This window comes from Mytilus californianus, unplaced genomic scaffold (genome assembly GCF_021869535.1).
Source record: "Mytilus californianus isolate M0D057914Y unplaced genomic scaffold, xbMytCali1.0.p SCAF_19, whole genome shotgun sequence".
Classification (NCBI taxonomy): Eukaryota; Metazoa; Mollusca; class Bivalvia; order Mytilida; family Mytilidae; genus Mytilus; species Mytilus californianus.
In genome coordinates this window covers 11,630,385-11,702,473 of record NW_026262667.1, presented here as the reverse complement: position 1 = coordinate 11,702,473, position 72,089 = coordinate 11,630,385, and the positions used below count along the sequence as shown (strand labels likewise).

At 33.7% G+C, this 72,089-nt stretch overlaps 1 protein-coding gene across 2 annotated transcripts; it reads left to right on the top strand.

Annotated features, from left to right (window-relative positions):
- Nucleotides 1-46,354: 46,354 nt before the first annotated feature.
- Nucleotides 46,355-70,593, top strand: LOC127726922 (rabenosyn-5-like). Of its 2 annotated transcripts, none has more exons than XM_052234310.1 (9): nt 46,355-46,696; nt 54,601-54,774; nt 56,472-56,618; nt 57,217-57,360; nt 61,166-61,327; nt 62,726-62,931; nt 64,170-64,240; nt 65,291-65,377; nt 67,975-70,593. In XM_052234310.1, exons 2-9 carry the CDS (start codon nt 54,636-54,638, stop codon nt 68,504-68,506), a joined length of 1,488 nt encoding a protein of 495 aa, XP_052090270.1. In that variant the 5' UTR covers nt 46,355-46,696; nt 54,601-54,635; the 3' UTR covers nt 68,507-70,593. The 2 variants fall into 2 exon arrangements, with proteins under 2 accessions (XP_052090270.1, XP_052090269.1); XM_052234309.1 differs by having other exon boundaries at nt 54,591-54,774.
- The last annotated feature ends 1,496 nt before the right edge of the window (nt 70,594-72,089 follow it).

Sequence of the window (72,089 nt, the reverse complement as noted above, 5' to 3'; positions counted from 1 at the left end):
TTCGTTACGGAAAATGGTTACCATTGTGCAATGATGATATACATTTGGGTGGTAAATGGCTATATTTCTACGGTAAATGGCTACATTTCAGCGGTAATTGGCTACTTTTCTGCGGTAATTGGCTACATTTCTGCGGTAAATGGCTACATTTCTGCGGTAAATGGTTACATATTTGGAGTGAAATGGCTATAGATCTCCGAGAGAAAGCCAACTAAAAAAGGTATTATTGTTGAATAGACCAACAAGGAGAGGCATATGCGTGGTTTTTGTTAATATGGAGATATATAGTTACGTGCTATTTACTGTAACTGTGGAGTAGGTTTAGTGTTGGGATACGTAGTGTACATATCGTTATGATGCTTTATTTCTTTTTCAGATGTCAGATGACAGATGTAAAGAACAAAAGAACAAAAGATTGGATAAATGAGTCCAGCATGTCTGCAGAGAAGCCACAGAAAAAAGAAACACTATTGAGATTATTGAAAAAGAAATCAAATGTAGCTGAGGAAGAAAAACAAATTTGACAGAGAAAACAGTTCGTTAATCAAAGTCTGTAACTTCAGAAAGAGTCATCAAAAAGAAAAGAGTTCGGACCCTCATTAACTGTGAGAACTGTGCTAATCCACAATAAAATATATTGAAACATCAAAACGCTCCTCAAGACTATGACAAACGATGAAACAGTTGTTAATCCTAGAGGATATGTATTATACTATCATTGTCCGTTCACACTTAAAGCTACCGCAAACTGTACAAAAGGTATAGAAAGACTACAAGGTCATATAGTTTTTGTACGTGCTTTGCAATGATGTCTAGCAGGATACCATTCCTTGAGAGATTGCGCTTTTCTACCTTAACAAACAAAGGTGCTCTTAACATGCTATACTACTGAGTTTACACACTTTCTTGAGCGCGTTGTACGGAATCTTTTTTATCAGCTTTAGAACGAGCATAAAACAATGTGATAATCGTGAACAACGACAGAGATATCTCCGTAACCCTTCTGTTAACCCAAACTCTTTTGCTATCCCCTACCCTTTACCCTAACATGAAACCTAAACCCTTTCGTTACGGAAAATGGTTACCATTGTGCAATAATGATACACATTTCGGTGGTAAATGGCTATATTTCTACGGTAAATGGCTACATTTCAGCGGTAATTGGCTACTTTTCTGCGGTAATTGGCTACTTTTCTGCGGTAAATGGCTACATTTCTGCGGTAAATGGTTACATATTTGGAGTGAAATGGCTATAGATCTCCGAGAGAAAGCCAACTAAAAAAGGTATTATTGTTGAATAGACCAACAAGGAGAGGCACATACGTTGTTTTTGTTAATATGGAGATATATAGTTACGTGCTATTTACTGTAATTGTGGAGTAGGTTTAGTGTTGGGATACGTAGTGTACATATCGTTATGATGCTTTATTTCTTTTTCAGATGTCAGATGACAGATGTAAAGACAAAAGAACAAAAGATTGGATAAATGAGTCCAGCATGTCTGCAGAGAAGCCACAGAAAAAAGAAACACTATTGAGATTATTGAAAAAGAAATCAACTGTAGCTGAGGAAGAAAAACAAATTTGACAGAGAAAACAGTTCGTTAATCAAAGTCTGTAACTTCAGAAAGAGTCATCAAAAAGAAAAGAGTTCGGACCCTCATTAACTGTGAGAAATGTGCTAATCCACAATAAAATATATTGAAACATCAAAACGCTCCTCAAGACCATGACAAACGATGAAACAGTTGTTAATCCTAGAGGATATGTATTATACTATCATTGTCCGTTCACACTTAAAGCTACTGCAAACTGTACAAAAGGTATAGAAAGACTACAAGGTCATATAGTTTTTGTACGTGCTTTGCAATGATGTCTAGCAGGATACCATTCCTTGAGAGATTGCGCTTTTCTACCTTAACAAACAAAGGTGCTCTTAACATGCTATACTACTGAGTTTACACACTTTCTTGAGCGCGTTGTACGGAATCTTTTTTATCGGCTTTAGAACGAGCATAAAACAATGTGATAATCGTGAACAACGACAGAGATATCTCCGTAACCCTTCTGTTAACCCAAACTCTTTTGCTATCCCCTACCCTTTACCCTAACATGAAACCTAAACCCTTTCGTTACGGAAAATGGTTACCATTGTGCAATAATGATACACATTTGGGTGGTAAATGGCTATATTTCTACGGTAAATGGCTACATTTCAGCGGTAATTGGCTACTTTTCTGCGGTAATTGGCTACTTTTCTGCGGTAAATGGCTACATTTCTGCGGTAAATGGTTACATATTTGGAGTGAAATGGCTATATATCTCCGAGAGAAAGCCAACTAAAAAAGGTATTATTGTTGAATAGACCAACAAGGAGAGGCACATACGTTGTTTTTGTTAATATGGAGATATATAGTTACGTGCTATTTACTGTAATTGTGGAGTAGGTTTAGTGTTGGGATACGTAGTGTACATATCGTTATGATGCTTTATTTCTTTTTCAGATGTCAGATGACAGATGTAAAGACAAAAGAACAAAAGATTGGATAAATGAGTCCAGCATGTCTGCAGAGAAGCCACAGAAAAAAGAAACACTATTGAGATTATTGAAAAAGAAATCAACTGTAGCTGAGGAAGAAAAACAAATTTGACAGAGAAAACAGTTCGTTAATCAAAGTCTGTAACTTCAGAAAGAGTCATCAAAAAGAAAAGAGTTCGGACCCTCATTAACTGTGAGAACTGTGCTAATCCACAATAAAATATATTGAAACATCAAAACGCTCCTCAAGACCATGACAAACGATGAAACAGTTGTTAATCCTAGAGGATATGTATTATACTATCATTGTCCGTTCACACTTAAAGCTACTGCAAACTGTACAAAAGGTATAGAAAGACTACAAGATCATATAGTTTTTGTACGTGCTTTGCAATGATGTCTAGCAGGATACCATTCCTTGAGAGATTGCGCTTTTCTACCTTAACAAACAAAGGTGCTCTTAACATGCTATACTACTGAGTTTACACACTTTCTTGAGCGCGTTGTACGGAATCTTTTTTATCGGCTTTAGAACGAGCATAAAACAATGTGATAATCGTGAACAACGACAGAGATATCTCCGTAACCCTTCTGTTAACCCAAACTCTGTTGCTATCCCCTACCCTTTACCCTAACATGAAACCTAAACCCTTTCGTTACGGAAAATGGTTACCATTGTGCAATAATGATACACATTTGGGTGGTAAATGGCTATATTTCTACGGTAAATGGCTACATTTCAGCGGTAATTGGCTACTTTTCTGCGGTAATTGGCTACTTTTCTGCGGTAAATGGCTACATTTCTGCGGTAAATGGTTACATATTTGGAGTGAAATGGCTATAGATCTCCGAGAGAAAGCCAACTAAAAAAGGTATTATTGTTGAATAGACCAACAAGGAGAGGCACATACGTTGTTTTTGTTAATATGGAGATATATAGTTACGTGCTATTTACTGTAATTGTGGAGTAGGTTTAGTGTTGGGATACGTAGTGTACATATCGTTATGATGCTTTATTTCTTTTTCAGATGTCAGATGACAGATGTAAAGACAAAAGAACAAAAGATTGGATAAATGAGTCCAGCATGTCTGCAGAGAAGCCACAGAAAAAAGAAACACTATTGAGATTATTGAAAAAGAAATCAACTGTAGCTGAGGAAGAAAAACAAATTTGACAGAGAAAACAGTTCGTTAATCAAAGTCTGTAACTTCAGAAAGAGTCATCAAAAAGAAAAGAGTTCGGACCCTCATTAACTGTGAGAACTGTGCTAATCCACAATAAAATATATTGAAACATCAAAACGCTCCTCAAGACCATGACAAACGATGAAACAGTTGTTAATCCTAGAGGATATGTATTATACTATCATTGTCCGTTCACACTTAAAGCTACTGCAAACTGTACAAAAGGTATAGAAAGACTACAAGATCATATAGTTTTTGTACGTGCTTTGCAATGATGTCTAGCAGGATACCATTCCTTGAGAGATTGCGCTTTTCTACCTTAACAAACAAAGGTGCTCTTAACATGCTATACTACTGAGTTTACACACTTTCTTGAGCGCGTTGTACGGAATCTTTTTTATCGGCTTTAGAACGAGCATAAAACAATGTGATAATCGTGAACAACGACAGAGATATCTCCGTAACCCTTCTGTTAACCCAAACTCTGTTGCTATCCCCTACCCTTTACCCTAACATGAAACCTAAACCCTTTCGTTACGGAAAATGGTTACCATTGTGCAATAATGATACACATTTGGGTGGTAAATGGCTATATTTCTACGGTAAATGGCTACATTTCAGCGGTAATTGGCTACTTTTCTGCGGTAATTGGCTACTTTTCTGCGGTAAATGGCTACATTTCTGCGGTAAATGGTTACATATTTGGAGTGAAATGGCTATAGATCTCCGAGAGAAAGCCAACTAAAAAAGGTATTATTGTTGAATAGACCAACAAGGAGAGGCACATACGTTGTTTTTGTTAATATGGAGATATATAGTTACGTGCTATTTACTGTAATTGTGGAGTAGGTTTAGTGTTGGGATACGTAGTGTACATATCGTTATGATGCTTTATTTCTTTTTCAGATGTCAGATGACAGATGTAAAGACAAAAGAACAAAAGATTGGATAAATGAGTCCAGCATGTCTGCAGAGAAGCCACAGAAAAAAGAAACACTATTGAGATTATTGAAAAAGAAATCAACTGTAGCTGAGGAAGAAAAACAAATTTGACAGAGAAAACAGTTCGTTAATCAAAGTCTGTAACTTCAGAAAGAGTCATCAAAAAGAAAAGAGTTCGGACCCTCATTAACTGTGAGAACTGTGCTAATCCACAATAAAATATATTGAAACATCAAAACGCTCCTCAAGACCATGACAAACGATGAAACAGTTGTTAATCCTAGAGGATATGTATTATACTATCATTGTCCGTTCACACTTAAAGCTACCGCAAACTGTACAAAAGGTATAGAAAGACTACAAGGTCATATAGTTTTTGTACGTGCTTTGCAATGATGTCTAGCAGGATACCATTCCTTGAGAGATTGCGCTTTTCTACCTTAACAAACAAAGGTGCTCTTAACATGCTATACTACTGAGTTTACACACTTTCTTGAGCGCGTTGTACGGAATCTTTTTTATCGGCTTTAGAACGAGCATAAAACAATGTGATAATCGTGAACAACGACAGAGATATCTCCGTAACCCTTCTGTTAACCCAAACTCTTTTGCTATCCCCTACCCTTTACCCTAACATGAAACCTAAACCCTTTCGTTACGGAAAATGGTTACCATTGTGCAATAATGATACACATTTGGGTGGTAAATGGCTATATTTCTACGGTAAATGGCTACATTTCAGCGGTAATTGGCTACTTTTCTGCGGTAATTGGCTACTTTTCTGCGGTAAATGGCTACATTTCTGCGGTAAATGGTTACATATTTGGAGTGAAATGGCTATAGATCTCCGAGAGAAAGCCAACTAAAAAAGGTATTATTGTTGAATAGACCAACAAGGAGAGGCACATACGTTGTTTTTGTTAATATGGAGATATATAGTTACGTGCTATTTACTGTAATTGTGGAGTAGGTTTAGTGTTGGGATACGTAGTGTACATATCGTTATGATGCTTTATTTCTTTTTCAGATGTCAGATGACAGATGTAAAGACAAAAGAACAAAAGATTGGATAAATGAGTCCAGCATGTCTGCAGAGAAGCCACAGAAAAAAGAAACACTATTGAGATTATTGAAAAAGAAATCAACTGTAGCTGAGGAAGAAAAACAAATTTGACAGAGAAAACAGTTCGTTAATCAAAGTCTGTAACTTCAGAAAGAGTCATCAAAAAGAAAAGAGTTCGGACCCTCATTAACTGTGAGAACTGTGCTAATCCACAATAAAATATATTGAAACATCAAAACGCTCCTCAAGACCATGACAAACGATGAAACAGTTGTTAATCCTAGAGGATATGTATTATACTATCATTGTCCGTTCACACTTAAAGCTACCGCAAACTGTACAAAAGGTATAGAAAGACTACAAGGTCATATAGTTTTTGTACGTGCTTTGCAATGATGTCTAGCAGGATACCATTCCTTGAGAGATTGCGCTTTTCTACCTTAACAAACAAAGGTGCTCTTAACATGCTATACTACTGAGTTTACACACTTTCTTGAGCGCGTTGTACGGAATCTTTTTTATCGGCTTTAGAACGAGCATAAAACAATGTGATAATCGTGAACAACGACAGAGATATCTCCGTAACCCTTCTGTTAACCCAAACTCTTTTGCTATCCCCTACCCTTTACCCTAACATGAAACCTAAACCCTTTCGTTACGGAAAATGGTTACCATTGTGCAATAATGATACACATTTTGGTGGTAAATGGCTATATTTCTACGGTAAATGGCTACATTTCAGCAGTAATTGGCTACTTTTCTGCGGTAATTGGCTACTTTTGTGCGGTAAATGGCTACATTTCTGCGGTAAATGGTTACATATTTGGAGTGAAATGGCTATAGATCTCCGAGAGAAAGCCAACTAAAAAAGGTATTATTGTTGAATAGACCAACAAGGAGAGGCACATACGTTGTTTTTGTTAATATGGAGATATATAGTTACGTGCTATTTACTGTAATTGTGGAGTAGGTTTAGTGTTGGGATACGTAGTGTACATATCGTTATGATGCTTTATTTCTTTTTCAGATGTCAGATGACAGATGTAAAGACAAAAGAACAAAAGATTGGATAAATGAGTCCAGCATGTCTGCAGAGAAGCCACAGAAAAAAGAAACACTATTGAGATTATTGAAAAAGAAATCAACTGTAGCTGAGGAAGAAAAACAAATTTGACAGAGAAAACAGTTCGTTAATCAAAGTCTGTAACTTCAGAAAGAGTCATCAAAAAGAAAAGAGTTCGGACCCTCATTAACTGTGAGAACTGTGCTAATCCACAATAAAATATATTGAAACATCAAAACGCTCCTCAAGACCATGACAAACGATGAAACAGTTGTTAATCCTAGAGGATATGTATTATACTATCATTGTCCGTTCACACTTAAAGCTACTGCAAACTGTACAAAAGGTATAGAAAGACTACAAGATCATATAGTTTTTGTACGTGCTTTGCAATGATGTCTAGCAGGATACCATTCCTTGAGAGATTGCGCTTTTCTACCTTAACAAACAAAGGTGCTCTTAACATGCTATACTACTGAGTTTACACACTTTCTTGAGCGCGTTGTACGGAATCTTTTTTATCGGCTTTAGAACGAGCATAAAACAATGTGATAATCGTGAACAACGACAGAGATATCTCCGTAACCCTTCTGTTAACCCAAACTCTTTTGCTATCCCCTACCCTTTACCCTAACATGAAACCTAAACCCTTTCGTTACGGAAAATGGTTACCATTGTGCAATAATGATACACATTTGGGTGGTAAATGGCTATATTTCTACGGTAAATGGCTACATTTCAGCAGTAATTGGCTACTTTTCTGCGGTAATTGGCTACTTTTCTGCGGTAAATGGCTACATTTCTGCGGTAAATGGTTACATATTTGGAGTGAAATGGCTATAGATCTCCGAGAGAAAGCCAACTAAAAAAGGTATTATTGTTGAATAGACCAACAAGGAGAGGCACATACGTTGTTTTTGTTAATATGGAGATATATAGTTACGTGCTATTTACTGTAATTGTGGAGTAGGTTTAGTGTTGGGATACGTAGTGTACATATCGTTATGATGCTTTATTTCTTTTTCAGATGTCAGATGACAGATGTAAAGACAAAAGAACAAAAGATTGGATAAATGAGTCCAGCATGTCTGCAGAGAAGCCACAGAAAAAAGAAACACTATTGAGATTATTGAAAAAGAAATCAACTGTAGCTGAGGAAAAAAACAAATTTGACAGAGAAAACAGTTCGTTAATCAAAGTCTGTAACTTCAGAAAGAGTCATCAAAAAGAAAAGAGTTCGGACCCTCATTAACTGTGAGAACTGTGCTAATCCACAATAAAATATATTGAAACATCAAAACGCTCCTCAAGACCATGACAAACGATGAAACAGTTGTTAATCCTAGAGGATATGTATTATACTATCATTGTCCGTTCACACTTAAAGCTACCGCAAACTCTACAAAAGGTATAGAAAGACTACAAGGTCATATAGTTTTTGTACGTGCTTTGCAATGATGTCTAGCAGGATACCATTCCTTGAGAGATTGCGCTTTTCTACCTTAACAAACAAAGGTGCTCTTAACATGCTATACTACTGAGTTTACACACTTTCTTGAGCGCGTTGTACGGAATCTTTTTTATCGGCTTTAGAACGAGCATAAAACAATGTGATAATCGTGAACAACGACAGAGATATCTCCGTAACCCTTCTGTTAACCCAAACTCTTTTGCTATCCCCTACCCTTTACCCTAACATGAAACCTAAACCCTTTCGTTACGGAAAATGGTTACCATTGTGCAATAATGATACACATTTGGGTGGTAAATGGCTATATTTCTACGGTAAATGGCTACATTTCAGCAGTAATTGGCTACTTTTCTGCGGTAATTGGCTACTTTTCTGCGGTAAATGGCTACATTTCTGCGGTAAATGGTTACATATTTGGAGTGAAATGGCTATAGATCTCCGAGAGAAAGCCAAACAAAAAAAGATATTATTGTTGAATAGACCAACAAGGAGAGGCACATACGTTGTTTTTGTTAATATGGAGATATATAGTTACGTGCTATTTACTGTAATTGTGGAGTAGGTTTAGTGTTGGGATACGTAGTGTACATATCGTTATGATGCTTTATTTCTTTTTCAGATGTCAGATGACAGATGTAAAGACAAAAGAACAAAAGATTGGATAAATGAGTCCAGCATGTCTGCAGAGAAGCCACAGAAAAAAGAAACACTATTGAGATTATTGAAAAAGAAATCAACTGTAGCTGAGGAAGAAAAACAAATTTGACAGAGAAAACTGTTCGTTAATCAAAGTCTGTAACTTCAGAAAGAGTCATCAAAAAGAAAAGAGTTCGGACCCTCATTAACTGTGAGAACTGTGCTAATCCACAATAAAATATATTGAAACATCAAAACGCTCCTCAAGACCATGACAAACGATGAAACAGTTGTTAATCCTAGAGGATATGTATTATACTATCATTGTCCGTTCACACTTAAAGCTACCGCAAACTGTACAAAAGGTATAGAAAGACTACAAGGTCATATAGTTTTTGTACGTGCTTTGCAATGATGTCTAGCAGGATACCATTCCTTGAGAGATTGCGCTTTTCTACCTTAACAAACAAAGGTGCTCTTAACATGCTATACTACTGAGTTTACACACTTTCTTGAGCGCGTTGTACGGAATCTTTTTTATCGGCTTTAGAACGAGCATAAAACAATGTGATAATCGTGAACAACGACAGAGATATCTCCGTAACCCTTCTGTTAACCCAAACTCTTTTGCTATCCCCTACCCTTTACCCTAACATGAAACCTAAACCCTTTCGTTACGGAAAATGGTTACCATTGTGCAATAATGATACACATTTGGGTGGTAAATGGCTATATTTCTACGGTAAATGGCTACATTTCAGCAGTAATTGGCTACTTTTCTGCGGTAATTGGCTACTTTTCTGCGGTAAATGGCTTCATTTCTGCGGTAAATGGTTACATATTTGGAGTGAAATGGCTATAGATCTCCGGGAGAAAGCCAACTAAAAAAGGTATTATTGTTGAATAGACCAACAAGGAGAGGCACATACGTTGTTTTTGTTAATATGGAGATATATAGTTACGTGCTATTTACTGTAATTGTGGAGTAGGTTTAGTGTTGGGATACGTAGTGTACATATCGTTATGATGCTTTATTTCTTTTTCAGATGTCAGATGACAGATGTAAAGAACAAAAGAACAAAAGATTGGATAAATGAGTCCAGCATGTCTGCAGAGAAGCCACAGAAAAAAGAAACACTATTGAGATTATTGAAAAAGAAATCAACTGGAGCTGAGGAAGAAAATCAAATTTGACAGAAAAAACAGTTCGTTAATCAAAGTCTGTAACTTCAGAAAGAGTCATCAAAAAGAAAAGAGTTCGGACCCTCATTAACTGTGAGAACTGTGCTAATCCACAATAAAATATATTGAAACATCAAAACGCTCCTCAAGACCATGACAAACGATGAAACAGTTGTTAATCCTAGAGGATATGTATTATATTATCATTGTCAGTTCACACTTAAAGCTACCGCAAACTGTACAAAAGGTATAGAAAGACTACAAGATCATATAGTTTTTGTACGTGCTTTGCAATGATGTCTAGCAGGATACCATTCCTTGAGAGATTGCGCTTTTCTACCTTAACAAACAAAGTAGCTCTTAACATGTTATACTACTGAGTTTACACACTTTCTTGAGCGCGTTGTACGGAATCTTTTTTATCGGCTTTAGAACGAGCATAAAACAATGTGATAATCGTGAACAACGACAGAGATATCTCCGTAACCCTTCTGTTAACCCAAACTCTTTTGCTATCCCCTACCCTTTACCCTAACATGAAACCTAAACCCTTTCGTTACGGAAAATGGTTACCATTGTGCAATAATGATACACATTTGGGTGGTAAATGGCTATATTTCTACGGTAAATGGCTACATTTCAGCGGTAATTGGCTACTTTCTGCGGTAATTGGCTACTTTTCTGCGGTAAATGGCTACATTTCTGCGGTAAATGGTTACATATTTGGAGTGAAATTGCTATAGATCTCCGAGAGAAAGCCAACTAAAAAAGGTATTATTGTTGAATAGACCAACAAGGAGAGGCACATACGTTGTTTTTGTTAATATGGAGATATATAGTTACGTGCTATTTACTGTAATTGTGGAGTAGGTTTCGTGTTGGGATACGTAGTGTACATATCGTTATGATGCTTTATTTCTTTTTCAGATGTCAGATGACAGATGTAAAGACAAAAGAACAAAAGATTGGATAAATGAGTCCAGCATGTCTGCAGAGAAGCCACAGAAAAAAGAAACACTATTGAGATTATTGAAAAAGAAATCAACTGTAGCTGAGGAAGAAAAACAAATTTGACAGAGAAAACAGTTCGTTAATCAAAGTCTGTAACTTCAGAAAGAGTCATCAAAAAGAAAAGAGTTCGGACCCTCATTAACTGTGAGGACTGTGCTGATCCAATATAAAATATATGGAAACATCAAAACGCTCCTCAAGACCATGACAAAAGATGGAACAGTTGTTAATCCTAGATGATATGTATTATATTATCAATGTCCGTTCACAATTAAAGCGACCGCAAACTGTACAAAAGGTTTAGAAAGACTACCATATCATATAGTTTTTGTACGTGCTTTGCAATGATGTCTAGCAGGATACCATTCCTTGAGAGATTGCACTTTTCTACCTTAACAAACAAAGGTGCTCTTAACATGTTATACTACAGAGTTTAAACACTTTCTTGAGCGCGTTGTGCGGAAACTTTTTGATCGGCTTTACAACGAGCATAAAACAATGTGATAATCGTGAACAACGACAGAGATATCTCCGTAACCCTTCTGTTAACCCAAACTCTTTTGCTATCCCCTGCCCTTTACCATAACATGAAACCTAAACCCTTTCGTTGCGGAAAATGGTTACCATTGTGCAATAATGATATACATTTGGGTGGTAAATGGCTATATTTCTACGGTAAATGGCTACATTTCAGCGGTAATTGGCTACATTTCAGCGGTAATTGGCTACTTTTCTGCGGTAATTGGCTACATTTCTGCGGTAAATGGCTACATTTCTGCGGTAAATGGGTACATATTTGGAGTGAAATGGCTATAGATCTCCGAGAGAAAGCCAACTAAAAAAGGTATTATTGTTGAATGGACCAACAAGGAGAGGCACATACGTTGTTTTTGTTAATATGGAGATATATAGTTACGTGCTATTTACTGTAATTGTGGAGTAGGTTTAGTGTTGGGATACGTAGTGTACATATCGTTATGATGCTTTATTTCTTTTTCAGATGTCAGATGACAGATGTAAAGAACAAAAGAACAAAAGATTGGATAAATGAGTCCAGCATGTCTGCAGAGAAGCCACAGAAAAAAGAAACACTATTGAGATTATTGAAAAAGAAATCAACTGGAGCTGAGGAAGAAAAACAAATTTGACAGAGAAAACAGTTCGTTAATCAAAGTCTGTAACTTCAGAAAGAGTCATCAAAAAGAAAAGAGTTCGGACCCTCATTAACTGTGAGAACTGTGCTAATCCACAATAAAATATATTGAAACATCAAAACGCTCCTCAAGACCATGACAAACGATGAAACAGTTGTTAATCCTAGAGGATATGTATTATATTATCATTGTCCGTTCACACTTAAAGCTACCGCAAACTGTACAAAAGGTATAGAAAGACTACAAGATCATATAGTTTTTCTACGTGCTTTGCAATGATGTGTAGCAGGATACCATTCCTTGAGAGATTGCGCTTTTCTACCTTAACAAACAAAGTAGCTCTTAACATGTTATACTACTGAGTTTACAGACTTTCTTGAGCGCGTTGTACGGAATCTTTTTTATCGGCTTTAGAACGAGCATAAAACAATGTGATAATCGTGAACAACGACAGAGATATCTCCGTAACCCTTCTGTTAACCCAAACTCTTTTGCTATCCCCTACCCTTTACCCTAACATGAAACCTAAACCCTTTCGTTACGGAAAATGGCTACCATTGTGCAATAATGATATACATTTGGGTGGTAAATGGCTATATTTCTACGGTAAATGGCTACATTTCAGCGGTAATTGGCTACTTTTCTGCGGTAATTGGCTACTTTTCTGCGGTAATTGGCTACATTTCTGCGGTAATTGGCTACATTTCTGCGGTAAATGGTTACATATTTGGAGTGAAATGGCTATAGATCTCCGAGAGAAAGCCAACTAAAAAAGGTATTATTGTTGAATAGACCAACAAGGAGAGGCACATACGTTGTTTTTGTTAATATGGAGATATATAGTTACGTGCTATTTACTATAATTGTGGAGTAGGTTTAGTGTTGGGATACGTAGTGTACATATCGTTATGATGCTTTATTTCTCTTTCAGATGTCAGATGACAGATGTAAAGAACAAAAGAACAAAAGATTGGATAAATGAGTCCAGCATGTCTGCAGAGAAGCCACAGAAAAAAGAAACACTATTGAGATTATTGAAAAAGAAATCAACTGGAGCTGAGGAAGAAAAACAAATTTGACAGAAAAAACAGTTCGTTAATCAAAGTCTGTAACTTCAGAAAGAGTCATCAAAAAGAAAAGAGTTCGGACCCTCATTAACTGTGAGAACTGTGCTAATCCACAATAAAATATATTGAAACATCAAAACGCTCCTCAAGACCATGACAAACGATAAAACAGTTGTTAATCCTAGAGGATATGTATTATATTATCATTGTCCGTTCACACTTAAAGCTACCGCAAACTGTACAAAAGGTATAGAAAGACTACAAGATCATATAGTTTTTCTACGTGCTTTGCAATGATGTGTAGCAGGATACCATTCCTTGAGAGATTGCGCTTTTCTACCTTAACAAACAAAGTAGCTCTTAACATGTTATACTACTGAGTTTACAGACTTTCTTGAGCGCGTTGTACGGAATCTTTTTTATCGGCTTTAGAACGAGCATAAAACAATGTGATAATCGTGAACAACGACAGAGATATCTCCGTAACCCTTCTGTTAACCCAAACTCTTTTGCTATCCCCTACCCTTTACCCTAACATGAAACCTAAACCCTTTCGTTACGGAAAATGGCTACCATTGTGCAATAATGATATACATTTGGGTGGTAAATGGCTATATTTCTACGGTAAATGGCTACATTTCAGCGGTAATTGGCTACTTTTCTGCGGTAATTGGCTACTTTTCTGCGGTAATTGGCTACTTTTCTGCGGTAATTGGCTACATTTCTGCGGTAAATGGTTACATATTTGGAGTGAAATGGCTATAGATCTCCGAGAGAAAGCCAACTAAAAAAGGTATTATTGTTGAATAGACCAACAAGGAGAGGCACATACGTTGTTTTTGTTAATATGGAGATATATAGTTACGTGCTATTTACTATAATTGTGGAGTAGGTTTAGTGTTGGGATACGTAGTGTACATATCGTTATGATGCTTTATTTCTCTTTCAGATGTCAGATGACAGATGTAAAGAACAAAAGAACAAAAGATTGGATAAATGAGTCCAGCATGTCTGCAGAGAAGCCACAGAAAAAAGAAACACTATTGAGATTATTGAAAAAGAAATCAACTGGAGCTGAGGAAGAAAAACAAATTTGACAGAAAAAACAGTTCGTTAATCAAAGTCTGTAACTTCAGAAAGAGTCATCAAAAAGAAAAGAGTTCGGACCCTCATTAACTGTGAGAACTGTGCTAATCCACAATAAAATATATTGAAACATCAAAACGCTCCTCAAGACCATGACAAACGATGAAACAGTTGTTAATCCTAGAGGATATGTATTATATTATCATTGTCCGTTCACACTTAAAGCTACCGCAAACTGTACAAAAGGTATAGAAAGACTACAAGATCATATAGTTTTTGCACGTGCTTTGCAATGATGTCTAGCAGGATACCATTCCTTGAGAGATTGCGCTTTTCTACCTTAACAAACAAAGTAGCTCTTAACATGTTATACTACTGAGTTTACAGACTTTCTTGAGCGCGTTGTACGGAATCTTTTTTATCGGCTTTAGAACGAGCATAAAACAATGTGATAATCGTGAACAACGACAGAGATATCTCCGTAACCCTTCTGTTAACCCAAACTCTTTTGCTATCCCCTACCCTTTACCCTAACATGAAACCTAAACCCTTTCGTTACGGAAAATGGCTACCATTGTGCAGTAATGATATACATTTGGGTGGTAAATGGCTATATTTCTACGGTAAATGGCTACATTTCAGCGGTAATTGGCTACTTTTCTGCGGTAATTGGCTACTTTTCTGCGGTAATTGGCTACATTTCTGCGGTAATTGGCTACATTTCTGCGGTAAATGGTTACATATTTGGAGTGAAATGGCTATAGATCTCCGAGAGAAAGCCAACTAAAAAAGGTATTATTGTTGAATAGACCAACAAGGAGAGGCACATACGTTGTTTTTGTTAATATGGAGATATATAGTTACGTGCTATTTACTGTAATTGTGGAGTAGGTTTAGTGTTGGGATACGTAGTGTACATATCGTTATGATGCTTTATTTCTTTTTCAGATGTCAGATGACAGATGTAAAGAACAAAAGAACAAAAGATTGGATAAATGAGTCCAGCATGTCTGCAGAGAAGCCACAGAAAAAAGAAACACTATTGAGATTATTGAAAAAGAAATCAACTGGAGCTGAGGAAGAAAAACAAATTTGACAGAAAAAACAGTTCGTTAATCAAAGTCTGTAACTTTAGAAAGAGTCATCAAAAAGAAAAGAGTTCGGACCCTCATTAACTGTGAGGACTGTGCTGATCCAATATAAAATATATGGAAACATCAAAACGCTCCTCAAGACCATGACAAAAGATGGAACAGTTGTTAATCCTAGATGATATGTATTATTACAATGTCCGTTCACAATTAAAGCGACCGCAAACTGTACAAAAGGTTTAGAAAGACTACCATATCATATAGTTTTTGTACGTGCTTTGCAATGATGTCTAGCAGGATACCATTCCTTGAGAGATTGCACTTTTCTACCTTAACAAACAAAGTAGCTCTTAACATGTTATACTACAGAGTTTACACACTTTCTTGAGCGCGTTGTGCGGAAACTTTTTGATCGGCTTTACAACGAGCATAAAACAATGTGATAATCGTGAACAACGACAGAGATATCTCCGTAACCCTTCTGTTAACCCAAACTCTTTTGCTATCCCCTGCCCTTTACCATAACATGAAACCTAAACCCTTTCGTTGCGGAAAATGGTTACCATTGTGCAATAATGATATACATTTGGGTGGTAAATGGCTATATTTCTACGGTAAATGGCTACATTTCAGCGGTAATTGGCTACATTTCAGCGGTAATTGGCTACTTTTCTGCGGTAATTGGCTACATTTCTGCGGTAAATGGCTACATTTCTGCGGTAAATGGGTACATATTTGGAGTGAAATGGCTATAGATCTCCGAGAGAAAGCCAACTAAAAAAGGTATTATTGTTGAATGGACCAACAAGGAGAGGCACATACGTTGTTTTTGTTAATATGGAGATATATAGTTACGTGCTATTTACTGTAATTGTGGAGTAGGTTTAGTGTTGGGATACGTAGTGTACATATCGTTATGATGCTTTATTTCTTTTTCAGATGTCAGATGACAGATGTAAAGAACAAAAGAACAAAAGATTGGATAAATGAGTCCAGCATGTCTGCAGAGAAGCCACAGAAAAAAGAAACACTATTGAGATTATTGAAAAAGAAATCAACTGGAGCTGAGGAAGAAAAACAAATTTGACAGAAAAAACAGTTCGTTAATCAAAGTCTGTAACTTCAGAAAGAGTCATCAAAAAGAAAAGAGTTCGGACCCTCATTAACTGTGAGAACTGTGCTAATCCACAATAAAATATATTGAAACATCAAAACGCTCCTCAAGACCATGACAAACGATGAAACAGTTGTTAATCCTAGAGGATATGTATTATATTATCATTGTCCGTTCACACTTAAAGCTACCGCAAACTGTACAAAAGGTATAGAAAGACTACAAGATCATATAGTTTTTGTACGTGCTTTGCAATGATGTCTAGCAGGATACCATTCCTTGAGAGATTGCGCTTTTCTACCTTAACAAACAAAGTAGCTCTTAACATGTTATACTACTGAGTTTACAGACTTTCTTGAGAGCGTTGTACGGAATCTTTTTATCGGCTTTAGAACGAGCATAAAACAATGTGATAATCGTGAACAACGACAGAGATATCTCCGTAACCCTTCTGTTAACCCAAACTCTTTTGCTATCCCCTACCCTTTACCCTAACATGAAACCTAAACCCTTTCGTTACGGAAAATGGCTACCATTGTGCAGTAATGATATACATTTGGGTGGTAAATGGCTATATTTCTACGGTAAATGGCTACATTTCAGCGGTAATTGGCTACTTTTCTGCGGTAATTGGCTACTTTTCTGCGGTAATTGGCTACATTTCTGCGGTAATTGGCTACATTTCTGCGGTAATTGGCTACATTTCTGCGGTAAATGGTTACATATTTGGAGTGAAATGGCTATAGATCTCCGAGAGAAAGCCAACTAAAAAAGGTATTATTGTTGAATAGACCAACAAGGAGAGGCACATACGTTGTTTTTGTTAATATGGAGATATATAGTTACGTGCTATTTACTGTAATTGTGGAGTAGGTTTAGTGTTGGGATACGTAGTGTACATATCGTTATGATGCTTTATTTCTTTTTCAGATGTCAGATGACAGATGTAAAGAACAAAAGAACAAAAGATTGGATAAATGAGTCCAGCATGTCTGCAGAGAAGCCACAGAAAAAAGAAACACTATTGAGATTATTGAAAAAGAAATCAACTGGAGCTGAGGAAGAAAAACAAATTTGACAGAAAAAAAAGTTCGTTAATCAAAGTCTGTAACTTCAGAAAGAGTCATCAAAAAGAAAAGAGTTCGGACCCTCATTAACTGTGAGAACTGTGCTAATCCACAATAAAATATATTGAAACATCAAAACGCTCCTCAAGACCATGACAAACGATGAAACAGTTGTTAATCCTAGAGGATATGTATTATATTATCATTGTCCGTTCACACTTAAAGCTACCGCAAACTGTACAAAAGGTATAGAAAGACTACAAGATCATATAGTTTTTGTACGTGCTTTGCAATGATGTCTAGCAGGATACCATTCCTTGAGAGATTGCGCTTTTCTACCTTAACAAACAAAGTAGCTCTTAACATGTTATACTACTGAGTTTACAGACTTTCTTGAGAGCGTTGTACGGAATCTTTTTTATCGGCTTTAGAACGAGCATAAAACAATGTGATAATCGTGAACAACGACAGAGATATCTCCGTAACCCTTCTGTTAACCCAAACTCTTTTGCTATCCCCTACCCTTTACCCTAACATGAAACCTAAACCCTTTCGTTACGGAAAATGGCTACCATTGTGCAGTAATGATATACATTTGGGTGGTAAATGGCTATATTTCTACGGTAAATGGCTACATTTCAGCGGTAATTGGCTACTTTTCTGCGGTAATTGGCTACTTTTCTGCGGTAATTGGCTACATTTCTGCGGTAATTGGCTACATTTCTGCGGTAATTGGCTACATTTCGGCGGTAAATGGTTACATATTTGGAGTGAAATGGCTATAGATCTCCGAGAGAAAGCCAACTAAAAAAGGTATTATTGTTGAATAGACCAACAAGGAGAGGCACATGCGTTGTTTTTGTTAATATGGAGATATATAGTTACGTGCTATTTACTGTAATTGTGGAGTAGGTTTAGTGTTGGGATACGTAGTGTACATATCGTTATGATGCTTTATTTCTTTTTCAGATGTCAGATGACAGATGTAAAGAACAAAAGAACAAAAGATTGGATAAATGAGTCCAGCATGTCTGCAGAGAAGCCACAGAAAAAAGAAACGCTATTGAGATTATTGAAAAAGAAATCAACTGGAGCTGAGGAAGAAAAACCAAATTTGACAGAAAAAACAGTTCGTTAATCAAAGTCTGTAACTTCAGAAAGAGTCATCAAAAAGAAAAGAGTTCGGACCCTCATTAACTGTGAGAACTGTGCTAATCCACAATAAAATATATTGAAACATCAAAACGCTCCTCAAGACCATGACAAACGATGAAACAGTTGTTAATCCTAGAGGATATGTATTATATTATCATTGTCAGTTCACACTTAAAGCTACCGCAAACTGTACAAAAGGTATAGAAAGACTACAAGATCATATAGTTTTTGTACGTGCTTTGCAATGATGTCTAGCAGGATACCATTCCTTGAGAGATTGCGCTTTTCTACCTTAACAAACAAAGTAGCTCTTAACATGTTATACTACTGAGTTTACACACTTTCTTGAGCGCGTTGTACGGAATCTTTTTTATCGGCTTTAGAACGAGCATAAAACAATGTGATAATCGTGAACAACGACAGAGATATCTCCGTAACCCTTCTGTTAACCCAAACTCTTTTGCTATCCCTTACCCTTTACCCTAACATGAAACCTAAACCCTTTCGTTGCGGAAGATGGTTACCATTGTGCGATAATGGTATACAATTGGGCGGTACATGGCTATATTACTGCGGTAAATGGCTACATTTCAGCGGTAAATGGCTACATTTCTGCTTTAAATGGTTACATTTCAGCGGTAAATGGTTACATATTTGCATTGAAATGGCTATAGATCTCCGAGAGAAAGCCGACTAAAAAAGGTATTATAGCTGAATAGACCAACAAGGAGAGGCACATACGTTGTTTTTGTTAATATGGAGATATATAGTTACGTGCAAAATTGCTATTTACTGTAATTGTGGAGTATGTTTAGTGTTGGGATACTTAATCTACATATCGTTATGATGCTTTATTTCTTTTTCAGATGCCAGATGACAAATGTAAATAACAAAAAAACAAAAGATTTGATAAATGAGTCCAGCATGTCCACAGAGAAGCCACAGAAGAAAAAAAAACACTATTGAGATTATTGAATAATAAATCAACTGTAGGTGGGGAAGAAAAACAAATTTGACAGAGAAAACAGTTCGTTAATCAAAGTCTGTAATTTCAGAAAGAGTCATCAAAACGAAAAGAGTTCGGACCCTCATTAACTGTGAGGACTTTGCTGATCCACAATAAAATATATGGAAACATCAAAACGCTCCTCAAGACCATGACAAACGATGAAACAGATGTCAAGCCTACTGGATATGTATTATTCTATCATTGTCCGTTCACACCTTAAGCGACTACAAGATCATATAGTTTTTTTACGAGCTTTGCAATGATGTCTAGCAGGATACCATTCCTTGAGAGATTGCACTTTTCTACCTTAACAAACAAAGTTGCTCTAAATATGTTATACTACAGAGTATACACACTTCCTTATGCGCGTTGTAAAAATACTTTTTTATTGGCTTTAGAACGAGCATCAAACAATGTGATAATCGTGAACAACGACAGAGTTATCTCCGTAACCCTTCTGCTAACCCAAACACTTTTTCTATCCACTACCCCTTACTCTTATACTAAACCTTATACAAAACCTAAACCCTTTTGTTGTGAAAAATGGCTACCATTGTGCGATAATGGTATACATTTGGGCGGTAAATGGCTATATTTCTGCGGTAAATGAATGGCTACATTTCAGCGGTAGATGTTTACCGGTACATATTTGCGGTTAAATGGCTTTAGCTTTCGATGAGATTTCCAACTAAAAGGTATTATAGCTAAATAAACAAAAAAGGAGAGGCAAATACATTGTTTTTTTATATGGAGATAAATTGATACGTGCACATATTACTTTTAACTGAAATTGTAGGGTTATGTTTAGTGCTCTAAGGTTTAGTTGGGATACATAGTCTACATATAGTTATGATGCTTTATTTATTTTTTCGGATGTCAGATGACAGATGTAGAGAACAAAAGAACAAAAGATTGGATAAATGAGTCTAGCATGTCCGCAGAGAAGCCACAGAAATAAATGGGGAATGTGTCCATGGGACACAGATGATGCCTTCGCTTGCATATCATATAAAGTTATAAAGGGACATAACTGAAGAACGGTAAAAGTCACACTTCCCAAATTTGAACTGATCAGAGTTTTGTGGTAATAAACATTGTGTATAAGTTTGATAACATTTGGCTGAGGCTAACTTAAGTTAGAGAACGGAATAAAAAAATTCAGCAATTTTTCCATTTGTAAAGGTGTTTAACTCTAGAACAGTAAAAGTGACACTACCAAAATTCAAACTGGATTACTGTTTCGTAGTAATAAGCATTTTGTATAAGTTTCATAAACATTTGGTTGAGGCCAACTTAAGTTAGATTACAGAAACGAAAAATTCAGCAATTTTTCCATTTGTAAAGGGGCATAAGTCTAGAACGGTTGAAGTGACACCACCAAAATTCAAACTGGATCTGTGTTTCGTAGTGATAAGCATTTTGTATAAGTTTCATAACATTTGGTTGAGGCAAACTAAAGTTAGAGAACGGAAACCAACTTTGGGAAGTACAGACGTACGGACGAGGGTAAAACTTAATGCCCCCTCCTCTAAGGCGGGGGAATAAAGAAACACTATTGAGATTATTGAATTAGTCAACTTTAGTTGGGGAAGAAAAACACCTTTGACAGAAAAAACAGTTCGTTTATCAAAGTCGTTCGGACACTCATTACCGGTGAGGACTGTGCTGATCAGATCCACAATAAAATATATAGAAACATCAAAATGCTCCTCAAGACCATGACAAACAAGAGGCTGTCAGAGTGACAGCAAACCGGATTTTCCTGCAGAGGTCAAACCCTGAACAGTTGAGCAAGTATAGACACTACATTTAAGCTGAAAACAGCTCTGAATTTGGATTGTGATTGAATATTTGACACGGCATTGGTTTGTGACACAAAATGAATGTGGTTTAAGAACTGAAATACTTGAAATTGGACATTTAAATACCTATTATGGTCCAATATCAAAAATCTAAGTACATATTAGAATCAGCATATCTAAACCCCAAGAATTCAATTTTTGATGAAATCAGACGAAAGTTTAATTTAAGACCCTTTGGACCTCAATGTGGACCAATTTGATAAAGGAGCCCACAATCCAAAATCTCTCAATACATGGTTAGATTCAGCATTTCAAAGAACCCCATCAATTATTTTTTTGCTGAATCAAACAAAGTTTAATTTTGGACCCTGATTTGGACCAACTTGAAAACTGGGCCCAAAAATCTAATATTTAAATACAGGTTTAGATTCAGCATTTGAAAGAACCCTATATATATTTAAATGTATGATGAAATGAAACACAGGTTTTATTTTATCCATAATATTTTCTGTGCAAAGGGAAATAATTCAAACTGGATATGATGCAATTTTTCAAATTATAATCAATAATATAATAACAACAACCAGTGATGACTAAGTTCTCTAAAATTAGATATGATTTAACACTCAAACATTGTTAGAATCAGCATATCAAAGAACCAAAGAATTCAATTTTTGATGAAATTAATCAAAAGTGTAATTTAGGACCCTTTGGACCTCAATGTGGTATTATCTTATTAATAATGAAAAGAAATACAGGTTTAGATTAAGCATTTCAAAGAACCCTATATATATTCAATTTATGTTGAAATCAAACACAGTTTAATTTTGGACCCCAATTTTGACCAACTTGAAAAGTGGGCCCAAAATCAGAAATCTAAATATATGTTTATTAATAGACAATATAAGCTTAGTTTTTAAAGGAGTTTACTTCATCAAAAAAAAATATATAGCATTCAGAAAATTAGTTTTTACAGAATAACGAGCAAACTTGCCACAAAATTCTACAAACAATTTACCAGAGAAAAGAAGAAAAAAATCCAAAATTTTATTTATCATTAATACAATGTCATTTCAAAATCTATAAAACAAGAAATAATTGTAACAGAATGCTGTTACGAAGTCTCCTAAACAAAGCTTCAATAATTCGTCATTCCCGTTGTCGCTTGACATTGGGCAATGTCCAGTACAAATTGGTTTATGATATGCATTAGTGACGCCTATGGATATATCCTGTATGTCATTCAAATCTTCTTGAAATTACAAACAGGAATTTATATGGTTAAGGGGTGGGGGGGGGGGGGGGGTAGGGGGGGGGGGGGTTGATCCCCAGGGGACTCTCCCTTTATTTCAAATGATTTGTTTTTTGTCCCGTACAAGAATATATATGGTTTAGGGGTGGGGATCTCGACCATTTTCAAGTTCTTAAACAGGAGGGGGTGGGGTGACCCCAGGGGACTCACCTTATATTTCATTTGATTTGTTTTATGGTCCCATACACGAATATATATGGTTTCGGCGTGGGGAACTTGACTGTTTACAAGTTTTCAAAAAGAAGGGGGGTGGGGGTTACCCCAGGGGATTTCCCCTCAACTTCATGTGATTTGTTTTATTGTCCCATTCAAGGATATATATGGTTTAGGGGTGGGGATCTAGACCATTTACAAGTTTTCAAAAAGAAGGGGGTGGGGGTGACCCCCATGGACTTCCCCTATATTTCATTTGATTTGTTTTATTGTCCCATACAAGAATATATATGGTTTAGGGATGGGGATCTTGACCTTTTACAAGTTTTCAAAAAGAAGGGGGGTGGGGGTGACCCCCATGGACTTCCCCTATATTTCATTTGATTTGTTTTATTGTCCCATACAAGAATATATATGGTTTAGGGATGGGGATCTTGACCTTTTACAAGTTTTCAAAAAGAAAAGGGGTGGGGGCGACTCCCATGGACTTCCCCTATATTTCATTTGATTTGTGTTATTGTCCCATACAAGAAAATATATGGTTTAGGGGTGGGGATCTCGACCGTTTACAAGTTCTTAAACAGGAGGGGGTGGGGGTGACCCCAGGGGACTCGCCTTATATTTCATTTGATTTGTTTTATTGTCCCATACAAGAATATATATGGTTTTGGGATGGGGAACTTGACCGTTTACAAGTTTTCATAAAAAAGGGGGACGGATGTGACCCCAGGGGACTCCCCCTCAATTTCATTTGATTTGTTTTATTGTCCCATTCAAGAATATATATGGTTTAGGGGTGGGGATCTCGACTGTTTACAAGTTATCAAAAAGAAGAGGCGGTGGGGTGACCCTAGGGGACTAGCCTTTTATTTCATTTGATTTGTTTTATTGTCCTTTACAAGAATATATATGGTTTTGGGGTAGAGATTTTGACCGTTTACAAGTTTTCAAAAAAAAAGGGGGTTGGGGGTGACCCCAGGGGACTCCCCCTCAATTACATATGTGAACTTGAAAACGTTTACAAGTTTTCAAAAAAAAAGGGGGTTGGGGGTGACCCTAGGGGACTCCCCCTCAATTTCATTTGATTTGTTTTATTGTCCCATTTAAGAATACATATGTTTTAGGGGTGGGGATCTCGCTGTTTACAAGTTATCAAAAAGAAGAGGGGTGGCGTGACCCCCATGGACTTCCCCTATATATCATTTGATTTGTTTTATTGTCCCATTCAAGAATATATATGGTTTAGGGGTGGGGATCTCGACGGTTTACAAGTTCTTAAACAGGATGGGGTGGGGTGACCCCAGGGGACTCGCCTTTTATTTCATTAGATTTGTTTTATTGTCCCATACAACAATATATATGGTTTCAGGTTGGGGATCGTGACCGTTTACAAGTTTTCAAAAAGAAGGGGGTGGGGTGACCCCCATGGACTTCCCCTATATTTCATTTGATTTGTGTTATTGTCCCGTACAAGAATATATATAGTTTAGGGGTGGGGATCTCGACCGTTTTCAAGTTCTCAAACAGGAGGGGGTGGGGTGACCCCAGGGGACTTGTCTTTTATTTCATTTGATTTGTTTTGTTGTCACATACAAGAATATATATGGTTTCAGGGTTGGGATCTTGACCGTTTACAAGTTTTCAAAAAGTAGGGGTGGGGGTGAACCCGGGGACTCCCCAAATATTTTATTTAATTTGTTTTATTGTCCCATACAAGAATATATATGGTTTTGGGTGGGGATCTCAACCGTTTACAAGATAAAAGCACATTTTCAAATTGGGTGGGGGTAAGAATATATATGGTTTAGGGAGACTTAATTATCTACAAAATGTCTAATATATACAGTCCTACAGATCTTATCAGGAAACAGAAAATTTTCAAATAAATCTGTCACTCCAATGATATTATATGCTAAGATATAACCCAGATCTAATTAATAATTAATAATGTAATTAACTTCAAAATGTCTAATAAAATAGCTTATAATCATTACCACTTAGAACTATATAATTTTCAAATAAATCTGTCACTCCAATATTTTGTTGTGAGATAAGACATTATGCTTAGTCATAAAAAAGATAACAAGAGTAAAATATTTAAAAATTCCACTTTTGGATATTAAAAATGGCGATAACTCACAAAGGAGATAAACTAATATCTTGAAAAAAATGAACTAGACCTTCATCAAGTCCCAGGAAACAACATATTTAAATTTGAAAAAAATTTGTTAAAGCGTTTTCATGTTATTCGGCTGACAAGCTGTTTGGCAGCCGCCAGTCCGCCCAGCCTCCCGCCGTATGTCACCATTTTAATAACCGATATTTCCTTCGAAAATCCGGTTAAAAATGAAAAAGTTGTTAATAATATTAGCATTGTTCGTTTACACTTAAAACGATCAGAGAATGTACAAAAGGTATAGAAAGACTACAAGATCATATAGTTTTTGTACGTGCTTTGCAATGATGTCTAGCAGGATACCATTCCTTGAGAGATTGTACTTTTCTACCTTAACAAAGGTGCTCTAAACATGTCATACTACAGAGTTTACACTCTTTCTTGAGTCGTTGTACAGATAATTTTTAAACGGCTTTTGAACGAGCATAAAACAATGTGATTGTCGTGAACGACAGATATATTACTGTGACCCTTCTGCTAACCCAAACACTTTTGCTATCCCCTAAACCTAAACCCTTTGGTTGCAGAAAGTGGTTACCATTGTGCAATAATGGGCTACCACATTGCGATTAGGGTTAGGGCTACGGCATTGGGCAATAAAAAAATTAAATTCTAGATACACTAAGAGTCATGATCCAAGTTGGATAGCAATTGGTTCAGTATTTTCAGAGAGGATCTTTAAACTAGAGGCTCTCAAGAGCCTGTGTCGCTGACCTGTATTTATTGATGCTTTGGAAATCATGTAAAATAAGGTTAAAATCATAATTAATAGTATTAGATATTAGATATTATAATGATATCTAAGATAATAACAAACAAGAGTGCACACGCTGAAATGTCTTTCCTTCTTTACTAATCATTGATATTATGTTGATAGTCCTAAATATAAAGCTTTATTACAACTGTCACATAAACTTAACATTAACCAAGTAAACATTGACCAATGAACCATGAAAATGAGGTCAAGGTCAGATGAACCATGCTAGGCAGGCATGTACAGCTAACAATTCTTCCATACAACAAATATAGTTGACCTATTGCTTATAGTTTAAGAAAAACAGACCAAAACACAAAAACTAAACACAGAGCAAAGAACCTTGAAAATGATGTCAAGGTCAAATAAAACCTGCGTGACTGACAGAGATCATAAAATATTTCCATACACCAAATATAGTTGAACTATTGCATATAGTATTAGAAAAAAAGACCAAAACTCAAAAACTTAACTTTGACCACTGAACCATGAAAATGAGGTCAAGGTCAGATGACAACTGCCAGCTAGACATGTACACCTTACAATCATTCCATACACCAAATATAGTAGACCTATTGCATACAGTATAAGAAAAACAGACCAAAACACAAAAACTTAACTAAAACCACTGAACCATGAAAATGAGGTCAAGGTCAGATGACACCTGCCAGTTGGACATGTACACCTTACAGTCCTTCCATACATCGACTATACTGGACCTATTGCTTCTAGTATCTGAGATATGGACTTGACCACCAAAACTTAACCTTGTTCACTGATCCATGAAATGAGGTCGAGGTCAAGTGAAAACTGTCTGACGGGCATGAGGACCTTGCAAGGTACGCACATACCAAATATAGTTATCCTATTACTTATGATAAGAGAGGATTTAACATTACAAAAAATCTTAACTTTTTTTTCAAGTAATCACTGAACCATGAAAATGAGGTCAAGGACATTGGACATGTGACTAATGGAAAATTCGTAACATGAGGCATCCATATACAAAGTATGAAGCATCCAGACCTTCCACCTTCTAAAATATAAAGCTTTTAAGAAGTTAGCTAACGCCGCCGCCGCCGTAGCCGCCGGATCACTATCCCTATGTCGAGCTTTCTGCGACAAAAGTCGTAGGCTCGACAAAAATTGCTCACATGCACCTTTTGGCCAGGTAAGCTCAAAGTGATTCTCTACAGATACTGGATGCAAAGTTCAAATTGAATTTTAAATACAGTAGTTATACCTTAATCTTTGGCTTTTTCTAAACATTTTGACTATTGGCAATCTTGAGAGAACACTATTTATTTTATAGCTGTAATTGGCTTTGAACTATTCTGCAGTCACAAATACTCTTAATTGACGCTTATTTCTACTGTCATGAAGTCAAGATGCAGAGATAATTAAGTTGACTTGCCGGGATAAGTATCTTAACCATTTAGTCGACTTAATCACATCTTATATCAACATGCCGAGACAAATATTACAAGTTGACATAAATATCTCGACAAAGTCAGGACAAGAATATCTCAGCAACTCATCCTTAAGGCAAAATGTAAGTCAACTTGTTGCACTTAAGACTTCATACAGCAGAAATAAGCCTCCATAACACTTTAAGATAGGAACTGTGTATGTTTTTATGCTAGTTGGTATATGCTTCTTGCAAATCTTCTGAGTTACTGTGGATTCATTTTTATTTGTGGCAGGGGCAACATTTTTTGTAGATTTCGTTGGTACACACAAACCACGAATTTGAATTAAATTAAATGTCCAATGAATTGCAATTTTTCTATTGGCTTGTATCCATATTTCTGTTAAACCACGAAATCAAATACTCATGAAAATGCATGCTTTCCTCAATCTACAAAATAGGTATCCACAAAAATAAATGAATCCACAGTAAGCCATCTACAACTGATTTTTACAATTAGTTCTTAAGTTGTGTTGATACAACAGTCACAGGTTATGGGGCGAGTGCTAACAAATATGTTTAACCCTGGCAAGTTTCTTATATGCATGTCAGGAGCATGTTATTCAGTGGTTGTCTGTCATGCTTATTTTTTTATTTGTCTTAATTCAGGCTGTTGGTTTTCTCATTTCAGTTGTTTGATATTTAACCATGTTTGGGTCATTTATAGCCGACTACACTGTATAGGTTTTGCTCATTTTTGAAGGCTGTACGGTTGCTTACATTCAAGTCATTTGAACTATATGGTTGATAGTTGTCTCATTGGTGATTATACCAACATCTCGTTATATTTACAAGTATAGGCATAAAATGAATGAAATGAATTGACGAGACATCAATTTATTGGACATCTATTTGGTTGGTTTCGTCTTGTTGTGTTTCCTGGCAAACTTCAGATTCTTCAAGAACTTTGGATCAACCTGTAAACAAAAGAAATCATGTTAACAACTTTATAAAATAAATGAACTTCTCATCAAAAGCATTATGTCAAATGGCTAACTCAAGGAAGCCCTTATTGAATATCCTGCATTACAAAATGACATAATACTAACTATTTAAATATAATCTACCCCTCTAAAGGACCTGAATTCTTTAGTATTTAAATATAATCTACCCCTCTGAAGGACCTGAATTCTTTAGTATTTAAATATAATCTACCCCTCTAAAGGACCTGAATTCTTTAGTATTTAAATATAATCTACCCCTCTAAAGGACCTGAATTCTTTAGTATTTAAATATAATCTACCCCTCTAAAGGACCTGAATTCTTTAGTATTTAAATATAATCTACCCCTCTAAAGGACCTGAATTCTGACATGATATTGACTAATGTTCCAGTCCAATTATAAAACATGATGCTTTTGCAACAGAAAGGTCAAGAGCATGCATATATATGAAAACAATCTAGCCTTTACCATTTTTGCTTAGTTGTGAGTGAGGTTTTCAACCTTGAAAGCAATAAGCATGAAAATAATATGTCATTTGCAAACTGGGCGGCCCAAAATTAAAGTAAAAGGATTTATAAACACCATAACGAATGTTTTTCCAAGTACAGAGAATATTTTATGGACATTTTTTTTCCAATAAAAAACATTAATTACAAACACAAACACAAAATTAATGTTATTTACAACACAAGATAACTTGTCCTAATTTTATTCTGCATGGAGGCAGGAAATAAGTATATAGGTTTTTTTGCCTAATAGATAAACAGAATATAATAAATTTGGACATTCAGTGTATCTATCAAGTTTTTAAAAGTTTTCTATCTTCCCTTATTCAGGATAAATCATTCAGTGAATTAAAAATAACAAGGTATAACTGTTTGAAGGATCATGAAACAGATGTAATAGTCTTTCTCTGCACCACAAATTGTATTTATTTACACCGTTAAGTAATTTCTGGCCAAACAAAGAGTATGGATGGCAGGTTAGGTCATCTAACCATGCAAAATTGACCATTAGCCTGAATTCATATCCAAACTTTCATCACTGTGATTAGCCTTCTTCAAATGTGCTTAACATAACTAATTTAATCCATCAAATCTTAATTATTAAATCTTTGTTTTTTTTCTTTTAATTATTTTTTTCTTCATATAATTCCTAGCTTTACTGTATTTCGCTTCAGAAACCTTGATAGTTTCACTTGATTAAATCATTTGGAACTCAAATATTTATTTCCTTAACAAATACTTAAACTTGATATTGGATAAACTGTTCTTAATTATGATCATTGTCAGAGTGTTCATGTCTGATGTAAATGAAGTGATAAACTGTTCTCAATTATGATCATTGTCAGAGTGTTCATGTCTGATGTAAGTGTGGAGTTAGTTCTGTATTTACATGGACAAAAATGATTTCTAAGCATTCCAATTAACAACTTTATATATTTGTTACATTCTATTTGACTGATTGGTTGTGAGATAAGTGTCACAATACATTTGTTATGAAAACAAATGATCTTGGTTACTGATCCTTTAATATTTGGCCATGGAAAGAGTCTGATCAAAAAAGTATATTTAACCAGACATGGGTAAATGGCCACTTTATTCTATCTGGTGCAGATGATGCATATCAAGATAATAATTCAATGTTTTACAATTTTGTACTGAAAGTGAAGTCACTTTTTTTTTTAGATCAACAGATAAAAATAAAATGCTCCGCAGGGCGCAGCTTGATACAACCGCAGAGGTCGAACCCTGAACAGTTGGGGCAAGTATGGACACAACATTCAAGCTTGATACAGCTCTGAATTTGGATTGAGATTAAATGTTTGACACAGCATAGGTTTCTGACACAGAATGAATGTGGTCTAAGAACTTAAAAATTTTAAATTGGACATTCACCTATTATGGTCCAATATCCAAAATCTAAATACATGGTTAGATTCAGCATATCAAAAAACCCCAAGAATTCAATTTTTGATGAAATCAAACAAAGTTTAATTTTGGACCCGTTTGACCTCAATGTGGACAAAGTTGATAACGGGGCCCAAAAATCAAAAATCTAAATACATGGTTAGATTCGGCATATCAAAGAACCCCAATAATTCAATTTTTGATGAAATCAAACAAAGTTAATTTTGGACCCTTTGGACCTCAATGTGGACCAATTTAAAAACGGGGCCCAAAATCCAAAAACTTAATACACGGTTAGATTCAGCATATTAAAGAACCCCAAGAATTCAAGAATAAAACCCCATAGAAATTGATCAAGAAATAAGCAATTTATACGAAGTATCTTCTTTTGCACAATACTGTGCAATTGAATATTTCTTGCTATTGCTCAATACTGTACAATTGACAATTTCTTGCTATTGCGCAATATTGTGCTATTGGATAGTTCTTGCTATTGCGCAATACTGTGCAATTGAAGATTTCTTGCTATTGCGCAATACTGTGCAATTGAAGATTTCTTGCTATTGTGCAATACTGTGCAATTGAAAATTTCTTGCTATTGCACAATACTTATTATATAATAATTTACACATCCTGTTTGGTGTGTATCTCCTACCATATCATTATTATTTGCTTTTAAATATAAATCAGAAATAACCAAATTAAAATGGAAAATTTTAAGAGAAAAAAAAAGGAAAAAAAGAAAAAAAAAAAAAAAAAAAAAAATCCCTCCCCCCAAATTTTTTGAACCCCTTATGATTCATCACCCCCAAACTCAATCCCAGCCTTCCCTTTGTGGTATGGTACCTTGCAGTACAATTTCAGAGAGATCCATACACTTGAACACAAGTTATTGTCTGGAAACTAGAAAAAATGCTTATTTTTGGCCCCTTTTTGGCCCCCAATTCCTAAACGTTTCAGGCAATTACCCCCAAACTCAATTCCAGCTTTCCCTTTGTGATATGGAACCTTGTAGTACAATTTCAGAAATATCCAAACACTTACACACAAGTTATTGTCATGAAACTAGAAAAATGCTTGTTTTTTGCCCCTTTTTTTGCCCCTAATTCCTAAAATTTTGAGGCAATTACCCCCAAAATCAATTACAGCCTTCCCTTTGTGATATGGAACCTTGTGGTACAATGTCAGAGAGATCCATACACTTACACACAAGTTATTGTCTGGAAGTTACAAAATTGCTTATTTTTGGCCCCTAATTCCTTAACTGTTGGTACCATAACCCCCAAAATCAATCCCAACCTTCCTTTTGTGGTATTGAACCTTATGGTAAAATTTCATAGAGATCCATTCACCTAAACTAAAGTTAGAGTGCGAAAACCAATGTGTCTTCGGACGACGACGACGACAACGACGCCAACGTCATACCAATATACGACCAAAAAATTTTTAATTTTTGCGGTCGTATAAAAACCATCTTTCATTTAAAATTTAAAATCTAAAGAAAAGATGACAGCTAAAATCTTGAAGTAGAAGACAATAAGGACATCACTGCATTCCTCATTACTATACGTATTCAAGTTTTGTAAATTTTTTACACAGTTGCAGTATGAATTGATCTCTTCAAACTGATCAACTGGTAAAATAGTTTAGCTCCTTGCTAGTATAAGGTTTTCAGTACATGTATGGGGAAGTTGTAGTGTAAAAAATAATAATCTTGCATTCCAATTCAAGCAATTACAATTTGGACTGATTGAGCAGATAGTCAATATCATGTGATCCTGAACTCTTATTTTAAATGAGTTCAACTTAGATACAGGAACTTCAATCATTATGACAGTTTATATGTAATAAGTTCTAAATATTAATAAGTTCTCAAACTTTTATGATTTTTGATCAGAAAACTAAAATTTATCAGTATTACGAGTGAAATGTTTTATTAAATATGTTGAAAACATTGATTTTAATGGACTATTATTATGTCACCCCAAACGAAAGTCTGTTGACATATTGCTTTCCTCTGTTTCTTTTTCCTATTATTACTATTAAGTCCCCAAACAAATGTCGGGTGACATACTGCTTTTACGTTTTCTTTTTTTTTATTATTCTTCTTCCACCTTTTTTGTTGGCTGCAATTCTAAGAGACTACTAAACCAATGTATTATAGTTGTGTTTATTGCTATGAATACATATTCTATAAATAATCTCACTTTTATGTCGCTTTTTCAGTAGTTATCTTTTGAATTAAAATTAATTTTTTTTAAGCAACGATTTATTGCTCTGTGTGGTGTAGAACTGATTACCTTTAAAATGGTATTATCATAAAAATTCAAAATCCAATTCCAAAATTGTGTTCCTGATATTGATTTCATTTAATTGGTCCACCTAGTAAGGTAAACAGACTTTTCTATTAGACTTGCTTCATAATAACAATCATTCACTACCTATTGGGCTAAAACTGATCACATGTTGATAAGTTTGAAGAGATGATTTCAAACTGCAATTTGGGAAGACATTGCTTTTTGGTTATGTGTAAGGACAATGCATTTCAAATGTGCACAGTATTAAACAACTTCTTTGTAGCACTTTATTTGACTGATTGATTGTGAGATAAGTGTCACAATACATTTGTTATGAAAACAAATGATCTTGGTTACTGATCCTTTAATGTTTGGCCATGGAAAGAGTCTGATCAAAAAAGGTATACTTAACCAGACATGGGTAAATGGCCATTTTATTCTATCTGATACAGGTGATGCATATCAAGGATTACTTTAACAATGTTTGTGACACTTTTGCACTGATAGTCCAGGTAAGGTGGTAAATACTAACCAGTGGTATTTACCACATGTAAACTAGGCAAATGTTTTAATGTCAAAAGACCATGACTAAGGGGGTGGGGCTAAATAACACTAGCAGTTCCCCATAAACTAATCTAATCACTAACTTATACATTGTGATGCTGCACGAAACAGCACACTAAAGTCTCCTTTTTTTAATTTGTCCATGCGAGACAAAAATGAATTTATTCCATACAACATGAAGATAAAAGGATTTATATTGGTGAAGGAAAAAAATCCCAATTCTGATTTTATTATTTAACAATTTTCCTAATTTGGTGGAAGGGCTCCCAAAATCGGTTGTGTGAAAGACAAAGCATGTTGAAAATGCACATTAACAACAAATTGTCTTTTTTAAATTTTATTTGACTGATTGGTTGTGTGATAAGTGTCACAATACATTTGTTCTGAAAACAAATGATCTTGGTTACTGATCCTTTAATATTTGGCCATGGAAAGAGTCTGATCAAAAAGGTATACTTAACCAGACATGGGTAAATGGCCATTTAATTCTATCTGGTGCAGGTGATGCATATCAAGGATTAATTCAATATTTTACAATTTTGCACTGAAAGTGAAGTCACTTTTTTTTTTGAGATCAACAGATAAAAAAAAAACATCTTTCATTTAAAACTTAAAATCTAAAGAAAAGCTGACAGCTAAAATCTTGAAGTAGAAGACAATAAGGACATCACTGCATTCCTCATTACTATACGTATTCAAGTTTTGTAAATTTTTTACACAGTTGCAGTATGAATTGATCTCTTCAAACTGATCAACTGGTAAAATAGTTTAGCTCCTTGCTAGTATAAGGTTTTCAGTACATGTATGGGGAAGTTGTAGTGTAAAAAATAATAATCTTGCATTCCAATTCAAGCAATTACAATTTGGATTGATTGAGCAGATAGTCAATATCATGTGATCCTGAACTCTTATTTTAAATGAGTTCAACTTAGATACAGGAACTTCAATCATTATGACAGTTTATATGTAATAAGTTCTAAATATTGGTTAATAATTTATCAAACTTTTTATGATTTCTAATCGGAAAACTCAAATTTATCAGTAATATGAGTGAATTTTTTATCAAATTTGTTAAAAACATTGATTTAAATGGATTATAATTATGTCACCCCAAACGAAAGTGCTTTTCCTCCGTTTCTCTTTCCCTATTATCAATGTTGCCACCCTAACAAATGTTGGGTGACATATTGCTTTTACTCCCGATTTTTTTTATTATTCCACCTTTTTTGTCGTCGACAATTCGTTGTGAGCCAAGGCTCCGTGTTGAAGGCCATACTTTGACCTATAATTGTTAACTTTTTATACATTGTGACTTGGATGGAGAGTTGTCTCATTGGCACTCATACCACATCTTCTTATTTATATTTTCTATTAGACTTGCTTATAATGACAATCATTCAGTACCTAGTAGGCTAAATCTTTTCTCATGTTGATAATTTCAAACTGCAACTTAGGTAGACATTGCTTTTTGGTTACATGTATGTGTAAGGACAATGCTTTTCAAATATGCAAGTAATTAACAACTTCTTTGTTGTACTTTATTTGACTGATTGGTTGTGAGATAAGTGTCACAATACATTTGTTATGAAAACAAATTATCTTGGTTACTGATCCATTAATATTTGGCCATGGAAAGAGTCTGATAAAAAAAGGTATATTTAACCAGACATGGGTAAATGGCCATTTTACTCTATCTGGTACAGATGATCCATATCAAGGATTGCTTTAATTTTTTATAATTTTTTGCACTGAAAGTGAAGTCTCTTATTTTTTAGAGATCAGCAGGTAGTCAATAATATGTTATCTGAACTCTTATTTTAAAAGAGTTCAACTTAAGATACAGGAACTTCCATCATTAAAACAGTTTATATGTAACAAGTTCTAAATATTAATAAGTTATCAAAATTTATGATTTCTGATCAGAAAACTAAAATATATCAGTAATATGAGTGAAATGTTTTATTAAATTTGTTGAAAACATTGATTTAAATGGATTATATTTATGTCACTCCAAACAGCAGTCTGTTTACATATTGTTTTTCCAATTTCTTTTTCCCTATCATTGTTATTATGTCACCCTGAATGAATGTCGGATGACATATTGCTTTTACTCTGTTTCTGTTTCTTTTTCTTATTATTATTCTTCCACCTTTCTTGTCAGCTGCAAATCTAAGTGACTACTAGATCAATGTATTATAGTTGTGTTTATTGTTATGAATACATATTCTATAAATAATCTCTTTTTGTCAGTTTTTCCGTAGTAATCTTTTGAATTTTGAAAAAAAAAATATTTAAGCAACAATTTATTGCTCTGTGTGGTGTAGATAGATATAAGAAGATGTGGTATGAGTGCCAATGAGACAACTCTCAATCCAAGTCACAATTAGTAAAAAGTAAACCATTATCAGTCAGGGATATAACTCTATAGGATTATTAGAAAAAATATCTTCCATGTGTTATTACAGATACTTTCATGAGTTGTCTACTCTTTAATCCTTAAATGTAACATATGTTTGTTATTTGTTAAATAAACTGTTATCACAGAGATATGTCTCGCCTTTTTGTAATTTTGATAATGCAAATGTTGAAATTAAAATAGCAATACTTTAAGATGTTTAACATGTAAAGTTATGAAAGTATTCAAAGTCGATGAACCATGACTGAAGGTACATGGCTAAACAATCTCTATGGAAATGAGATGTGCCAATGCTAATACAACTGCATACCAAATACCATTGACTTATTATAAGTCGTTCCCTTTAAACAAACCTAAACACAAACATTAACTTGTAAACCATGTAAAAGTTTCAAAGTCATGAACCATGATGAGGGGGTGGGGCTATATAATCTCCAGGGAAACGATACTAGCAAATGCCAATAAATTTGCATAACATAAGCAGTTCATCTTAAACTGATATAATCACAAACTAATACATGTAAACTAAGCAAAAGTTTTAAAGTTGATAGACCATGACTGAGGGGGCAGGGCCAAATATTCTCCATGGAAATGAGATGTGCTAATGCTTATACAACTGAATACCAATTAACATTGGCCTACCACTAATAATTCCCCTTGATGTGACCAAATCACAAACTAATACATGAAAATTAAGCATAAGTTATAAAGTCAATGGATCATGACTGAGGGGACAGGGCCAAATAATCTCCATGGAACTATGATGTGCCAATGCTAATACAACTGCATACCAAATATCATTGACCTACCACTTGTGGTTCACCATAAACTAGACCTAATCACAAACTAATACATTGTTGACGCCGCCGCCGGAAACAGCATACCTATGGCTCGCTTTTTGACTCCGTCAAGGCGAGACAATAAATCATAAATATTTTAATTTTTAGTGGGCACATGGGAATTCCTGAAACTTTGCGCAGAAACTAAATACATAGCCTTGATAACTAATTTTCGAATTAAATTAATACATTTTTCATCAACCATAGTAAATCAATGAGACAAGGCTTTTAAGGGATAAACTTAGCTGTAATAACAAGGCTTAGTTATTAAAGGCATGTAACTTATTATATGAGACACCTGGGAATTACTGGGAAGCTTGCGCAGAACCTCATTACATGCTCTGATCATTAATTCTTACAATAAATTAAAATACATTGTGATTAAGCATGATTTATGTCTGAGCATAGGCTTTGAAGTGATGTAGAGAAGCTTACAGGCATATTTTTTTTCTGTAATAACATAGGTGTACTATGTATGATTGGCAAACTATGAACTGTTATATATTTCTAAAGTTTAGTATACATAAAGACAATAATAATATCAATAGAACTTGTAAACATTTTAACAAAACAAATGATGTATATTGGCCCTTTGGAACATGTAACATACATATGTTATCACAGTTCTTTAAGAACTGTTTTTTAGTCCACAATAACAAATGCATGTTATTTTTCTCTAATAACCCTATAGAGTTATATCCTTGACTGATTATAGAACTGATTACTTTTAAAATGGTATTATCATAAAAATTCAATATCCAATTCCATAAACTGTTATCACAGAGATATGTCTTGCTTTTTTGTAATTTCAATAATGCAAATGTTGAAATTAAAATATCAACACTTTAACATGTAAGTTTTGCAAATATTCAAAGTCAATAAACCATGACTGAAGGTACATGGCTAAACAATCTCCATGGAAATAAGATGTGCCAATGCTAATACAACTGCATACCAAATACCATTGACTTGTCATAAGAAGTTCCCTTTAAACAAACCTAAACACAAACTAATACATGTAAACTAAGCAAAATTTCAAAGTCAATAAACCATAACTGAGGGGGTGGGGTCAAATAATCTCCATGGTAACGAGATGTGCCAATGCTAATACAACTGCATACTAAATATCATTGACCTACCACTAGTGGTTCCCCATAACCAACCTAATCACAAACTAATACATGAAAACTAAGCGAAAGTTTCAAAGTCAATAGACTATGACTGAGGGGGTGGGGCCAAATAATCGCCAAGGAAATGAGATATGCCAATGCTTATACAACTGCATACTAATTATCATTAACTTACCACTAGTGGTTCCCCATAAACTGACCTAATCACAAACTAATACATGAAAACTAAGCAAAAATTTCAAAGTCAATAGACCATAACTGAGGGGGCGGGGCCAAATAATCTCCATGATAATGAGATGTGCCAATACTAATACAACTGCATACCAAATATCATTGACTTACCACTAGTGGTTCACCATAAACTAGACCTAATCACAAACTAATACATTGTTGACGCCGCCGCCGGAAACAGCATACCTATGTCTCGCTTTTTGACTCCGTCAAGCAAGACAAAAATAGTGTTTACTTGTATTCCTAATATTGACTTCATTTTTTTGGTCCACCTAGTAAGGTAAACAAAACAGGCTTGTCTATTGAGACTTGCTTCATAATGACAATCATTCACTACCTATTGGGCTAAAACTTTTTACATGTTGATATGTTGATAATTTTGAAGAGATGATTTCAAACTGCAATTTGGGTAGACATTGCTTTTTTGTTACATGAAAGGACAATGCTATTTAAAAGTGCACAGTATTTAACAACTTCTTTGTTGTACTTTGACTAATTGGTTGTGAGATAAGTGTCACAATACAGTTGTTATGAAAACAAATGATCTTGGTTACTGATCCATTAATATTTGGCCATTGCAAAGAGGTTGGTCAAAATGGTATATCTAACCAGCCATGGGTATATAGCCAATTAAAGAACCTAAGTGAGCGCGCTCACATACCCCACGTCCCCACATTGTCACTGGAGAAATAAAAAACTGTAAGAAAAAAAAATTGTATAAGAAAAAAAAATTGAATCATAATTTCCTGTCGATATGCACAGCTGCATAGTATGTCCTTATTATCTACAAAGTTTCATGAAATTCTGTTGTGTGGTTTCAGAGGAGTTGTGATGACAAACTGTTGCAGAGGTATATTGAAGCAAATAAGTTCAAAGGGGCGTAACTCCTAGAAAAAAAATTGAATCGTAATTTCCTGTCGATATGCACATCTACATAGTATGTCCTTATTATCTGAAAAGGTTTCATGAAATTCTATTGTGTGGTTTGAGAGGAGTTGCGATGACAAAAGGTTGCAGTAGTATATTGGGCAAATAAGTTCAAAGGGGAGTAACTCCTGGAAAAAAAATTGAATCGTAATTTCCTGTCGATATGCACATCTACGTAGTATGTCCATATTATCTACAAAGTTTCATGAAATTTTGTTGTGTGGTTTCAGAGGAGTTGAGATGACAAACTGTTGCAGTAGTACATTAAAGTAAATAAGTTCAAAGGGGCGTAACTCCTAGAAAAAAATTGAATCATAATTTCCTGTCGATATGCACATCTACCTAGTATGTCATTATCTACAAAGTTTCATGAAATTCTGTTGTGTGGTTTCAGAGGAGTTGCGATGACAAACTGTTGCAGAGGTATATTGAAGCAAATAAGTTCAAAGGAGCGTAACTCCTAGAAAAATAAAATGCTTCATTGGGGCGCAGCATTTTATGCGACCGCAGAGGTCGAACCCTGAACAGTTGGGGCAAGTATGGACACAACATTCAAGCTTGATACAGCTCTGAATTTGGATTGTTATTAAATATTTGACACAGCATAGGTTTCTGACACAGAAAGAATGTGATCTAAGAACTTGAATTTTTTTAATTTACCTATTATGGTCCAATGTCCAAAATCAAAATACATGGTTAGATTCAGCATATTAAAGAACCCCATATATTCAATTTTTGTTAAAATCAAACAAAGTTTAATTTTGGACCCCAACTTGGACAAACTTGAAAACTGGGTCCATAATAAAAAATCTAAACACATGTTTAGATTCAGCATATCAAAGAACCCCAAGAATTCAATTTTTGCTAAAATCAAACTAAGTTTAATTTTGGACCCTTTGGACCTTAATGTAGACCAATTTAAAAAACGGGACTTAAAACTAAAAATCTAAATACACGGTTAGATTTGGAATATCAAAGAACCCCAATAATTCAATTTTTGATGAAATCAAACAAAGTTTAATTTTGGACCCTTTGGACCTCAATATGAACCAATTCGATAGCGGGGCCTACAAATAATAAATCTAAATACATGGTTAGATTCAGCATATCAAAGAACCTCATATATTCAATTTTTGTTGAAATCAAACAAAGTTTAATTTTGGACCCCAATTTGGACCAACTTGAAAACTGGGCCCATAATCAAAAATCTAAATACATGTTTAGATTCAGCATATCAAAGAACCCAATATATTCATTTTTTGTTGAAATCAAACAAAGTTTAAATACTGGATCCTATCTTGGACCAACTTGAAAACTGGGCCCATAATCAAAAATCTAAACACATGTTTAGATTCAGCATATCAAAGAACCCCAAGAATTCAATTTTTGTTAAAATCAAACTAAGTTTAATTTTGGACCCTTTGGACCTTAATGTAGACCAATTTAAAAAAACAGGACCCAAAATTAAAAATCTAAATACACGGTTAGATTTGGAATATCAAAGAACCCCAATAATTCAATTTTAGATGAAATCAAACAAAGTTTAATTTTGGACCCTTTTGACTTCAATATGAACCAATTTGATAACGGGGTCCACAAATAAAAAATCTAAATACATGGTTAGATTCAGCATATCAAAGAACCCCATATATTCAATTTTTGTTGAAATCAAACAAAGTTTAATTTTGGACCCCAATTTGGACCAACTTGAAAACTGGGCCAAAAATCAAAAATCTAAATACATGTTTAGATTCAGCATATCAAACAACCTCATATATTCAATTTTTGCTAAAATCAAACAAAGTTTAATTTTGGACCCTTTGGACCTTAATGTAGACCAATTTGAAAACTGGACCCAAATTTAAAAATCTAAATACACTGTTAGATTCGGCATAACAAATAAATAAATGTGATCAAAGATTTTACAAATCTAATGCGCCATACTGTGCAATTAAAGATTACTTCTTGAAATTTTTCAATATTTGAAATTTGAAAAAAAAATAATATTTGAAGAATAATTCTTTTTAATTTCTGAAATCTGAAATGAGATAAATTGACCCCCGCCCCCCCCCCCCCCCCCACCCACAATTTCATTTTATCCCCCCCCTCTATTTCCCTCAAGATATGGTCATAATCTCAATTCAAATTTCCAATGGAGTTGGCAACCATAATTACCCATTTAAATTTACCATAGTGCTAACTTAATCTATTTTAAAATAGAATTAAAAATATAGTGTCAAATCTTTCATATGGATTTTTTTGTAAAAAAAAAAGATGCAACATTTGCAGATATTTTTACTGGTTTTCCTTTATAAATATGCATTTCTTTAAACATAATTTAAAAGCAGTGTAAGGGAAGTAACCAAAACGTTGTATTTGGATTACCTCCCTTACACTGTTTTAAATTATCTTTATTGTTCATTAACCATTACTTTATACATAATTCAAAAGCAGTGAAAGGGAGATAATTTCAATGATGAATTTGATTTATCTCCCTTACACTGCTTTAAATTATGTTTTGTACTAAAGTATTTGTCCATTAACCAGGACAACCTTGTTTTTCCCCCTTTTTTACCCCTAATTCCTAAACGGTTTGAGCCATAACGCCCTAAAGCAAATCCTAACCATCCCTTTGTGGTATGGAAACTTGTAGTATAATTTCAGAGAGATCCATACACCGTTCCACAGTTATTTTCTGGAAACTAGAAAATGCTTATTTTTGGCCCCTAATTCCTTAACTGTTGGTACCATAACCCCCAAAATCAATCCCAAGCTTCCTTTTGTGGTATTTAACCTTATAGTCAAATTTCAAAAAGATCCATTCACTAAAACTAAAGATAGAGTGCGAAAACCAATGTGTCTTCGGACGACGACGACGACGCCAACGTCATACCAATATACGACCACAAAATTTTTTTGCGGTCGTATAAAAATTGAATCCTAATTTCCTGTCGATATGCACATCTACGTAGTATGTCCTTATTATCTGAAAAGGTTTCATGAAATTCTATTGTGTGGTTTGAGAGGAGTTGCGATGACAAAAGGTTGCAGTAGTATATTGGGCAAATAAGTTCAAAGGGGCGCAACTCCTGGAAAAAAAATTGAATCGTAATTTCCTGTCGATATGCACATCTATGTAGTATGTCCTTATTATCTACAAAGTTTCATGAAATTTTGTTGTGTGGTTTCAGAGGAGTTGAGATGACAAACTGTTGCAGTAGTACATTAAAGTAAATAAGTTCAAAGGGGCGTAACTCCTAGAAAAAAAATTGAATCGTAATTTCCTGTCGATATGCACAACTACATAGTATTTCCTTATTATCTAAAAAAGGTTTCGTGAAATTCTGTTGTGTGGTTTGAGAGGAGTTGCGATGACAAGAAACAGGACTGACGGACTGGTCAAAAACATTATACCCTCCGCAACTCGTTGCGTGGGGTATAATTAAGTTCTTTATTTAAAGAACCTTATTGAGCAAGCTCACATACCCCACTTCATCACTAGGCAAACAAAATCTCACCAGATTCCTAAGTTCAAAGACGCATATCTCCTATAAAAGTCAACTGATAAAAATTTCTGTGGATATGCACATTTGCATATTATGTCCTAAATGACTACAAAGTTTCATGAAATTCTGTTGTGTGGTTACAGAGTAGTTGAGATGACAAAATGTTATAATAGCATATTTAGGCCAAAATTCTAAGTTCAATTGGGCATAACTCATTGAAAATAAAGTGAATCATAATTTCCTGACGATAAGCACATCTACATATCCTTATTATCTACAAAGTTTCATAAAATTCTGTTGTGTGGACTCTGAGGAGTTGCCATGGTAAACAGTTGCAGTAGTATATTTAGGCCAAAATTCTAAGTTCAAACAAGCATAAATCCTAGAATAAAGGTTGAATCATAATTTCATGTTGATACGCACATCTACATAGTATGCCCTTATTATCTACAAAGTTTCATAAAATTCAGTTGAGGGATTCCAGAGGAGTTGTGATGACAAGAATAGGACTGATGAAAGGACAGACAGAAGGGTCAAACACATTAAACCCTACAGAACTTTGTTCCATGGAGAAAGTTCTGTGGGATGTAAATATGTGCAATACATATACATCAAGGACTTGAAACTTACTCCTTTAAGTGAGGGATATCTGTATCGTTTTGGTTTGTGAAGACCATTTCTGTGCTGTTTACGATCTGAAATTATACAAAAGGAAAACAATAGAATAATTGTTTGCCATAACATAGTCAGATTTTTATTTAAAATCCATCTTATTCTGTTGTAGCAGAAGTACCAACAAGTATTTTGTATTATGTAATAACTTGAAGGGCCATTTGAGAAGCAGGAATTGTTGACCCTTCAGTAGCATTTTATTTATTTTCACTATAATTCACACATGATAGTGAACTGTTGACCCTTCATTAGCATATCATTTATCTACAGTATAATTCACACGATAGTGAACTGTTGACCCTTCATTAGCATATCATTTATCTACACTATAATTCACACGATAGTGAACTGTTGACCCTTCATTAGCATATCATTTATCTACAGTATAATTCACACATGATAGTGAACTGTTGACCTTTCAGTAGCATATCATGTCTACACTATAATTCACACAATAGTGAACTGTTGACCATTCATTAGCAAATCATTTGTCTACACTATAATTCACACATGATAGTGAACTGTTGACCTTTCAGTAGCATATCATTTGTCTACACATGATTTTAAATATAGCCGACTATACAGTATAGGTTTTGTTCATTGTTTGGAATTTGTTGGATTGTTGTCTCATTGGCAGTCATAGCACATCTCCTTATTTTACAAGTTTCCAGTTGATGTGACTTCATCAGTCCAAAGTAAACTACTGTAAACCATAACCTGATATAAACTCTTTCTGGAGGCCATAGAACAGGCAAGGTATTGTGAAACCAATTATTTAAAATATCATAGAAACATTTTTTTTAAGATAAATTATTAATCTTATGGAGAGTTTTTCAAATTGTATACTACCTACTCTGATTATGAGCTGTATGATTCTTGGACTTTGCCATTCTATTTTTTTTTGCTTTAGTCTTTCAGTCTGTAAAAAACAAAACAATGTTATTGATAAAAGATACTCATGTATAAATTAAAATGTTTTTTATTTAAAATCTTCATTTTATTTACTCCTACCAAGCTAACTACTTGTATTTTACTTTATACCAAAGCTAGTTATAACCACAATCATGATTTCCAAACACATGACTTTAATACCAAATAAGCTTTGTAAATACCAGTTATTAGTAATCTTAAATGATTAACATTTGATAATTATTCGTGGATGGTAAAGGGTTATTTTCGTGCAATGTTTTCGGCCTTTTCATTTCACGTGTTTTAGTGTTTTGATGTTTTATTTCTTGTTTTCTCATGTTTGGTTTGATATGCGTGCTTCGTGTTTCCCCTTATTTTTCGTGTTTCATGTCGGTACTCTTTATTTCTCGTGCTTGTCCCACATTTGATTAAAAAGTAAACCCGGACTAATTCAAAGTCATCCCGGATATTGTTTTAAATTATGTATTAATGAACTGGTTCTCAGGATATTAATTGCTCTCTTCATTAATAGCCTTTAAGTACTTAAATAACAGTATCAATAAGTTGAAATGGAGGAAAATTCAAAACATATTGTTGAATGATTTATATACTTCTTTAACAGCAGTGATAGCAGTGAACCGCCTTTAGCAAAAGAAAGGCAACAGGTAAAGGTTGACCTTGGCCAACCACTGAATCACATGATTAAAATAAAAATATGTGATACGAGCAGGCTTCATGAGGAAGCGGCAAAAAAAGGTTTGGGGGACAACATCTCTGTAACAGTTGGAAGGATAGAGAAAGGGAAAGATGGGACCAAAGTATTCACCATCAGCACAGAGGAAAGTTTCCATCTGGAAAAGAAACCACTTATTCTGAAGCCAATCTTACAAGGTATGGATCATTATGAACTCATACCATTCTACTTTTGATTTGATTTGATTTTTTGTGTTTTAACGCCACTTTTAAGCACCGCTTTTGGGCTATTTCGTGGCGGCCAGTTTTTATTGGTGGAGGAAGCCGGAGTGCCCGGAGAAAACCACCGACCTACGATAGGAAAACTGACAATCCTAGTCAATTAAGATTGGAGTCGAGTGCACCCGCATGAGCGGGGTTCGAACTCACAACCTCAGTGTTGACTGGCTAGTGATTACAGTAGTAACTGCTTAGACCACTCGGCCACCGAGGCCCCCATTCTACTTTTGAAATTCTATTGTATATGTATGGTATGTAATAAAGTCTATAAAATTACTATGAATAATATTTTTTTCAAATCAGATGCCACTAGCAGACGCTAAAAGGTGACTGCAGGGTCTTCATGTCCATTTATAACAATGACTGCATTTTCTCCAAGAACGTATGAGTAATAACTTCTAGTACTTTTTTCCTAATATTTTACGATTTTATTTCTCGATCTTCGTTTTTCCCTGATTTTTATTTTCTGTGCAATGTTTTTGAGATTTTTATTTCTTGTTTCCTTGTTCATACTCCCCCCCTTTACCACCCTCTTAATCACTTCAACACCCAAAAAATATTTCATTTAAAAACTTCACGAGTAATTCGTGAAAATGTAAGTATTTTGATATATACATCTGAAAATACATCTAATAATTCAACTGTATTTGAATAAAAATAGGGTGGCAACGTGTGGGGGTGCGAATTAGTCCGAGATTACTCTGACGTCAAACGGCTGTTTTGCCCGACAAGCTTGGGCCATGGGACGTCAGAGCTCGTCCCATATAAAAAAGTGGATATATCTAACAAATTGAGGCCCGATCTATATGGAATCAAGGCCGTCAGTCAGCTCCAGAAGCAACAAAGTGACGCATCCATTTTGGACAGGTAAATATCCACTTTTTTATATGGGACGAGCTGTGACGTCCCACGGCCCCAGCTTGTCTTGCAAAACAGCCATTTGACGTCAGAGTAATCTCAGACTAGGTGCGATTGTGTTTTGGGAGCGAACGAGTCCGATACCATTGAACCCAAACCTGTAAAACTAGGATTTATACACAATTTGTCAAGTCAAATTATCCCCTGGTTCATTTGACTATTAACACGCAAGGATAAACCTATATAGATATACTATATAAGGCAGTAATTAACAATTAGATAGTGCAATAAAGAATTTGTTAATGTTAAAAAAAAGTTATAGGAACTTAGTTATATTATCGCCGAAACGGCCCGGCCATCTATAAGCCACGGATAATTGTCTGAAGTAAAATTTTCAGAAAAATACCTTCAACAAATATCAAAATTTCGTTTTGTACGAGATCTTGCACATTTCATCGACTCTTCTTCAAGAACACATGAAGAAGCAAAATAATAAAAGATCGTCAACACTGTGAAATATAACTGATAAATATCATCCCAGATAAAAATGATTTTGAAAACTTTGAAATATTTAGAAGAACTATATTGGTTTTGCCTTAAAAACTGGTAAATTCATAAAATACTTGAATTTGAAAGATAGATGGGCGCAGATTTGTAATCAACATAAAGTATTTACACTACAGGCAGTCAGAAAGTGAAACCGGAAAAGGAAGTGAGGGGGAATTTATTATTGTCCCCGAACAGTCTAGTAGTCGATTTGTTCTCCTGCAGTTTTATTAATTGCTGTTAAATGTTACCTTTTTGCGTTGAATGTCCTAAAACTACTTTTTCTTAGAATGAGAACATAAATTCAATCAGTATTTTTTTTAATTTATAATCATCCTTTAACGGCCACCGTTCGGATCTCCTCTAGACAGTCATTGATGGGCAGATAGAGTAAAAATTTGAGAAATGTTTGATTGTTTTCTGTAACTGGAAATGACATGCTACAAATATATGTCATAAAGCTTATAGAATTACTAAGTAAGGGGTAGTATAGTTATTGAACAGATACAAATTTGTAATACTGCTGAGTCAAAACCAGTACACCTCTGATAATTTTTCCAAGGATTTGTATTGTGATTGATATTACTATACAAATCCTTGATTATTCCAACAAAGTTGATTAATAAATTCTGAATCCTAGAGGTTTCATGGCATTCCAACCCCAAGTCGATCAGACCCAATTTGTTTGGGCCACAGTCCTGAAGTTGATCTGGCCCGAAATCAATCTAGCACATATTTAATTTATAATTGATTCAGACCTTAAGTATAAGGCTATGATGGCTATATATAAATACTTTTAAGGGATTTTATTTATATATGACTTGTAATAAGTAAAGGATTATGAATTTTATGAACGATAGCAATGGTTGGCGATAAAAAAATTGAGTCTTTGACTGTACAGTGGTGTTCCGATGATTGATCGGTATCTGGATGATTCCTTCCAACTCTGATTTGTGCTTGGTCAATTCGCTCAAACTTTTAAATGAACATTGTTTAACCATATGAACTATTAAAATTACCTTATAACGTTTATTTTAGTGCTATACATACAGTCAGGGGTACTACTTGTACAAGTAATCTTTATTTACTTGAAGAAGTAAATAATGATATACTTATATAAGTAAATTCTGTTATGTTCATTTTTTCTTATAATGTTTGACTAACCTCCCTTAATTTTCTTAAAAATTTACTTGTATAAGTAAATTTTTTTACAATCCCTAAAATTCTCAAGTTTTGAGATGTAAAAACATGCCTTTAACAGTTTTTCTCAGGTTAGCTCATAATTTTTTATTAGAGTTCAATGTTTCATCTCCTTAATTCAACAAAGAAACTAATTGTGCAAAGATCTTAGTAATTGTGCAAGGCCTTCAAAAATTATGAGCTTGTTCTGAAGATAACAGACAAATCAGATTTTCATTGTCCATGAAATTACACTTAAATGATTAGTAAAGACATCTGCAAAGGACAGACGATTAAAAATTCTATTAGAGCAAAGAAGTCCTGAGAAATTCAAGAAAAGAAGATAGTATGATTTTTTTACTTGTACAAGTAAAAAAATCTGAATGTCTAAGGGACATAACTAAGCCAATAAAATAATTTACCTATATAAGTAAATAAAATAGACTTGTCATGTGCTTGTATAAGTATCTTACCAATTTACTTATATAAGTATATTAATATTTACTTCTTCAAGTAAATAAAAATTACTTGTACAAGTAGTACCCCTGACTGACGTAAACATGATATAAAATGTATGTAATATAAATATTTACTTTTTTTTTTAATTTATTTATATGGTTTATTCTGGAAATGATATATTGATCGAGTAAACTATTTATCTAAGTAGATATTTCATGAGCTTACAGTGTAATATAAAAAACTACAAACTAGTTTTATTTTCCAAGAAATAATTATTTTATCCCAATTGCGTATTTTATCACTATGCGCAGAAAAGTCTGTTATGCATTCATCAAAAGAATATAAACCCGTACTCAGCTTGGGTCATAATTCCTATATTTTTTTTCTAGGACAACTTCATAAAAAACCTATGAAAATTAAATTTTGAAACTTAAATATTATAAAGGCTTCAAATTCCGAATATTTTTACATTCCATCATGGAATCTTGTTGTGTTGTTTGCCATCGTTCTTAATGCATAAGACAATTTATTTTAAATTATCATACAGGTTCACACCAGGAAAAACAAGAAAATGTATTACTAAATAAACAAATATACTTCTCACAATTCTGCGTTTTTCAAAAAATGAAAATAAGATCTATTGGAAAACATAGTTTTTGTCGAGCCTGCTATTTTTGTCGCAGAAAGCTTGACATAGGGAAAGTGATCCGGCGGTGGCGGCGGCGTTAGCTAACTTCTTAAAAGCTTTATATTTTCCATGGTGGAAGACCTGGATGCTTCATACTTTGTATATAGATGCCTTATGTTATGAAGTTTCTGTCTGTCATATGCCCATTGTCCATGACCTCATTTTCATGGTTCAGTGACTACAATGTACTTAAAAAAAAAGTTAAGATTTTTTGTAATGTTAATTTCTCTCTTATTATGAGTAATAGGATAACTATATTTAATATGTGCGTACCTTGCAAGGTCCTCATGCCCTCAGACAGTTTTCATCTGACCTCGACCTCATTTCATGGATCAGTGAACAAGGTTAAGTTTTTCGTGGTCAAGTCCATATATCAGATACTATAAGCAATAGGTCTTCTATATTTGGTGTATGGAATGATTGTAAGATGTACATGTCCAGCTGGCAGGTGTCATGTGACCTTGACCTCATTTTCATGGTTCAGTGGTTAAAGTTAAGTTTTTGTGTTTTGAACTATATATCCTTCAATATTCGCAATCTTCTCAATTCTAATTACAATGCCAGTAACTACATCAACTACTGAACGGTCATTTAGTGCATTAAGGCAGAGACATATATACACTGTGTATATATGTCTCTGATTAAGGCGACCGAAAACTTATCTCCATTCAACCATGGTACAGGACAGACTATCTTCGTTGGCGCTCATACATGTTCACAAAGAAATGGATATTAACACCGAGAGAGTTCTGCGATCATTTGCCTTGGCACAAAATAGATATATGGACTTTCGATATTAACTATACTTTAAGTCTTACATGCAGTATTAACATTTAATAATACAGGCTCAATACAATCACCTTGAAAACATCTTAGATTTATATCCCTTACTTATAAGTCAAGACTTAAAAGTGGCCGTTAGATTTTGTATTCCCATTGTCCGTTCGTCCAAAAGACTATTGATTCACCTGGGGTATCTGTGTCCCAAATGACCTTCTACCGTTGTCGTAGAAACCTCTCCTTTGATTTGAGAATGACCTTCGTGAGACACACTACATGTGTCTTGCAAGAAGAGGAACTGCTTACCCTTTTGGCCGGAGCACCGGAGGTCGCCACATTGTTTTCTGGGTCCGTGTTTTTCATCTGTATTTAGTTTTCAATGTTGAATGTTTTTGTTTCTCCTTTTGTGTCTTATCTGTTCCCAGGTTTGTCAATTGTCCATTGATTAACGCTTCGGTTGTCGACTCTTCCTGATCTTCCCGTTTTATAAATTTTTTTTATATTTGAAAATAACCATGTTAATAATATAAGCAGAAAATTACGGAACTCACTAGACTTTTACTATCGTTTCATGAAAATATGGTATAGTAAGAAACAGATAGGGTATTTTTCATGTTCAAAGCAGTCACTGTAATTACTCATATGCCCGGAGCTTCATGGGGATTCGCTTCCCTGGACCACCGTCTACGGTGCTGCCCTGAATCCCCGACTAGGGTGCTATCCTGGACCAGCTGGGGACTTTGAGCGGTCCATAGCCTCCTCCCTTGCCGAATCACTATAAAGTCCACAAGTATTCACAAAATAGTAGTTTGGGCGTGAATGTGATGTGAATTTCATAAGCATGGCATACCGGGAAAATGCCCGAAAAAAGTTATCATTTTCTGCATAAAATGGTCCAAAAAATTTTTTTTAAAAAATAGTTATGATTGCACTTTATTTAAGTCCAGCTACGCCCCTGTTCATTGCTTAGTGTTTAGTTTTTGTGATTTGGTCTGTTTTTCTTAAACTATAACCAATAGGTCAACTATATTTGTTGTATGGAATGATTGTAAGGTGTATATGTCTGTCTGGCAGGTATCATCTGACCTTGACCATATTTTCATGGTTCATTGGTCAATGTTAAGATTTCCTGGTTAAGTTTGTTTCTTAGATACTATAAGCAATAGGTCAACTATATTTAATGCATAGATTGATTGTAAGGTGTACATGTTTGTCTGGCATGGTTCATCTGACCTTAACCTTATTTTCATGGTTCATTGCATTGGTCAATGTTTAGTTTTCCTGTTTAAGTCTGTTTCTTATATAATTAGAAACTATAAGCAATAGGTCAACTATATTTGGTGTATTGAATGATTGTAAGGTGTACATGTATTTCTGGATTTGTTTATCTGACCTTGACCTCATTTTCTTGGATCATGTTAAGTTTATGTCATACTTCACTACAAACCAGTAAAAGTCTGAAATGGCCTATATCTGTACTCGACTGTACTGATTTTTACTCGACCAGTCTGAATTGGTCTGAATTTTACTTAATATTACTCGACCCAGTCTTAACCATACTCGACTGTACTGATTTGTACTTGACCCTTATTTTTGCTATTGAAAATAGTCTAAACTATTACTCGACCAGTCTGAAACAGTCTTAACCCAGTCTGGACCAGTACTCGACCAGCTCTCGACCTATTTTTTCAGTCTGAACCATACTCGACCAAAGGTCTGAACAATACTCGACCAGTCTGAACCATACTTGACCAAATAACCTCTTCTTTATAATTTTGATTGTTTAAATAACTTTCTCTTTAGCTTACATGACAACAGCCACAATTAAATAAAGATATATATAAAAACATTTTTTACATTCTTTAATAATACATGATTCTCTTAGATTTGGCAAATCGAGATAGTTAAATTATCTAATTTTAAAGTCTGAGTCTTGTTAAATAAAAGACTTTTTTTACCTGAAAACCACACCTATACTGAGGGTAATAAAACCTTATTAAAAATGAGGTGCTTTTTGTTTGGCATGTGTTTTTTTTTTTAACAAAACTTGATTTTCCTAAATTCCTAAATAAAAACGAATGTAGGACAGAAAGTCACAGGACAAAAAGTCACAATTCAGTTTTGAGGTTATTTTTCTTTGAACAATAGAACACTTATTTTTAAAAAAACATTTTTGTATTTTTCTTGAAACAATATCAATAATGATCAAATAATTGTTAAGAAAACAAAATGTTACAATGTCTTGGTACTTAAATGGCTTCATGGTGCCAAGAAATATATCCTTTGCATGATTAAAATTTTATAAATCTTTATTTATCAAATTAAGTCTTATGAACAATTTCCTAAACTGTAAAATGAATATGTGTCATAAAAAGTAAACATTTCAAGATCTTTCTCATAAATATTCAATCAATTGTATACAAATTATTTGTGACTTTTTGTCCTATCAAATTTGTGACTTTCTGTCCTGTGACTTTTTGTCCTGTGACTTTCTGTACTTAGGTTTTATGGTTATATACAATAGTTATATAACTATCTTTTTAATGAGGTAACAACAGCCAACAAAATCACTGACATTGTTTAACCTTATATCAGAAATATATCTATTCCTATTCATAATTTGGGATATATATATATTTTAAAAGGGATAAAAAATTCAAGAAATGAATAAAATTTTTCTTCTGATTAGGGGTAAACTATAAAGTAGTACATCCTGCTTGACGCACACTGATTAAAAAGATCACCCCTGGTCAGAGAGTAATAAATTTTAAATAACATCCATTGAAAATTACAACATCCTGTAAAACTTAAATAATAAGGCCTTTGAATTCACTAGATAAGTAATACACGAGTTTAAGAAAAATATGGTTTTCTTTTTACCTGTAAAACACCTGTACTGAGGTAATTAAACCATTAAACCTTATTAAACTGCTTCTTGTATGCCATGTCTTTAATTTTGACAAAACGTATTTAAATTTAATTAAAATAAATTTCTACTGCAACTTTGGAAGACATTTCCTTTTTTAAAAGGTTATCAAGGATAAAAAGATGAAAGTTTTATTATTATTATTAGATTAAATTTTTAATTTTACAAAACAAAGGTGTCAATTCTAATTTATTAAGTTGCTTTATATACTATTTTATATATATTTTGATAAAAAAAAAATTGAATAACATTTAAGATATTTGAATAATGGTTGAAAGTTATAGTATTTTTGATGCATAAATCAATGTGAACATGATATCATGTATATGAAAATTCATTTAACGAACTTAATTTATTACATGATATTTTTTTAATCCAACCAGAAATTTGATCACCTTGTTTCATTTTAATTTTAAATGCGATATACATTTTATATATATATATATATATATATGAATAACAGTTCCTAAATTAATGAAAAAATAATATAGATAGATACAAAAAATAGGTCTAGGTTGGTTAAGACTTGGTCGAGTATGGTTCAGACTAGGTCGAGTATGGTTCAGACTAGGTCGAGCATGGTTCAGACTTGGTCGAGAATGGTTAAGACTATGTCGAGTATGGTTCAGACTCATATAAAATGGTTAAGTACTGGTCGAGTAAAGGTCGAGTACAAGTTCAGACTGTTTAGTATGGTTCAGACTACAGTCGAGTAATATCAAGTAAATTTCAGACCAATTCAGACTGGTCGAGTAAAAATCAGTTCAGTCGAGTACAAATATAGGCCATTTCAGACTTTTACTGGTTTGTAGTGCTTTTAGTAAAGCTTTATATTTAGGACTATCAACATAAAATCAATGGTCAGTAAAGAAGGCGAGACATTTCAGCGTGTGCACTCTTGTTTTTGAAACATTGCAAATCATTGGAAGTGAAAATTACTTTTGCACTGGACACTGATCTATACAAATACTATAATATACAGAGACATATACATTTAAAAAACAGTAGTAAATGCTTTTAGTCCCAGTAATAATGAACCAAATTATAAAAATCAGTTAGAACGAATTGACCATTGACTCGGAACGAATTGACCAAATCTGGGACGAATTGGTTTGGAACGAACTGGACTTGGAACGAATTGACTAGTATTTGATTGATTATAATAAAAAAAATCGGGTGATTGTACTGCCATTCCAAGCACTCTTTTATAAAAATGATAATGTCTGATTAATTGAAAATTTTGTAGTATCACTTTCACTTTTGATTCCTGTTACTGCTGACTTCATCAAGTTTAGTATTTTGGATTGTATCTCAATGAAAAGTACATAAACACAATTTTTTTAAAATAATTTGACCTAATTCAAGAGTTTAAAAATTAAATAAGAAGTGAGACAGTAAAACTGAATGTGCATCTATGTTTTTGATAAGTTTTAATTCATGAATAAGGTTGTTGGTCTTGTTGGTACTGCCATGTGCATATCTATATAAGTATTGACAAAACAATGAAAACATACATATTTATCTCTAAAAAATAATGAAAAGAGTTTTCACATTGTTCTGATTATTCTTCGATCATTAGTTGATTGTGTATAAGCATGATCGATTATGAAATTTCAACCGATTCCTATTCCTAAACTTGACACGTTAAAAGTAATAAGTTATGCCAAAACAATACATGTGTATGGTGATAATTCATAGCCTTACCGGGTTTGTTCCTTCATTGACCTTCTTCTTGTTATGTTATAACTTAGTCCATTAGTTTTCTTAATTGAACTGTACATATCACATTTTCATGTCAGGGCCTTTTATAGCTGACTATATGGTATGGGTTTTTCTCATTTTTGAAGATTGCACGGTTGCCTATAATTGCTTATAACATCATGAACATCATTTGAACTTTGGTGGAAAGTTGTCTCATTTGCAATCATACCACATATCCTTATTTTTATAAATTTTCAATCAGTAAACATCCAAAATCCAAAAAGGAGGTCATTGATAGTCAAAGAAGAGCATGACCTTGTGCAATGCCAAATAAAGGTATCAACAGATGGTAGGACCATGAATGTACATATGTGTATAAAAATAAATACTTAGTTGGATTTTAATTTATAAACAAAAAATCATATTTGTACTGATAAAAACAATATTCAAAGACCTAATTACAGTGTTCAATTGGTAACCTTTTAGAATAAATTTATTTAATAGATATATAAATAAGTTTACCCAGATCGTATCTAAATTTACAGGCTCAGTTAACAACATCACCGCAAAAATTTTGAGGTGCTATCCCCTTTGTAATAATCTTGAATTGAAACCTTTCTACCCTTGATATCTTATAGCATTTCCTAGGTGAAACTTGAGCAGTTTTCCCCCATAATTCAAGCATGGCAACTTCCAGTGATGTAAGAGAGGGCTTCTTATGCCCAATGTGTATGAAGGATCTCGGAACAGTATCCATGTTACAAGATCATTTTGAGGAAGAACATTCAAATGAAGACAAAGATGTGCTACAGCATTTGAGAGGTACATATATAAATGATGCTACAGCATTTGAGAGGTACATGTATAAATGATGCTACACCATTTGAGAGGTACATGTATAAATGATGTTGTGTAACTTATTATGACTACACCATTTAAGAGGTACATATATAAACTGTGTTGTGTAACTTATTATGACTACAGCATTTGAGAGGTACATATATAAATGATGTTGTGTAACTTATTATGACTACAGCATTTGAGAGGTACATATATAAATGATGTTGTGTAACTTATTATGACTACAGCATTTGAGAGGTACATATATAAATGATGTTGTGTAACTTATTATGACTACAGCATTTGAGAGGTACATATATAAATGATGTTGTGAAACTTATTATGACTACACCATTTGAGAGGTACATATATAAATGATGTGTAACAGGGAGGTCGCATCAATGTGACAAAACCCAACAACAAAAATAAGCAAAAGACATCTAGAGGGAAACATACAGTTTATACATGTATCATGAAGAAGTACATATGTATGACTCTGAACCGATGGATTACAGAAACTATATTTTTATTGTTATTTATGTTCACAATCACATGTCAAGGTAGAAGTCAATTTGTTTGATAGAAGCAGTTTTTCAGGTTGTTTAGTCAATCTTCAAGAGTATTCAGCAATATTAAAAAGAATGATCCCTCATTTAGTATGAAACTGTAACTAAGGAAATACATAATATGAAATATATCCTTGTATTCAAATGTTGCAAACACTGCTTAAAGAACATTAACCGTATTGATGCAAATATAATATTAGCAGGGTATTAACAGATGACATTCAAACAGTATACAATTATCACATAATTCTAATTAGTATGGTAAATAGTATAAAAATAAGATGCTGTGTGTCCTACATATATACAATGTACATAACAATAGAATGTCATTTGTTCTCATTATTGCATAGTTTAAGATTTTACAGTGTTGAGAAATAGCAATTTTCTTATTTTTCTCATTAAATGTAGATGTATGCTTGATTTTTAGCCAAGTAGCATTGTTATGTGCCTACGATGTAAGTTTGTGTATCAAGAATTTTGTCTTGGCTGTCAGAGGAACAATATTTTTGATTATGAATAGTATCCTTTTAATTCATACCTATTGAGTGGACCAACATGTCCTACATAACAATATTGCTGTCCATTACACATTCAGAAATATTCATTAAAATACATGCCTTAAACAGTCGAGGGAATTTAAACAAGTTATTACAGAAAATAACAGGCATATTGTTATTGTGTGAATTCTGGTAGAGTTATCTCCTCCTGTCATGAATTGTGTTCGTTATTCTACAAAGAAACAATGTCTGTACTTCCATACAGCTCAATATCAATTAATCTCATACAACTCCAAAGGATTGTTGTCATATAATGATAAAATAGTGATTTCACATGTTCATGGGGGAGGGGTGGGGGGCATGGACAGGGTCTTTTTTTGTTTGTGTTAGCTTCTGCAACTAGCCAGGGGATACCTTTGCTTGTACTGGTTAGTGTCTAGTGTTTATTATGACAAAATATGAGATAACTTAAAAACCATTTAGGATAAAGTATTTGGTGTGTTTGATCTTGTTGAGTGTGCTGTATGCTTTGGGTTATGCTTATTTTTATATCAATAACCCAAGTTCCTGCTTTTTGTACTTATACATTGAGGTTTTTTGGTTGTTCTTTTTTTAGGATTATTTGGTAAAGCTAAGAAGAAGATATTAGGAGAGAAAGAGAACCATGATTATGTAGATCAATCTGATTCTGTTACTGACAGCTATTCTGCTAACTTGACTAAAACTGGTTATGATTCTTCACTATGGGATCCTCAGGAAATAGGTTTGGAATATTGAACAATAGTGGATTTTGTGTCAGACATATTTCATATTAAAGTAAGGAGATGTGCTATGATTGCCAATGAGACAACTATAGGCTCCTGATTTGGGACATTAACTTGACTAAAACTGGCTATTATGTATACTAGTATTATGATTGAAAGTGTTAAAAAAATTCATATAATAGTACATACTTTCAAAGCCTCAAAAGTGATTGCATCAACATCTATTAAAAAAATGCAAGAACATAAATGTTTACTTTGCGTACTAGCATTAAATAAAGCTGAAAATTAGTTCTAAGATTAAACTGTTAATATCAATGATTTTAAAGCATTAGAAGAACAAATCTGAGTTACATGTGATGCTTTATTTGACAGGACAGTTCATTTGTTGTACTAACAGTTATTATTAAAGAGTAGAAGCAAAAATTTAACAATAAAATATCCAAATCTGTTGATTTGTAAAAAAATATTACATAAAACAACATTTGATTCAAATCCTTTTTATTACATTAAAATATTGAATGTATTGATTTGAGCTTTCATACAGAGTATACACTGTGCATTCTGAAACCTCATGCATGATCCCATAATATTTTGTAGGTGTGATTAGAAGTCATACTGATGTATTCAAAGCTACAAGGGGAGCTAGAGTAGACAGATTTGTAGTTGAGACGAACAAACTAATTATTCGACTGGATAAATTAACAGGAAGTAATTCACCTACTGACACAGGGAAAAGGAAAGGTACAGGAAAACATTTTCAGGGAAACATTCCAATTTGTTTAGTCACTATATTTGAAAAAAGATGAAAAAAGGACTGAATCCAATAAGTCTGGTAAATTAGATACATATAACTTATGAAGTTGATTTAAAACTGAAGATTTATTAAGAGTTTGGTTACTATCAGATGTTTAATTATACCCCACGCAACGAGTTGCGGAGGGTATAATGTTTTTGACCCGTCAGTCCGTCAGTCCTGTTTCTTGTCATCGCAACTCCTCTCAAACCACACAACAGAATTTCACGAAACCTTTTTAGATAATAAGGACATACTATGTAGTTGTGCATATCGACAGGAAATTACGATTCAATTCTTTTTCTAGGAGTTACGCCCCTTTGAACTTATTTACTTTAATGTACTACTGCAACAGTTTGTCATCGCAACTCCTCTCAAACCACACAACAGAATTTCATGAAACCTTTTCAGATAATAAGGACATACTACGTAGATGTGCATATCGACAGGAAATTAAGATTCAATTTTTTTTCCAGGAGTTACGCCCCTTTGAACTTATTTACCCAATATACTACTGCAACCTTTTGTCATCGCAACTCCTCTCAAACCACACAACAGAATTTCATGAAACCTTTTCAGATAATAAGGACATACTACGTAGATGTGCATCTCGACAGGAAATTACGATTTAATTTTTTTTCCAGGAGTTACGCCCCTTTGAACTTATTTGCCCAATATACTACTGCAACCTTTTGTCATCGCAACTCCTCTCAAACCACACAACAGAATTTCATGAAACTGTGTAGATAATAAGGACATACTATGTAGATGTGCATATTGACAGGAAATTATGATTCAATTTTTTTTCTTACACTTATTTTATTTCTCCAATGACAATGTAGGGACGTGGGGTATGTGAGCGCGCTCACTAAGGTTCTTTCATTTCTGAATGCACTATGTTATCTTTGATTTTCTTTAAATGTAGAAATTCAGTTTGATACCTTCATTAATAAATCATCCACAAAAATATGTTGTTTGTCCCAGTTTGATAATTAATCATACTGTAAAGTCAGAAATTATTGCGATGTTTTTATTATTGCGACAAATGCGACAGGGTTATAATCGCAATAATTTAAACTCGCATGTTGAAATTTTCATATGAATTAAACATGATTTTTCTCAATATCGCAAAAATTAAAATCGCATTTTAGTCTAAAATGACAAAATCGCAATGATAAATGCATGCAATAATTTCTGAATTTACAGTAGGTTTAGCTTCAGTTGGTTAAACTGTTTTGTCAAAAGAAAAAACTTAAGTGAATCAATGAAAATGCTACCAGTGATTTCATTGAAACAATACAATTAAGGTTAATACAGAAAATGTAACCATTACTGTTTATTAAATGATGAGAAATTCACAAGAACCAATGCATGCATATATACTAAATAGTCGTCTATGCCCTTTTTTTTATATTACGAATCCATAACATATAATCGCCAAAAAATATTTCATTCAGTGATTGTTGATCGGAAATTTTGGCTGCGGATTAACTATCTGGTTTTGTTGCCAAAGTTTACAATTATTTATCTTAATATACAATCAACACAGAATCATGGAGCACGTGAAAAATAGGTGTGATGATAGACAATGTTTAATTATTTTTTTATATTTTCCATGTTTTCCATTTGTTAATTAAAGTTGTCATCTAGCAGTTGTAAAATGATTTGGTTTATTAAAACTTTTCTTTTAGTGTCAATGAACACTATCTACCCACGTTTGTTTACCTTTTCTTTCATCATGGTTTTTCCATTGCACTTGCACTGTGCTTTTCTCAAAGTTTTAACAAGAGTTCTCGTGCTGAAGATCCCTGCATAAGGACAAACAATTGAAGAATTAGAGAAATGGAACACAATAATTCAATAGCAGTACTTTTCTAAAGATTTTTGTAAGATATAGGATTCTGTTTAAAGAAAGCCCATGTACAGTTGTGTTATTTTAAAACAGAAGTACTTGCAGAAAGAGAAAGAAAAAAAAACCATTTCAGATGTATATTGCTTTCAACTATTTCCTTTGTCACTATCTGTTTAGATCAGGTTTTAATTGTTTTACAAACTTCCATCAGTTTATTTGTAATGATACTTATTATATTGTCTTTAATTAGTCTTATGACCTTGGGTTTATTGATTGGTTCCTTAATTATCTTAAGTAAAATATGTTCAACAATATAAGTTTCCACATGGTCAAAGGTGTCAACAAACACTAATCTAATCTTGACCCGGTCGCTCATCTCTTGGTTAAATTATATCATAGAGTTAAATGTTGTAACCCTTGGTTGAAATTTCACCCTTGATTATATTCTATTGTTCATCTTGTGGTTAATTTAATTGTTTGTGAAATCCTTTGTTAAATGATTCAGATTTAACCTTGCTCTGGATCTTGTTTAAATTCCAACCAACCAATATTGTTGTCTAAAAGTATGATTCTCTGTTTATAAGGATGCAAACAAGAGTAGAAACTGGCAATTAAAAGTTCATTACAATATATTCCTTGTTTACTACAGCCATAAATAATCAAAAACTGATAATTAGGTTTTACAGTCCTCCCCCTTTTTGCATCAAGGTTTATATAAAAGAAGATGTGGTATGATTGCCAATGAGACAAATATTCACAAGAGACCAAATGACACAGAAATTAACAACTAAGGTCACCGTACGGCCTTCAACAATGAGCAAAGTCAATACGGCATAGTCAGCTATAAAAGGCCTCGAACTGACAAATGTAAAACAATTCAAACAAGAAAACTAATGGCCTAATTTATGTACAAAATAATGAACGAAAAACAAATATGTAACACAGCAACAACGACAACCACTGAATTACAGGCTCCTGACTTGGGAGAGGCACATACAGAATGTGGCGTGGTTAAACATGTTAGAGGGCGCCCAACCCTCCCCCTAATCCTGGGACAGTGGTACAACAGAACAATACAAGAGCTGAACAAAACAATAAACAAACAACACATATCTATGTTCATATTTGTACCATCTTTACATAATCAAATTAACATATTTTTTATACCCTGTTATCTTCTATGTCCGTTAAAAATCATGCTGTAACATAAAGCATATTTTAAAAGACAATGTATTTATCTAAAATCAATTACAATTCAAAAATTATCAATTCTTTTAAAATCAAATAGTGATATCTGTCACGTCAACATTGTAGTTGAACTATTTAATGAACTTCAAGGCTGAAAAGTATTTTGATTTTAAACAACTCATCCTTTTTATAGAACAGTATGTATAGGGCTGGAGGAGAGTGTTGAAATTAAATAAAAAATGAACATTCACTGAAAATATAACCACGAGTTATGTAACCAAGTGTTAAAAAGAAGTTGAGCAACAGAATTTTAACCCTTTGTTAAGTAACCATTGGTTAAATAATTTAACATTGGGTTATATTTAACCAAAAGATGAATAACTGGGTCCTAATTGTTATACAAACATATTGATTAACTTTAAATTAATCAAGGATACTTCCCAAGTCAGGATTTTTTTTTTTTCGTAAATTGTTTTGGTATAGATTAGGCTGTTAGTTTTCTCATTTGAATTGTTTCTTACTTTTCATTTTGGGGCTTTTTATAGCCTACTATACGGTATGGGTTTTTCTCATTGTTGCTCATAATTGCTTACATCCACTTCATTCTAGCTTTAGTGGATAGTTGTCTAATTTGCAATCAGACATCTTCTTATTTTTATATTACTTTGATACAAAATAAAAACATATGATTTCAATATTTGATTTATTTTCAGCTTTTGAGAAGTCTGTTGTTCCTTGGATGCCAGATAAATACGTACAGACATGTCCAGATTGTACCCGTAACTTTTCTCTTACCAGACGAAGACACCATTGTCGATTGTGTGGTGGAATAATGTGTGATAAGTGTTCACATTTCCTTCCTCATACATTTGCAAGTAGGGACTTGTTTTAATTAGTTTGCCTCAACAAAGTCCTTTTCACATTATTCTTTCACATACATTTGCAATTAGGGGCTTTTAAAAAAAAATTAGATAAGAAGAGATGGTATGATTGCTTATGACACAACTCTCCACCAGAGACCAAATGTTGTAGAAGTTATCAACAATAGGTCAATTGTACGTACAGCCTTCAACAATTAGCAAAACCCATACCATATATTAAGCTATAAAAGGCCCTGGAAATGACATATGTAAACAATGAGAAAACTAATGGCTTGATTCATGTACAAGACAATAAACAAAAAACAAATATGATATACAGTAACAAACAACAACCACTGAATAACAGGCTTCTGGCTTGGGACACATGGGACAGGCACATGCAGAATGTGGCAGGGTTAAACATGTTTGCCCCTAACCTGGTACAGTGGTGAAACAGTACAAAATAAGAACAATTAAACTATAAAAATCCATTGTAAAGGACTTGCAACATCAGATTGATACAAAGCAGTAGTTTTCAAATGGATCAGACTGTTCAGACAAAAGTTTTTCAACTTCGTAAAATTTTCTCCAAAGGTTTACTTCTGATGTTGGTTATTTTCTTATATGCAATGAAATTGTGTGTGAAATTTTTATTAAAGTACTGAAAAGGATAAAACTTTATTCTTTCTTTAGTATAACTATGTGTAAAACAAAGATAAATTCTGCACATTTTTTTGAAAAATGTCAATCTAACAAAGACTATTAGGGGTAAAACAATGACTGACAATTTACGCTTTATTGACTTCAATTAGGTTTAACATCCATTTGGATCTCAGATACATCATAAGGAACATATGAAAGCCGTACGGTGACCTATAGTTGTTAACTTCTATGTCATTTGGTCTCTGGTGGAGAGTTGTCTCATTGGCATTGAAGGCTGTATGGTGACCTATAGTTGTTAACTTCTATGTCATTTAGTCTCTGGTGGAGAGTTGTCTCATTGGCAATCATACCTCATCTTCTTATTTTTAAATATCAGCCTCCAAAGGATATTGCTGAAAATAGTTCAATGTAAAAGTTAATTTCTCTGATACTTTGTGATCATATTTAGTCCAATATAATAAATATAAAGAAAAATATTTATTTGTGTTGTGGAATAATGTGTGATAAATGTTTATTCTTTTTCACATTATGAAATTGAACTTGGATAACTGAGTTGAATATGTTATGATACTCATTACATTCCAGTCAGTTTGAAAACCGAGTACTCTTAAAAGGATGGAAAGATAACTTTTGTATTGCTTTGGGCTGTAAATCACATTATTGACATGCTTCAAAAATCAAGGTATTTAATTATCAATCAAGAAAAATATTTATTTGTGTGGTGAAATAATATCTGTTAAATGTTTACAGAGAAGCTGACAAACCCAGCTTTTCAGACAGAAATGGAGGTTGGTTTTCTAAAGAGAACAGGTAGCAACAGTAGCCTTAATTCATTGATGAGTCCTGAGGGAGAGGCTCATATACGTACATGCAATAACTGTCGTAAATTATTGGAGCGGAGAGATCAACAAATTCAACAACGTAATGTTAAACCACCAATAGTTATTATGTATGAGGTAATATAATCATCATATGTATAAAAACAGTTCTGTTTACTTTTTTGGGTAAAGATTGCATGAAATGCAATCAAAACCCTATGGTACTGACTTGATATCTAAATCTTCCAAGGTTTATCACTACTTTTGAGATACAAGAAATATAGTGCATTGATCATAACATTCTAAACATCCTATCCATGAACATTTCTAGAAATTTAACAATGAAATATATGCTCAGATATTCAAGTTACAAAATACTTGTCAAGAAAATTACATAACTTGTGCAAGGTGCAGGAATCTAAGATCTGTTTTAAAAATATCAATGATGTCATTGTTAAAGTAATCTTTAAAATTGGAGTTGTCTTTCTTTGTCCATAATTTTAGAACTTTGAATCAACTACAACCAATGCTTTATACAATGCAATGTTTAATTTTACTTCCCACTGATAAATTATAGCAATCTTTACCCTTCAGTTCTTACTAGCACTTTGATTATACATTGTATTTAGTGTAAGTGATAAGTTTTATCCGTTATTTTTGTACAGCCATTATTTAGGTATAGATAAAGGTTTAAAGACAACTACTTTCAGTGCAATAGATATAACAAATAGTTATAGTTGTCTAATTTCCAATCACACCACATCTCATTATATTTATATCTCACTCTGTAAGTGGGGGCTATATTGCAATAACCTTGTCCATCTGACAAAACTAAACCCAATACTTAAATGTTTGTACTAGCATGTTTACTAAACCTAATTAGGGGTTCCGTGTCAACTCAGTACTTCAGTATTCAGTACTTGATTTTATGCTTACACATGTTTTTAATAAATATGAACATTAACATTCAGAAGTATTTATCTTACAATTCTTAACCATCTTGGTGGTCTCGTGGTAGCAGTTCACCTCGATTGCGAGAGGTCTTGAGTTCCAACCCCAGCTTGGTCAAACCAGAGACTTTAAAATTGGTATTTGCTGCTTCTCTGCCAAGAAAACAGCATTAAGGAGTAAGAGCAAAGACTGGTCAGCTCCGAGTCAGAATAATGTGTCCGGGTAAGGTGACATGTCTACCTGTGGACTGTTATCTTGTGAGCTAGCATGTTAAAAATCCTGCTCAGCGTGTCGGTCTAGTACAAAGCACGGTAAACATTCATATTACATTAAGATGTTCTCTTCCTGAATATGCATATTAATTTGCCGCTGGACGTTAAGCAGCCATCCATCATCATCTTACACTTATTTTAAATGTATTTTAGAAATTGCAGTCTTATGTTGAAAATGCACAGATGTTATTGAAAGAGTTTATACCAATGGTAGAATCACTGAGGTTGGTTTTCAATAAGAGAATAACTTGCATATATCCAATATAGACAGAAAAAAAATCAAACACCACGCCAGGTATAAATGGCCCGAGACCACAGTTAATTACCCCACTTTTCATTGTCCACGAATATAGTTCCTTGTTATTATAGTGTCTTTTTTCTTTATTTTTGTTCTCTGCCTTCCTGATTCATTTCTTAGTTTTTATAGGGTGGTAATGAAAGAAGAGAGTTGAAATTAATTTTTAGATGCATTATTTTAACTATTCAGTAGTGGGAATGAGTGATAAGGCCAGTTGCAAAAGGTAACATTTATAGTTTTCAGAACATCTCTTGACTTGTCCATACCAGTATGGATGTGTTTTGGCTAATTTAATGACCTACACAGAAGGGATTTTCCTAAAAGTTGGATATAATGTGAGACTTGTACTGTACATTACACATACCAAAAATTTTGCAAATTTGCAGTTAATTTTTTTTCAATGTAAAAAAACATTATAAAGAAATGATAGGGTAATTAATTGTGGTCTGTGGCCAGATTCTGAAATGAAAATTTTGAAGAAAAAAAAAAGAAATCAGGCATTTAAAAATGGACAAAACATATTTACTTTTCAATGAACATTATCCTATATATAGATTAATTATTATATGATGCAGCATTTATTATGAACGTTTAACATTTACAAGTTTATTTAACTGTAGATTAAGCTTCATTTGAATAGCAAAATTCTGCTAGAATAAGATCTTCAAAAAAAAGAGACTTTTAAAAAATTCACATGTATATTCCTGTCGAAAGAGAGCTTCCATTAACTGCTTTAAATAAAACATTTGAAAAGAATTGATTTAATGTTATACATTATGTTTGAACAGTCTGTTATGAAGTCTGATTAGCTGGTTCTAATCTGTGATGCATTGTCATGGGTTTGAATGTGATTTTCATAACATAAGTAACAATCAGTTGTTAAAGCACATCTTGAATATTTTTATTAAAAATCAAAGCTCTATATCAATGTTTTAACAATTTCCTTTGACAAATACTTTTTTGCTGTCTTTTTCAGTTGTGGTGAGTCAACCTATAACATGTATACAGCACAACAGTACAGAAATAAAATCCTAAAGATGTATGAAAGTATTGACAGTGTTAGGTAAATATAATATGTATACAGCACAACAGTACAGAAATAAAATCCTAAAGATATATGAAAGTATTGATAGTGTTAGGTAAATATAATATGTATACAGCACAACAGTACAGAAATAAAATCCTAAAGATATATGAAAGTAATGACAGCATTAAGTAAATATTCTTTTCTTTTCTTTTCATTTTTTGGTTGTCCCCAATTGTATGCAGATATCTTGCAGATCAATTAAATTTGTTTGTAAAGGAGTTAGTTTATTTTTGGTCTGACATGCTTACTAACTTACACAAAAAAAATGTTAATATAGGTAAATGTAGATAGTGATGTCAATTCATTGAAGAATTAGTTATTGAATACTCTTTGGCTTTACAGAGTGATACTATAAGTACTCACTCAGAAAAATATCTGCAAAATGGAAACATAGAATTATACCCATTTTTTTACGTATTGTGGGTTGTTGCTTAATGAACGTAAAACCGTCAAGATTATTGACGAGGACAAGATTAAAGTTCAAAGTTTGTTTAATAAACATGTACTGATAAATAATTACAAAAGTATTTGGTAATTGTAAAGAAAACACATTTTATGATTAACAAAAGGTTGATGATTAGAACTTATTGATGTGTTTACCCATTTTCTGAGGGTCACCACAAAGTGCAAATAATTTGTTTTTATTTAGAAATATCTTTGTGGACACAGTCGGTTTCTCAACTTTGTTACTTGACTAACAGTCCTGCAGAGGAAACACAGGGATAACAATCTGGCAGCAGCAACATCATAAATTATTTTTATAAAGCTTTATATTTCAGAAGGTAGAAGACCTAGATGCTTCATACTTTGTAGTTAGTTACTTTATGTTTTGAAGTTTCTGTCTCTCATATGTCCATTGTCCTTGACCTCATTTTCATTGTTCAGTGACTGCTTGAAAAAAAATTTCAATATTTTTGTCAAGTGAAATACTCACTTTTTATGAGTAATAGGATAACCATATTTGGTATAAGGGTGGCTTGCAACTTCTACATGTCCTTCAGGTAGGGTTCACCTGACCTCAACCTCATTTCATGGATAAGTGATCAAGATTAAAGATACATGATCAAGGCCATATCTCAGATACTATAAGCATTAGGTCAACTATATTTTATGTATTGAATGATTGCAAGATGTAAATGTCCAACTGGCAGGTTTCATCTGACCTTGACCTAAATTTCATTATTCATTGGACAATGTTCAGTTTTTAAACGCCTGTTTACGGGTCGTATTATGGTATACATTTGTCTTTCCCCTAGTCTGTCGTCAGCATGTCGAACAATAACTCAAAAACACTTTTACCAACTTGCATGAAACTTTATTGAATTGTTTATATCTATTGACGTGAGCTCATTTTCATTGTTCAGTGACTGCTTGAAAAAAAATTTCAATTTTTTTGTCAAGTGAAATACTCACTTTTTATGAGTAATAGGATAACCATAATTGGAATAAGGGTGGCTTGCAACTTCTACATGTCCTTCAGGTAGGGTTCACCTGACCTCAACCTCATTTCATGGATAAGTGATCAAGATTAAAGATACATGATCAAGGCCATATCTCAGATACTATAAGCATTAGGTCAACTATATTTTATGTATTGAATGATTGCAAGATGTAAATGTCCGACTGGCAGGTTTCATCTGACATTGACCTAAATTTCATTATTCATTGGACAATGTTCAGTTTTTAAACGCCTGTTTACGGGTCGTATTATGGTATACATTTGTCTTTCCCCTAGTCTGTCGTCAGCATGTCGAACAATAACTCAAAAACACTTTTACCAACTTGCATGAAACTTTATTGAATTGTTTATATCTATTGACGTGAGCTCCTTTTTAATTTTATAAATTTTAGATTTTACGTTTCCGAGTTTTGGGCTTTTGTTCATTAAAAAAGGAGTGATTTTCCAGTTTTCAGACAATAATTCAAAAGTGCTTTTAGCAGTTTTAATGAGACTTTTGTGAATGATTTAAATCTATTAAGATAACCTCCCTTTAGTTTTTTTTATAAACTTCTGATATGACGTTGAGGAGTTATGGAACTTTATTCTTAGAAAAAGGGATGGGCGTATCATGCGCTCATGGCACAGCTCTTTATTGTGGTTAGGTCTATTTTTCAGATATTATAAGGAATAGGGTCACTAAATTTGTAGTATGGAATGATGTTAAGGTGAACATGTCCGTCTGGCTTGTTTCATCTGACCATGTCCTCATTTTCATGTTTCATTGGTTAGTGTGTAGTTTTTGTGACTTGGTCTATTTCTAAAATATTATAAGCAATAGGTCAATTATATTTGGTGTATGGAAAGATTGTAAGGTGTACATGTCTGTCTGGCATGGTTCATCTGAACGTGACCTCATTTTCATAGAACATTGATAATGTTAACTTTATGTGATACTTGTAGTAAATCCTATTACAGACTTTCAACATGAATTCAATGACGAGTCAAACAGGCGAGACATTTCAGTGTGTGCTCTCTTGTTGACCTCTTTATGCTTTTTTTTTCATTTGACAGTAAAAGAATTTTGGTACATGAAATGAATCATTGACTTCTTTATGTTTTTTTTAATCAACAGTAAAAGAATATGGATGCATGAGACAAATGCTGACCCCCCTCCACCAGCAACACAACTAAAAATGCAGAAAAATATCCGAACCATGGCAACAAGTTTTATGCAAGATAATATGATTGGTCTGCAGGCTTTACCATCCGAGGAACATTATAAAAAATTACAAGAAGCTAGAAAAATTGAAATTCAACAACGGATTGCCGATGAAAGACAGGCTTCTGCCGAGGCACAGGAAAAGGAGAGAAAACAACAGGAACAAAGGGAGATAACTACAAAACATCAAATTCATCCCTCTAATAGGGACTCGGATCAACCAGCTAAAGTGCAATCCCAGAAGAAATCTGGCTGGATACCAGAAGAAACCAGTATACGTTACAGTGACAAAGACGATCCTATGGTTCAACAGATGAATATAATCAGGGGCTATATCAAACAAGCTAGACAAGCAGAAAAGTTTGATGAAGTTAAAATGTTAGAACAAAATTTAAAAGATTTACAACAAGAATATCTTAGGCAACAAAGACAGAATTGGTCATAATAGTTCTAAATTTAATTAAGTATGTTATTGTAATTTTGTTATCTATTTATTTTGAATTAGCTTAGATACCAGTCTTCTTTCATAACAAAAGGTTCACACTGTGTGTTTCTTCAAAATCAGTCTTATATAAATCTCCTGTTTGGTTTTATTTCAAACACATCACCAAGTTTATTTTCCCACTCATGAACAGTTTTATTCAATTTTTTGAGACAAAAAAATATCAGTTTGTATTGAGTATCAACCAGTAACAAATATATATTTATATATCTACAAGGTGAAATTTTGACAATTTTGTGGAAGTTTTTTGTTTAGCCTGCGACTTTTGTCGCAGAAAGCTCGACATAGGGATAGTGATCCGGCGGCAGCGGCGTTAGCTAACTTCTTAAAAGCTTTATATTTTAGAAGGTGGAAGATCTGGATGCTTCATACTTTGTATATGGATGCCTCATGTTACGAAGTTTCTGTCAGTCACATGTCCAATGTCCTTGACCTCATTTTCATCGTTCAGTGACTACTTGAAAAAAAAGTTAAGATTTTTTGTAATGTTAAATTCTCTCTTATTATAAGTAATAGGATAACTACATTTGGTATGTGCGTACCTTGCAAGGTCCTCATGCCCGTCAGACAGTTTTCACTTGACCTCGACCTCATTTCATGGATCAGTGAACAAGGTTAAGTTTTGGTGGTCAAGTCCATATCTCAGATACTATAAGCAATAGGTCTAGTATATTCGGTGTATGGAAGGACTGTAAGGTGTACATGTCCAACTGGCAGGTGTCATCTGACCTTGACCTCATTTTCATGGTTCAGTGGTTATAGTTAAGTTTTTGTGTTTTGGTCTGTTTTTCTTATACTGTATGCAATAGGTCTACTATATTTGGTGTATGGAATGATTGTAAGGTGTACATGTCTAGCTGGCAGGTGTCATCTGACCTTGACCTCATTTTCATGGTTCAGTGATCAAAGTTAAGTTTTTGAGTTATGGTCTTTTTTTCTAATACTATATGCAATAGTTCAACTATATTTGGTGTATGGAAATATTTTATGATCTATATGTCAGTCACGCAGGTTTTATTTGACCTTGACCTCATTTTCAAGGTTCATTGCTCAGTGTTAAGTTTTTGTGTTTTGGTCTGTTTTTCTTAAACTATAAGCAATAGGTCAACTATATTTGTTGTATGGAAGAATTGTTAGCTGTACATGCCTGCCTAGCATGGTTCATCTGACCTTGACCTCATTTTCATGGTTCATTGGTCAATGTTTAGTTTACTTGGTTAATGTTAAGTTTATGTGACAGTTGTAATAAAGCTTTATATTTAGGACTATCAACATAATATCAATGATAAGAATAGAAGGCGAGACATTTCAGCGTGTGCACTCTTGTTATAAATGGTTTTGGCTGTTGTTTTCAAGATTCTCAAAGGTTGTAACTGTATTTATCTGTCATTTTGTTTTCCCAATTCATGGACTCAACATAACAATTTAATTATTTTAACTTGATATTCCTGACGACTGAAATAAAATTCCCTCTTGAAGTAGATGAAAACAAAGGGATAACACATATTGAATTGATATTGACTGGTTGTTAGATAAATACAATATCAATGATAATTCATATGCTTACAACATCTTTTTAATCCTCAGACAAATAATCAACACTATGTATAACCAACATGTCAGTTAAACACAACTGATTAATTTAACTTCTATAAAACTGTTAAGTATATTTTTGAATTGTGTAATTTATTCTATAATGTGCAATGCTTTATCTTGCAGGGAATTTCATTATTTGATAAATTTTAATTTTTTAATAGTTTTTTTTTTAAATATGTAGATTTCATAAATAATTGATTATACATATATATATATATAATTCTAGTCTAAATTTATAAATGTATTATTTACAATATTGTATGCATCTCAATCATGGATTAACAAATTAGTATTTTCTCTTGTTGTACATGTACTTACTAGTGATAATGGGGCCCTTTATAGCTTGCTGTTCGGTGTGAGCCAATGCTCCGTGTTGAAGGCCGTACCTTGACCTATAATGGTTTACTTTTATAAATTGTAACTTGGATGGAGAGTTGTCACTCATACCACATCTTCCTATATCTGGTACTAGTTTTATACTTCCAATTCAAACCACATTTAAAAAGGATAAAGTGTGCTGTAAGAAATACATGTATTTCTCTTTATTAGGGGGCACCTTTTCCTTTCAAAAGGAGCTTATATATTCATGGAATGTAGCTCACAGTATGTTTTTTTAAGACATTCAGGCATACCATATGTGATTGAGAGAACTACTTTACAAAACTTTATTTACAAGAATTGGGTGATTGAAAAGAAAGTCTAGAGACATCATAATATTATTAAACTATGCAATATAAATGTTACTTTGCCAGAAATAAAAGATACCATAATTGTTCATTTAGCTATTATGAAGGTTTGTTGATCAAGGTATCTATAGCTATCAAATACTTGTACCTTTTTTTTTTAAATCAGCTGATTATTGATTTTTTGTAAAAATTGAAAAGTGCAAAATGTGATAATGGCGACTTCCAGGGAAAAATCTGGCTACACTGCATTTTCAAATTTGCTTCAGTTTAAACAGAGAATTATGATTTTTTTTTTATTGTGCTACACTGCATTTTTACTTTCCTTTACTTAAAACAGAGAATCATGATTGGTTGAATTGTGTTACACTTCATTTTCACTCTACTTCAGTTTAAACCGAGAATCGTGATTAGTTGATTGGGCTACACAGCATTTTCACTCTGCTTTACTTTAAACAGAGAATCATGATTAGTTGAATTTGGCTACACTTCATTTTCACTCTGCTCAAGTTTAAACAGAGAATCATGATTAGTTGAATTGTGCTACACTGCATTATCACTCTGCTCCGGTTAAAACAGAGAATCATGATTAGTTGAATTGTGCTGCACTGCATTGTCACTCTGCTTTAGTTTAAACAGAGAATTGATCAGTTGAATTGGGCTTCACTGCATTGTCACTCTGCTTCAGTTTAAACAGAGAATCATGATTAATTGAATTGGGCTACACTGCATTGACCCTCTGCTTCAGTTTAAACAGAGAATCATGATTAATTGAATTGGGTTCAGTTCATTTTCACTCTGCCTCAGTTTAAACAGAGAATCATGATTAGTTGATTGGGCTACACTGCATTTTCACTCTGCCTCAGTTTAAACAGAGAATCATGATTAGTTGATTGGGCTACACTTCATTTTTACTCTGCTTTACTTTAAACAGAGAATCATGATTTGTTGTTAGTCAAACAATTACAATGACTTGTTGTAATAGTATCTGTGATAAGGAACCACCAGTTTTATGATTAAATGGCATTAAGAATAATTTTTGCAATTGTTATTTTTTACTTTGCTTACATAATATGCATTATTAAAACATCATATTATTTAAAAGGTGTGATTTGTTACTTGTTTCAATTATAAAAAGGGCCTTGGTGGGTGAGTGGTCTCGTTTGTTATAAAAGGGGCCTTGGTGACGGAGGCATCTTATTTCAATTATAAAAGTGTCCTTGGTGGCCCAGTGGTCTTGTTTAAAT

Coding starts and splice junctions, on each gene's coding strand:
- LOC127726922 (XM_052234310.1), top strand. CDS start 54,636: ATGGCAACTTCCAGTGATGTAAGAGAGGGCTTCTTATGCCCAATGTGT. Junction 57,361..61,165: donor TGACACAGGGAAAAGGAAAG/GTACAGGAAAAC, acceptor ATTTATTTTCAG/CTTTTGAGAAGTCTGTTGTT. Junction 65,378..67,974: donor GAAAGTATTGACAGTGTTAG/GTAAATATAATA, acceptor TTTAATCAACAG/TAAAAGAATATGGATGCATG.